Source organism: Populus nigra, chromosome 18, assembly GCF_951802175.1.
Source record: "Populus nigra chromosome 18, ddPopNigr1.1, whole genome shotgun sequence".
NCBI classification, from domain to species: domain Eukaryota; kingdom Viridiplantae; phylum Streptophyta; class Magnoliopsida; order Malpighiales; family Salicaceae; genus Populus; species Populus nigra.
Window position 1 is genome coordinate 10,139,834 of NC_084869.1, and position 61,229 is coordinate 10,201,062.

General features: G+C 34.2%; 6 protein-coding genes across 14 annotated transcripts in view; 5 read left to right on the top strand and 1 right to left on the bottom strand.

Moving 5' to 3' along the window:
- LOC133677979 (protein neprosin-like) overlaps positions 1–4,751 on the bottom strand; it is a 5,120-nt gene extending 369 nt beyond the window's left edge. Inside the window, exons 1-7 of the mRNA XM_062100119.1 lie at positions 4,078–4,751; positions 3,870–3,956; positions 3,550–3,762; positions 2,923–3,087; positions 2,718–2,771; positions 2,478–2,624; positions 1–201 (exon numbers count right to left, since the gene is read on the bottom strand). The exon at positions 1–201 is cut by the window's left edge and continues 369 nt beyond it. Coding sequence (XP_061956103.1) covers positions 1–201; positions 2,478–2,624; positions 2,718–2,771; positions 2,923–3,087; positions 3,550–3,762; positions 3,870–3,956; positions 4,078–4,311 — 1,101 coding nt within the window. The 5' untranslated portion in view covers positions 4,312–4,751. The remainder of the gene's footprint in view (positions 202–2,477; positions 2,625–2,717; positions 2,772–2,922; positions 3,088–3,549; positions 3,763–3,869; positions 3,957–4,077) is intronic.
- Positions 4,752–18,325: 13,574 nt separating this feature from the next.
- On the top strand, positions 18,326–19,858 carry LOC133678964 (uncharacterized). Its single transcript, XM_062101501.1, has 2 exons — positions 18,326–18,883; positions 19,197–19,858. The coding sequence occupies exons 1-2, from the start codon at positions 18,675–18,677 to the stop codon at positions 19,648–19,650; spliced, it is 663 nt and encodes a 220-aa protein (XP_061957485.1). The 5' UTR covers positions 18,326–18,674; the 3' UTR covers positions 19,651–19,858.
- Positions 19,859–32,199: 12,341 nt separating this feature from the next.
- LOC133678651 (protein MODIFIER OF SNC1 1-like) lies at positions 32,200–42,007 on the top strand. Of its 4 annotated transcripts, none has more exons than XR_009836015.1 (11): positions 32,200–32,392; positions 33,985–34,061; positions 34,469–34,549; positions 34,646–34,690; positions 34,850–35,225; positions 36,736–36,838; positions 37,302–37,379; positions 37,553–38,861; positions 38,946–39,207; positions 39,284–41,666; positions 41,762–42,007. XR_009836015.1 is itself a non-coding variant. In XM_062101062.1 (10 exons), the coding sequence occupies exons 2-10, from the start codon at positions 34,030–34,032 to the stop codon at positions 41,582–41,584; spliced, it is 4,587 nt and encodes a 1,528-aa protein (XP_061957046.1). In that variant the 5' UTR covers positions 32,200–32,392; positions 33,985–34,029; the 3' UTR covers positions 41,585–42,007. The 4 variants fall into 4 exon arrangements, 1 of the variants encoding a protein (XP_061957046.1); XR_009836013.1 differs by having other exon boundaries at positions 32,201–32,392; positions 41,745–42,007; XM_062101062.1 differs by having other exon boundaries at positions 39,284–42,007.
- A 3,920-nt stretch (positions 42,008–45,927) lies between these two features.
- Positions 45,928–48,908, top strand: LOC133678969 (uncharacterized). Of its 2 annotated transcripts, XM_062101505.1 has the most exons (5): positions 45,928–46,087; positions 46,647–46,729; positions 47,105–47,238; positions 47,354–47,806; positions 48,176–48,908. In XM_062101505.1, the coding sequence occupies exons 2-5, from the start codon at positions 46,703–46,705 to the stop codon at positions 48,588–48,590; spliced, it is 1,029 nt and encodes a 342-aa protein (XP_061957489.1). In that variant the 5' UTR covers positions 45,928–46,087; positions 46,647–46,702; the 3' UTR covers positions 48,591–48,908. The 2 variants fall into 2 exon arrangements, with proteins under 2 accessions (XP_061957489.1, XP_061957490.1); XM_062101506.1 differs by lacking the exon at positions 46,647–46,729.
- An 879-nt stretch (positions 48,909–49,787) lies between these two features.
- On the top strand, positions 49,788–56,057 carry LOC133678971 (uncharacterized). 5 transcript variants are annotated; one of them, XR_009836073.1, is made up of 7 exons: positions 49,788–50,083; positions 51,360–51,417; positions 51,976–52,374; positions 52,993–53,336; positions 53,596–53,881; positions 55,109–55,193; positions 55,569–56,057. XR_009836073.1 is itself a non-coding variant. In XM_062101508.1 (5 exons), exons 1-5 carry the CDS (start codon positions 50,000–50,002, stop codon positions 53,809–53,811), a joined length of 1,101 nt encoding a protein of 366 aa, XP_061957492.1. In that variant the 5' UTR covers positions 49,788–49,999; the 3' UTR covers positions 53,812–54,270. The 5 variants fall into 5 exon arrangements, 1 of the variants encoding a protein (XP_061957492.1); XR_009836072.1 differs by lacking the exon at positions 55,109–55,193; XR_009836070.1 differs by lacking the exons at positions 55,109–55,193; positions 55,569–56,057 and adding an exon at positions 54,559–55,013.
- Positions 56,058–56,641: 584 nt separating this feature from the next.
- On the top strand, positions 56,642–60,548 carry LOC133678970 (LRR receptor-like serine/threonine-protein kinase GSO1). Its single transcript, XM_062101507.1, has one exon. The coding sequence runs from the start codon at positions 57,293–57,295 to the stop codon at positions 60,218–60,220; it is 2,928 nt and encodes a 975-aa protein (XP_061957491.1). The 5' UTR covers positions 56,642–57,292; the 3' UTR covers positions 60,221–60,548.
- The last annotated feature ends 681 nt before the right edge of the window (positions 60,549–61,229 follow it).

Consider the following 61,229-nt stretch of genomic DNA (forward strand, 5'->3'; position numbering starts at 1 on the left):
TTTTCCAAATCCCTCTTCTGCAAAATGACCACTGCCCATCTGTGTTGATGTATGGAACCCTGCTGATCTGAAGTTCACAATTTCCCCTCCAAATTGTACCATGCTTGCATGACTTCTCAAGTGGCTGAACAAAAACGCTGGCCAATATCCTACCAGGAGTCCTGATCCAAATTCCAGCCACCAATTTCCATGCTTTGGGTCCTACATGCCACCAATTTCCAACTTCTCAGTACTGTTAGGGTAGATGATTAATGTGTGCCATCACATCAAGTACTTGCTTTTAGATATATATATAACATGATGGACTTTCCCTGTTAGTCAAATTGTCCTATACACGTTCTAGTTAATAATCATATAAATATAAACGTGTACATAAATTAAGTTTGATTAGTGTCTAAAACATAAAAAAAAACTCAGGCTGAAGAGACATAAGTAAATTTAGTTGAAGAAAGAAAGATGAACATTTAAAATAAATTAATATAAGATATTTTTAGAATAAATTCTATATATTTTTTTTAAAAAATAGAAAGTAGTATTTATATTCTTACTATATATGCTTTCAAACGGTACTTAGACCCCGTTTATTTGCTGGAAAGTAATTTCTTTTCAGAAAGTGAATTCCAGGAAAGTGAATTCCGGGAAAGTATTTTTCGATATTTGGTAGTGTAATGTAAAATAAGTTGGAAAACACTTTCCAGTGTTTGTTTATGTTATGGAAAATGAGTTGAAAAATAACTTATTAATGTTTTATTTTTTTCAAGTTTATTAAAATAATGAGCAACAAATCTTACAAATTAAAAAATTGAATGGGAATGAAATTGAAAAAAAATATAATTTCATAAATTATCTCAGATAAAATAAATAATAATCAAAATAATAGAGATCAAATAAAAAATAAAAAAAATTAAAAGATGAAGAAATTAAAATAATAATAATTAACATTTCATAAATTATTTCAAATAAAATAAGTAACAATCAAAAGAATAAGGACCAACTTTGATAGATAAAAAATTTCAATAAAAAAATGATAAGGAAAAAGCAAATAGCAATTATAAAAATAAGGACCAAAGTTAATATAAAAATTAAATTTTAAGAGATGAAATTAAAAAATAAATATTCAAAACAAAATATATATAACAATAAAAAATTTGAGGATCAAATTTGATATAATCCGCAAATAATGACATTTCTAAATTTTTTATAACTTCCGGAAAGTGTTTTCTGCCCAAATTTTATAGGAAAACGCTTTCCTGAAAACCAAGCCAAATTTTTCTTTAACTAGAAAAGTGTTTTCCGTTGACTAACTTTTCTAATGGCAAACAAACACATGAAAGTTTGGAAAGTATTTTCCCGGAAACCACTTTTCGAAAAACAAACACAGCCAAAAGGGAAAACATTTTCTTGGAAACCAAGTCAAATTTTCCTTTGACTGAAAAATATTTTTCGTTGACCGGAAAGTGTTTTCTATTGACCACCTTTTCTAATGGCAAACAAACACAAGAAAGTTTGGAAAGTGGTTTCCCGGAAACTATTTTCCAGGAAACAAACATGGCCTTAGATTGCGTTTGCTTTTCATCGGTTTTTATATTTGCGGTGAAACAAACACGGTTAGGTGTTTGGTAACAAATCAAACTGTAGTTTGTAATGTGAGATCCACTAAAAAATTGAGTTTTAAATGCAGTTGTTATGCAACAGTTTCTATATACTTTTTTAACTAAGTTTCGTAAAATCCTATTTGTTTTTGCGTTTCAAAAGTGCTTTTAAAAAAAAATGTATTTCTAAGTAAAAAACACTTTAAAAAGCAACCGCAATTGCACTTCCATCAAACATTTTACATATGCTTTTTGATACACATAAATTTCAACCATATTTTTTATTAAATACGTATCTAAATCCAACTACCATAGCTAATTATATTTTTTTAAAATTATAATTATAAAAGCTATCTCAAAAACAAATATACTCTTGAAAAAAAAAAGAAGAAAAAAGAAAAAGAAAAAGAAAACAGCAATGCAAACGCAAAGTAGAGGAAAGAAATGTGTGGTTTTACCCTTTAAGACCTTAAAGCCAGTTGGGTCAAGCTGTTGAAGACACTAATTAAAAAAAAAAAGACATCAAAGAAAAGCTGACCCCATCTAGGAAAAAACCTTTGAAAAGTAAGAAAGAAAGAAGAGAGATTCTTACATTTTAATAGTATGATTAGGGAAAAGAACCAAGAAGCCAAGATAGATGTTCCAAGTCAAATTTATTAACCAATAAGCATCACAGGTCAGCTCAGACTACCATAGTTACTGGATTTGACAATGATGTTTTGTTTCTCAAGTATTTTGTTTAAAGGAAGCAAATTATAAAGCTTACCACCAAGTTAACAGTAAAAACTGCCTCAAAGCTGAAGACTTTGATGCTGTAGATTTGATTCAAACAATACAGTACCGTACCTCATTCTCAACTACCATTCATTGACCAGAAAAGCTCACCTTCCAAATCATCAAGCCAATATCAAATTGTCTGCCATTGTAAGATGATCTTGGAGATATCGCAGCTCCAATGGCAATCTTGTTGTTTGTTTGGACAAATCCAGAACATAGCAAGTTATAGCATCCAGTAGCTTGGTATGCATCGGTCTGCAAATCCATTAATTCCAATTGGCCACTGGTTCACATTTCCTTAAACTATGGAAGGGATTTCAAGACAGAGAGCCAAATAACAAGACTTACTGTCCAATAAGTGAAGAATCTAGGGTAATTATCTCCATATAAATCTGGACTAACCTGAAGACACATGAAGAAGGAGTCAATTTCTTAGGCACCCTATTACTGACTGAAACATGACTCAAACACCAATTACAAAAGTGAATTGTGTTAGCATAATCAACGTTGAGATCATTTTGAACATGGTCTAGCGTATAAAGAAGATTCTTGCCTGCCAACCGGCTTCTATGGTATTAAGATCATTGCCGAAAGAGCCAGAGATGACCCAGATTTGTGATAAGCTGAATTCATATTCACTGGTTACACGAGGTGACCAGACATTTATGCTTGCCTTCGCTCCAAAATACTGGTCTCCATTAGCAAAAACAACTGCATGCTGTAACACATAACATGATTAATACCAACACTGGGATATTTCTACAAGCACAGGCACTGCATTTTTCAAGGTCCATTAATTTTTTTTTTGTCCTTTTTGGTGCAATAAATTAATGGCAGAGGGCTCTCTCTGTAATTGAAAACAACAACATTTATTGTCCTGCCACATTTTTTTTTCTCACCAACCCATTTTTCACTGTTTAATTTGGCATGGAAATGAAATTATCATTTGTAACTAAAAAAAGATGGAGGGTTCTAGGAATAACTAGAAATGACAGATTTTCCAGTGAGTTGTGGCCATTCTGGTTCAACTAATCCAGAAAAAGATAAAGAAAATGACCTAGAAAGAAGATAATGAAGCCCTTTATTAAGTGACTGGTTCATCATGGTTATCTGTTTGTTAGTTCCACTAATAACATTGCTTTTAGAATTTGCAAATTCTTGTTGCTAAATACTAACTAACCTCATGACCACTGCCTTCCGAGTCTCTTCTTACATGTCGTCTTAATTTTCTGACAAATCTTTTAACAGAACCTACTCTTAAAACATCTTTTAATGTGGTTCTTCTTATTGGAACAGTTCCTTCTGGGCATGATTCACCCGAATCTGTCCAGAGCTGATAGCTCTCAGCCACTGTCTCTCTTGTTTCATTGCCTTTCGGCCTCTCTGGTGGATCCTGAATTAATGTAGATACAGTAACAAAGATCAGAATCACAAGCTTTTCAAATACCAACAAAAAATCAAGAATGGAAACTGTTCAGTAGAAATAAACAGAAAAATTACCAGGGGTTTCTTTCCTCTAAGCTCTGGATGGTCAAATGCTGGTTGAAGATGAGATAGAACACAGTCTATTACATCACCATCAGGGCTCTAAACCACAAAACGAGGAACCAGATCACTAAGAAAACTTATAACACAAAACCAGGCAAATTCAAGGGGGGAGAGGGGGGGGGGTAGAAAAGAAGAATGGAAAGTCAAAACAAAGTAGTACCTGAATTGTCTTGACTGCAGACTTATTGATCTTGTTGAGAAAAGCATTGACTCTCTTTAGTCTCAATATTTCTTTACCCGGCCTGAAAGTTTGGTTGGCTAATAGCCGGTTACCGGAATCTGACTCAGCAGCTGGTACAGAAAAGACAGGATAAAGAGAAGAAGCAAAAACAAGAAGGAAAGCAACAAAAATAGGTATCATCGAGTGAGTGTCAACAGAAGTAGAAGCAGCCATTTTTTAGGAATATATGTGTTGGTGTTGGTGTTGTTGTTTTTATTGCAGAAACAACTTGTGTTTGTTTACATTGGTGTTGTCTTGTTGTGTGAAGAATACAGAATGGTTCACAATTCTGAAGTTTTGTCCATGGATATGAATCTAACTTCATGTCCATACAAAACAGAATCACCAGTACCATTCAAAAGAAGAGAACTACAGCTGGTTTGTTCACTAGCTAGTTCACTTTTTTCCATAATATATATATATAATCCCCCGCTCTCTCCTCCAACTCAGATTCTGTTGTCTTGGTTTTGTGTGGTCTGTCACACAAGGCATGGGCTTATTAAAATAGACCACCTTCATGGGTAGAGTTGTGCAACTACCACAGGTTGTGGTCAAAGTACATAGAATACATGTGGTTATCGTAATCTTATGAATTTTACTCTTCGGTATGATTCTGAAGGGAAAGAAAGAGAATCATGAAATCTTGGTCCTTTTTTTATATATATATTTTTTCCATTTTTGTCAAAAATGGGCATCACACTTCATGCGAAGATATATTTTTTTTTTAACTTACAATAATCTTATGATCTTAATTTGTCTTTTAATACTGCAACATTGATGACAGTTCAACCTTGATGAAATTGTAACGGTAACTCACTCCACTTCCAATTCTGGAATATGAAAGATGGAGATAATTATCCCATCTGTGTGCAGCACAACTATTGGACTGAAAAAGAAAGGAGTTATCATTCATGGCACTGTTAACATTACCACTATGAAGTGCGAAACTATGCACAGCACATTCCTGCAATTTGGTGGGCCAAATGTAATGATAGTGTTAGAGAACTCATGATGATGAATTATATGGTTCCCAGTCATGAGTAATATCCTTCGATTTAATATCAGATTATGGATAGCTAAAGAGGTCCCCTGTGATGATTTCATGGTAGACCAAAGTAATTGAAAATTAGTGAACCATGTGCCCCTTGCGTCGCGGTTAAAAAGTTTAATCATCCCTTCAGATTCCGATCCTTATCCTGGAAATACATGTTCGTTTATTAATTAGCGTTCAAGGCTGAGCCTCTGGGGATGAAGACTGTCCAAGGACATCTCCTATACCAAGTTACTTCCTACCTGCGCATAAAACCAAACTAAATTTGGTGTTCATGGGAGTTTAGTGAACAGTCGAGTGTAGTAAAACAACTGTGATTGCTTGATGGGGGAGAAAGGACTAACGTTACCTGACCTAGCCAGATGCCTGGAAACTTTACATACCTAGCTAATAGTAAAATGTCCTAGGAAAGTTACCCCATCAGGTAAAACCTGATGGTAACTTGTGAAACTCTTTAAATCGAACAAACAAGACCAGTTTCTGCCTGGTATGAAAAGGGCTGTTGAACATGGAATATCGTTGCATTTACTTTGGTGAAGAAATTCCCGGACAGAAAGGCTGAAAAATAGCTAGAGTTAGGATGAAAAAGTGATCCATCTTAATGACTTTAAGAGACTTGATCCTCCATTAAGCTCATCACCATTATTTCTATGCCTAGTCCTGAAAATAAATTAATCATCGCAATAATTTATAATTAATTAGTCCAGCCTAGGCCCCATGATGTCAATGATGTCACCATCTATGACATGTGATGTCATGGTAAATTAGGTTAGACTTGAATGTACATAACAGACTTCATTGCTGCTGGAAATAACTTCAAATTTATGACTCTTAGGAGAAGCTAGATGGTGAAACAGGATTCTCTAGGTTTACCCTACATTCTCGAAATCAGTGACCTAATAAGGAAAAGATTGACACCTGCAGGGGGGTAGTGGGGTGGAAGTGCTCTGTGGTCAAGTTACTTCTTCTCCTGTATACTGTCTCAATATATCATGCCATTGTTTTGTCTCATTATACACTAATTGATCTGATCACTTTAGCACTGCTCCATTCCTATAGGATCATCGTTAATAATACATAGTAGAAGTCAGAGGAGTGATCAGAAGATGCTGTGTTAACATTGTAGGTATGCAGCTTAAAGCAAAGTGAACAAATACTCGACTTCATTAAAACGCTGTGGTTTCTTTAGACTGAGCTTGACATGGTATACATGGGAGCAAGAATGTATGGGGCCTTAGCATGGTTATACTTTATAGAGTAATGGGGTATGATGCCTCCCACTTTGAGATACTTCCCTTCGATTAGTTACAATCCCATTCTTTATTTCTCTCTTCTTTTCACACACTTCCACTCACAGCCTAACCCACCTCTGCAAGAAATAAAAGAAAAACTGGTGAAGAGTATTGGCCCAGTGATGGTCACTCTCATAAAAAAACACTACTGGCAGTGAGATTATTAAGGAATTTGAGTGTGAGCATGCTCCTTTTTAAAGCTAGTCTAAGAGAATAGATTCCAACCCCACAATCTAGAAAGAATGCGCATAAGATTGTTGTTTTTTTTATTTTATTTTGAATGGAGCTAACATTTATCGTAGGATACACCCATGCATCTTCTTAAAACTTGTGTTAGTGACAGTCCATGAAAGGGAAAGAATTCTATGATGTCCTTTGATTATTGCCACTGCATAATTATAAGGCTGCCAAAGCCATGATTTTTTTCACAGGAGACGAATAACGAAGTAAATAAAAAATCAAGGCAAGGATAAAAATATGACAAAGTCAAAAAGAATTGGTGACTTTATGCCTCAAAATTTGCTACTCTCAATACATTGAAGGCTAAGGCAGAAGTACGAGCATGCGGTGTAATAGCTTTTTTCAAGTTATATCGTTTCGATTCTTTTTCATTCCTGTGCTAGTCACCGAATAGATTATTAATACCATATTATAATGCGATGCTTGTTGTAGCAGTCTTTGGCTAAATAAACAACCGAACCAATAATGAACACATAATTGGCTTGTGATGAGGGTTGTAGATACGCTAATAAGCTGTTTTACAACATTTTTTAGGGCACAATCATCAAAATACATGGTCCGGGAAGATCAGCACTGTTTGCCTTCAGTAATAAGCTGTTTTTCAACATTTTTTAGGGCACAATCATCAAAGTACATGGTCCGAGAAGAGCACTGTTTGCCTTCAGTAATCCGTAATGTGCAGAATGAGCTAGAACACCACATCTTAGTGCGTGCTTTTGATGGATGAAGATGAAATAGGTCACCTGTCGTGGATGTGGAGACCATGTGTTGTTTTCTCAGTGATGTAAAAGGTGCAACTCTTTTTCACTATTTTTGGGGGGGGGGGGGGGGGGGGGGGGCTGAAAAGATTGTAGTGTTCTAAATGGCACTGGCATGAATGGACAAATATATATATATATATATATATATATATATATATATATATATATATATATATATATTATCCAAGATGGTATGCTTTATAATCACAATATGGCTGTGTAGGTCAAAAGGTTCCTATGACATCATTACCTTGACATGAAATGGATAACAAAGAAACTCGACTTGAAATTTCGATAAATATTCTATCTAATGAAGTCCAGTAAAATTCAAATAGTTTAAAAATAAGATTTATATGTTAAATAATTAGTTAATTTTTAGTTTTAATAATTTGATATATATTTTTTTTTAGTAAAATTAACTAGTAATTTATACCTGATGCTTGGTAACCAAGGTGACTAATAACTTATACCTATAAAAAATCTTATTTTATAGATTTGGAATACATATTTTTTTAGAGAGAGAAAATATAATGATATTATAAAAAGATAGACTTTGAAAATATATATGCTAAAAAATATTGAGAATGAAGAGATTGTGAACCTGAAACTTGAAGGATTTATAGGGTATATACAGCCCATAAGTTTTGTTTTTTTGTGGGGAGAAGGAGCTAAAGTGTAATTTCACTCTTATGATATTTTAAGTTGTATTCTACTCAAAATAATACATATTAGATCAATATAAAATACTAGAAGACTTGTGTAAAGGTCCTGAAAAAATATTAAGAAACCCGCGTAAGGTCTTGGAAAAATCCCAAGGAAGTGTTGGGCTTAATTAGGCACTCCTCTTAAGCCCATGTGTAGTGTTTAGGTGCATGCTCAGTAAGTGCTAGGGGTACTCCCGATACCCAAAATTAATTGGATCCAGGTATAACCAATAATGGGTGCAGCGCACCTAACACCATAATTAATTGGAAGGGGGTGTTAGGAATGCGCCCAACATCCAAAACTAATTGGGTTCAGGCGTAGTGTCGAACCCAATAATTCAAGTAATAGTCTAGGCCCGTTCACTTGGCAAAGGTTTTTGAGTTCATTAAATCTGAGTTTATCAGTAGCCCTCTAAGTCTTTGTGATATTGATACGCCAAGAATTGTAAAAATACTTAGTTAATTACCATGACAAGTTCATTGAATTTTCTTAATTAAAAAGAGGGATAGAAACCCCGAGTAATAAATCGAAAAGTCCATGTGTAGGGACATGCACCATGGTTGGAAAAAAAAAATCTAAGTACATAGAGGGGAACCATGGAGGAACCTATATGTAGAAAATTTTTCTAAAAGGTGGAGAAATCCATGAAGAAAGAGCTTGTACTTAGAAAAATTTCTAAATGGTTGGAGGAAACCAATGAGAGTGTGTCTATATTTAGAAGAAAAAAAAGAGATTGAGGGGAACCAAAAAATGGTGAGCATATTCTTAGAAAATTTCTAAGTGGCCATGTGGAAACCAATGAGAAACCCATTGGAGGAACTCTCATCTTCAAACTCATTGGATGAACTTCCTTTGAAGAAACTCACATTAAAAGAACTCATTGGAGGAACTCCCTTTGAAGAAACTCAACTCCCATTAAAGGAACTCCCATCTTCAAACTCATTAGAGGAACTCTTTTTAAAGGAATTCTCATCTTCGAACTTAGTATAGAAATTGGACTCTCATTGAAAGAACTTTCATCTCTGAACTTAGTAGAGAAACTCAACTCACATTAAAGGAACTCTCATCTTGGAACTCATTAGAAGAACTCATTCCATTATAACCCATACATAAAAAATTTGTAAGTGGCTGGAAGGAACCCAAAAAGGATAAGCATGTACTTAGAAAGTTTTCTACTAGGTTGAGGAGAACCCAAGGAGGATGGTGTTATTGCACTAAAGAGATCAATGAAATCAATCCTTTATAGAGTGGTGTTATTGCACTAAGAAAACCTTATATCAATCCCTTAAAGAATGGTGTTATTACACTAGGACCTCATACCAATCCTTTGGAAAGTGTCCAAAAATCCCCATTGGAGATCTGTAGATAGAAAATGTATGTCATAAATATATTATTTTTATTTCAAAAATAAACTTATATTTCTATTGAGGATTATGTATCCTAAGGTGATCTAAGCGATATGTCTGAGAAAGATTATTAGAAGGAATATGTCTTGAAGGAGGAGCAAAAATGTTTGCTTTGACTGCCTTAATAACTTTGAATCGATGATCTTATTTTGATTCAACAGAATTATAAATTCTTAGGATACACCAAATACCTAGGAGTTGATCCCTCATGGTTTTTCCTTGATCTTTCATTTCTACTAGAAGAATAATTTCGCTTAGAATATTTTTCATGTTGGTTGTTCTTATAAAAATAAGAAGGTTTATGTCGTTGTAAACTGGATGAAGTAGCTCACGCTAGGTGATCCTATTTTTCATTTCCATAACTTGTATCATCTTGCACAAGCTTCTGTCTGGTAGAACATAAAGTTTTTTTTCCAGAAGGTATGTCTCTTACCCATCTTATCAAGGTCTTTAAGGCTACTAGATCAATCAGTTCTTTCACCTTGAGCATCTTCTCATTTAACCTTTTTAAATATATATACTCGTGTAGACTCGTCTTCTTGTTGAGTAACACTAAATAGTTTTGTGAACATAACTTGTTTCATCTTGAACAAACTTCTGTCTGGTAAAACATAAAGTTTTTTTCCAGAAGAATATGTCTTTTACCCATCTTATCAAGGTCTTTAAGGCTACTGGATCAACCAATTCTTTCATCTTGAACATCTCCTCATTGAACCTCTTTAAATTTAATTACTCGTGTAAACTCACCTTGTTGTTGGGTATCACTAAACAATTTTATAGAGCTTTCCTTGGTGGGTTAGTACTGAAACATGCTACTAGCTTTACGCACCCTTCAGTGGAGCTTGGCTTCAAATTATTGTACCATGTATGCGCAGACCCCTAGAAGATTGTGAGGAGAATTTTTCACATTGAGTCACTATTTTTAATGATTAACTCTAAACTATGCACATATTTTATACATGTTTTTTCAGGTCGGCTAGGTCATCATAATTATCCATACTTATAAGTAAAAGTAATTATATTTATACTATTTAAAAAGTCATATAACTAATTTGACTTTTTTCTTAATAGCATCTTTGCTATATGAAGGATAGCTAAAATAAAGTAAAAGAAATGAGAAAAGGGGAGAGAGAGGGGTAATGATTTGCCATGTATTTAAATGTTTGACTAACAAAGAGAAAAATAAAGAGTAAATTTATTTAAATTTGAAAATTACAAAATAATAAAATCATAGAAGTTAATCCATGGAGATTAAAATGATTGAAAAATATATTTCTTCGGCATAGATAGCAAACTAATTGTTAAAAAAAACAAGGGAACATAAATAGTTAGTTCAACAATGGAGAAATTTGATTTTAAGTTTGTTTTTTTCCTATCTTATAAATTGGAAGGGAAGGAATGGTAATGTAAAGTACAAAACTATATAATAAAAAGATTAAACGGTGTCCATTTTGATTTAAAATTAAACTATTTAAAGTACAAAACTATGTAAGAAAAGATTAAACGATGCAAAACCATCATGATTTTTTAATGCTCATTTTCTTTTAAGGTTTTGAAATTGTTTTTCCTTGATGGCATGATGTGAGCTTAGTTAATGTGTTCATGAATACTAAGAGTACAAGCCAATGTGATCTCGTGTCATATTTTTTAAAATTTATTTTTATTTAATTATATAAACATTAAAATATATATTCATAAAAAAACAATAATTAAAATTTTAAATCAAATTATTTTTTCTCACGAGTAACATGGTTTATGAAATAAAAACCAATGACAATTAAATACTTGTTAGATTCTAATAACTTGAATAAAAAAGGATAGAAAATGTTTATCTTTATCTTTAATAAAAAACTCAATTTCCTTATTCATGTATTTCTTGTTTTTCTTTTTTTTATCGAGAATTTTTTTTTATTAAAAGCATTGTTTTTAAAATAAGAATTATTATAATCATGAAAGGAATCTCAATAAAAAAATATTAAAATCATGAATAGATTATTTCAACGCAACTATATTAATAAGTCTAAGAATAATAAATCTAAAAATTATATTAAAAAAAATTTACAATAAAATAGATATTCTATTCTTATTGAAAATCAATGAGAACAAAAAAAAAATTATACATATTAGAATAATATATAATTAACCGTCAGTTGAATGTTAACATAACCATAAAAAGTTGCAATGATTGTGCATGATTGTTTAAACATTTTTAATAAGTTTATTTAAAGATAATTTTATTATAAAAGACAAGCTTGGAAGAGATTACCATAGTCTACCAGTAGGGAAAAATGGAAGAGATGATGAAGAAATGATCCTTTGGTTTCTAAAAGACCGGAAATTTTCTGTGGATGAAGCTATTTCAAAATTGACCAAAGCCACTGTATCCTAACTGTCACAATTTTTGTTCTTTCAACTGTAATATATGTTTGAAGGTTTTGAATTTGCTACCATTGAATGATTTGATTCGTGGAAATGTGCAAGTGAAAGCATAAAAAACAGCCACAGGGCTGTATTTGCTCCACGTACAGTTTTGTGTGAGCTTTTTGGATTTTGGGTGGTTTTCCTTCTACACTAGCTAGAAATGGCGTGAAGAATTTAAAGTGTCGGAACTGTCTGAAGAGCCAGTGAAAAGTATAGCAGACACTGGAAAACCCTATGTGCATGATTGTGTTGATGTGTATGGAAGGCCAGTGCTTGTAGTGGTGGCATCCAAGCACTTTCCTGCTGTAAGTTCTTAAGTTCAATGAAACCTTCGTCCATTACAAAACTAACAGTTTTCACATGGTGAACAGTGTTACTTAATCATCCCTACAGTCAATGAAAGATAACAGTAAGTTATAATTTCTTTGCATGTATGTGGAGTATCGCAAAATCTAGAATGTCATGGATATATTTCCCCTGCTTTTTGTTTTAGAAGGCATAAGTGAAAATATTGACCTCATGAACAGAGCAATTTTGGAAACTAATAGATTACAGGGAACATCTCTACGACTGAGTTGTTGATAGGATATGTTTGCAGGTCCTTGGAAAGGGCCAGCTTTTCCTACCCCTTATGTCAATGATCTTCACTCTTGCATATTACAGTAGATCTTCTAGGTTCTAGATACATATTGGCATCCCAAAACTGACAATAATTTCAAAAGGATTTCAAATGTCCTTCTGATTATAGCTGGTCTTGCAAATTTTGATGAGATTTATTTGCTTCTTCTTAGATCAAGTTAGGAGATCTTACCTCTTTTATGAAACATTATCATACCCTGTCAATTAGTACTGATTACATTCTCAGATGACCATAGAATATTAATTGTTGATGAATACTTTATATTCTCAACATCTTATTACTGCAATATTTTGAGCTCAAACAAAGATTAATTTGGATCTACCATTGTTCATCATCTTCTGCCATTGTTTCTAACCAAGCATAAATTACTCATGGCAGATGCATAATCCTGTTGAGAATGAGAAGCTGTGTGTTTTTCTAACTGAGAAGATCACTGCAAAAGCACCCTGCTGGGAAAGAACAAATATCAGGAATACTTGATCTCCGAGGATTCAGTACTGAGAACACAGATTTTAAGTTCTTGACCTCTCTGGTAATTCTCACAATCAGCTGGTGACTTCTTATGACTAGTTGGAATTTCACAAATGTGATTGTCTGTTTCTGCTCTGGCCATTAACCTGTTTCTTTTATTGTGCTGGTGAAAACTACATAACTAGGTGATGATTTACAATTTTTCGACTTTGCAAACATTTAAGGTCTGCATGGCAACTAAAAGATAGTAGGGAATGGAAGAGAAACTAGACTGAGGAAAAGAAGGGTAAAGAAAAGAAGGGAAATCAAATTTCTTTGTTTTGTTTAAGAGAAGTGAGCAAAATGAAGTTTTCTTTGTTGGATATATGAATGGAAAAGAAAGAAAAACATTTTTTTGGAGGATACAATGAGTAAAATTCTGTCAATTTTTTCATTTCCTTGGCTTTCCTCCCAGTCTGGGCTGAAAACGAAGTAATTCTCGTGCACAAGTTTGGGTTCTACGGGAACAACACAATTTCAGTCATCTTTGCACAGCCCTAAAAAGCCAATTCTTTCACGCCTCCAGCAACAGAATAATCATCATTCTCCTCAGCTAGATCAGCCACCGCACCAGACCCATCTCAGCCGCCACAAACACAGTTCACCCTCCCAACGGCCAACGGCAACCAGCAGCAAATCAGGTCGCATCCTTGCACAATATAGAGCTGTAGTATGAGTACGGCTGCAAGTAACAGCAACATGGATTCACTAATTAACCCCTACCATGTCACCAACCACATCAGCCCATTGCTACCACATCAACACCACATCAGCCGGTGAAGCCATGTCAGCTCCATGTCAACCAGTGAAGCCACATCATCACCCCATCAGTCGAGGGCTGCTACACCAGCTGCCACGTTGTCAGTTTCTGCCACCTCAGCTGCCATGATCATGTCTGCCATGTCACTGTCTTCGCCACGTCATTGACATCAAATTTCAAAGTACTCCCAAGCAATCTATTTAGTAAATTACTCAACCTTTTTAGTTATTGAAATTTACTTTTTGGTTTTGCACTCATTTAAGGTTGTTATTAATATTATTTTTCTACCTAAAAAATTTTAAAAAAATTCTCACCTTATATTTTTATTCATCAATTTTGCTCATTAATCTTTTTTAATCATTCATATTTATTATCTTGTCCTCTTTGTTTATTATGAGTTCTTGCCTTGATATTGTGTTTGATTAATCATTTACACTTAAAAATCTAGTATTGCATGCTTAAAATTTTATTGGTGTATTTTGTTTTTGATTAATCTCCACATTAAAAAAAATATAGTTTTATTTTTGTATTGTAATTTCACTTGCAAAAAACATTTGTGATCTCAATTTCATTTATAAGTTGGTGTTACATGTATTTGTGTCACGATCATCTAGTATTCAAGTTTAAGTTTATACTTATCATAAACCCAATATTTAGTGATACTCTTATGATCATTTAAAAGGTATTACAAACTTAGAAATCCTGTAGATCATCATCTATGTTTCCTCACCCTAAAGTATCTGATTCAGCTGAGTTTTTTGCATGTAGAATTCATAATTTACATATTGAGATGATAAAACAAATTCAAGCAAGAAATGAATAATATAAATTTCAAGCTGATTTACATAAGTATCATAATGCACTTAATGTTGAAGATTACTTCATGATATAAATTAGACATGAATGGTGTCCTTTGAAAACCCGTCATAAATTGCGAGTAGTTGTCACAACCTAAAAAAACATAATTATTTAAAAGTGTAAAATTTTATGCTGTGTAATTTTTTTTTAATAAAAATTCGACAGAGTTTCCCTTGTAACAGGACCATATCAAGTTATCAACATCTTCATTCCTGACACAACTCATATCATAATCATGGTCTAATCATCTTGGACCTCTTTCCCAAACAACACATCACAAAAAAACAAGTATTGTCCAATAATCAAGATGTAATCAATAATAATAATAAAAACAAAATAAAATAAAAAATTCTAAGGTTTACTTAATTTGCATAATCAAATAATTAAAAAAATAATAAAAACTTTGATTATAAATATAACATCCCCATTGTTTTATCATTTCAACATTTCTAATCATATGAGCAATCATGATAGAATGCAAATACTTAATTTAACATAAAGATATTCTTAAATATGGCATACACATTAATTACATATAAAAGTTTTGTTCTGCAAATATAAAAGTTCATTCAACCTCTTTTACATCATTCATAATTCTCAAAATACATGTTGATCAATATAAATATACAAAAGTAGCATATATTTAAGCAAGATTCATTCTACTGCTGCGAGAGTCCTGAAAATAAGATTAACATTTTATCAACATAATTATCAATAAATGCAATGTATCATGTCACTACACCCATATAAATATATTTTTTCTATATACTTTATTATGAATAATTAATATCTTACACCTCCATATTCATCTAATTAAATTACAATCTTAACCGTTTCACAGGGGTACCGCTTCCTTATTAGGGACATTAATTCATTCGCTCAAATATCAGGCACCAGTTCATCCTCCCAATTACCGGCACTACAAAAAATTCAAGATGTTAGATACCTACCTGCTGGTGATGCTCGACTAGTAACTCTCTACTGTTGTCTGGAGCCTCCAACCTCTCCTGTTTCATTTGAAAGACCTTATGATTTCAATATTTCATCACCCAATAATTTTCTTAAAACTTCATCACATAGTAAGATTTTCGATTAATATAATTTTAACATCTGAAACTATTGTGATTATTCTAACATAGTTTCATGTTCTTTAATAATTCCACAAATAATTCATACAATGCTACATCCACCTAAACTTTTAATTATAAGGAAATCTTTTATCATTATAAAACTTTTCCCAATAATTAAAGGAAATTTAATTCTTTTACACCTAATTCAACACATCATTTTATTTTATTTTTCTTTCACTATTTAAATACAATTCATTAATTTCTTCAAGTTTGAAATTTTATTTCTTATATTTTTCATGGCCAAATTTACCTTTCTAAGAGTTCTATAATCACACATAGCAACAACTAAGAATCCATATATAGAATTTTACTAATCAATACGATCATGTTTACTTATAACATAACAAGGGATCAATAGCAAACCCAAGATGGAAACCATTTTTACCCCCCTCCTTCTTCTTTTCTCCTTTTTTTTTACACATTCTTCAATTACCAAATACTCAATTATCATAACTAAATATAATTTGTTTGTTATTAATTCAACAACCTAATCACCCCAAAAATTCACCTTTGGTCGAAATTCCTATTACTATGAGGAAGAAATACATTTTTTTTCTGTCAAATTAACCTAATTAATGACAAATACAAACATTTATTCCCTCAATAAACATGTAATTAACATAAATCAATGCATTCAAACCATCATAACATCAAGAACCCTCCTTCACATAATACCAATCCTACTCAATCCAAGAACGAACATGAAAAACAACACAGTGAATCATCATGGAGAGTTTTCTTACCCTTAAAGAATGAAGAATCAAAAGTCAAAACAAGTTGAATCAAGTTCTCCTTCACACTTCCCTCTAAGTTCAATTTTTTTCCTTCTCTAAAAGCACAATTAAAATCTTTAAACTCCTTGCAGTCTCCTCAATGTATCAAACCCTCTCTTTAATTACTTAACACTCTTTCTATCTTACACTTTGTTTTTTATTTTTCAAGCAATTTCCATGAAAAATGACAAAAGCCTAACTTTCACATTTTCTTCTCTTAGCCGGCTGCACAATCCTTTCTTTCTTTCTTTCTTTCTTTTTTCATTGTTGGCAGCTTATAAAGAGGGTTGCTTGGGCAAAGTTTCAATTTAGTCCCTAAAGAAATTTTTAGATACTCATTTGTGCTATTTGTTCTTTTATCTGAAAAAAAATTCTTATCATACTCCAAAACTTTTGAAACTTTAACCTAAGTTAAAATAATATTTTATAAGACTCTATGCAAAATTTCAACTTAATTTGATGACCAGATTGAAAGTTACATGCTATAATGTACAATTAACCGGTTTGTGATTTTTCGTCAAAAATTCAAATTTTTATATTTCATACTTTTACAAGTCATATCAATTAATTTACTCATATTCTTGAGACCATTTATATATATATATATATATATATATATATAAATATATCGGGTTTTACAGTAGTGCTAGACCATTTAAAGTGTTGCAAATGATTGAATCAAATAATTATGTCATTAATTTGCCACTAAACTTTGATATTATCTCTACTTTTCACACGAAGGATCTCGTTATATATAAAACACAGCAGTCTATCCCTGATATTCCTTTTGAAATCCTTGCCCCATTATCCTTATCTTTGGCACAAAATAAACATATTAATGTTACTTTGAATGTATAAGTTGTTTTTACTAGGAATGGTGAACTTCAACAAATCCTAGTATATGGGCTAGACAACCAGATTCAGACTATACTTAGATTATTAGAGAGACATCACAATAGCTTAATCCTTATCTTTAAGAGCGTTATCGGAGTCACCTTGATCTATACTCGACATGGTCAAATTCTTCCAACCTCGGGAGAATTAGTGGGGACAACAAACCCGAAACATTATTTACACACTCGTATGATCATAGACGATGGAGAATAACTCAAACTATTGAGACATTGGGCTTTAGCTTATGTTTTAGTATAATTTATATGAATTTTTAATTGAGGTTTATTAATTAGGTTTTATTTGTTGGATTTGATTTAATTATTGTTGGGTATTTTATTTAATATGCCATAAGCCCAATCGCTTATTCTAGTTAGGGTTTTAGTATTTATATACTACTTTTCTAAATATTAAGCAGTTTTTTTATGAATGAAATAAAAATTGCAAAGTTGCATATTTTTCAATCCCCTATTCTTGTCTCTCTTTGCTTTTAATTCTTAATTTCTTCTTTAAAAATTTCTTTCTTTTCCTGTTTTAATTCTTTTATTTATTTTTTCCGCATCAATTGCAATTCCTTTCTTCTTGTCATTTTGTGGACTAACTCCCTTAATTGTCTTGAATTGTCGAAGCAGCCAGTTGATGTACTGCAGGAAAGGATCGGGCTTTCTGTAAAACGTTAAAACAGAAATTATATCCATCTTCTTTGGCTCTGTGCTATCTAATTTAGCTTGCAAGCAAATGGCACCGACCGAAAGGTTTAAAGAGGATAAAAAAGCTCCCTTGGAATGATAACCTGGAAGGCAAAACCAACATATGGATATTCCATCATTGTCCCATATATGTTACATCAGAACAGATGAAGCAGAAAACATCCTTGTTATACATTTCATTATCACCTTAGCGAGCACGCAACCTAGCTTGGCCGTCATTATCCATCGTTGATTTATTATTATATCATGTTGGAGAAATTAGAAAAACAACGCCGCTAGGGACAAAGTTTAAACTCGGTTTCCAGACATAATATAGCATTACAACATAATGAAGACTTTCATTTAATTTCTTTGTCAGAGTGTCAGACAGACATAGAGAGAAAAGAGAGATGGAGAAACCAAGGTGGTGGTTGTTACTGTTACCTAGTCTTGTATTGTTGAATTTGGTGGGTCTTTGCAAGGCAATCGAATCGCCACAATATGCTGTGGTGCATGCAGAACCAGATTTCGAGGTGAGATTGTATGTGAATTCCACATGGATGTCTGCTCCAGTTAATGAACTCTCCTTTGAGAAAGCCACCTTGTTTGGCTTTCACAGGTAACTCCTGTGCCCAAGATTCAAGATCACTTTGAATTTTATATGCATAATCAATATCTAGTTTGTTGTTTTGATTGCTTAGAGAAAAGGCGAATTAAATTAGATGGTTTTAAGACGTTGTTTTGGTTGGTATTTTTCACATCTATAATAATTCAACCAGCTAGAAAAGTTGGGTGTAGGTTTCAGTTTTCCTCCAGACTCCTTGAGCTACCATTTCTTAAAGCTGATAGCTGCTTTATATTTTGTGACTGCTAAATCTTCCTTTGAGATTCTAGTTCATCTGCTTGATATCACCCTGTTGTTCTTTTATCAGGTTGTTTCAATACATCCAGGGTGCCAATCTAAACTATTCGAGGATTGCAGTGACAGTTCCCGTAGTGACCAGCATAGTTCCAGGAGCTGGGCCCTTCCGATCATCAGCCTATGTTGTTCGGTTTTATTTGCCTGTGAAACTCCAAGCTGACCCACCCGTCCCCCTTGATGTACTGCATCTCAAACCTTACGCATGGAACAGTCATTGCGTTGCTGTGAGGAAGTTCTCTGGGTATGCGAAGGATGAGAATATTGCAGAGGAAGCAAAAAGACTCGCTGACAGTTTGAGCAGGTCGCCATGGGCCAACTTAAGTTCTACCGAGAGCAATTATTCCTATTCTATTGCTCAGTATGATTCTCCATTCCAGTTTATTGGTCGTACCAATGAAGTGTGGGCAGATATAAAAGTATCCGGAGCAGATGGCTGTAATTCCAGTGGAATAGCCTCTTACTGAACAAAATAAATCTATCTTGACCGTATGTGTTGGAAATCTGTTTCTCTTATGCCTAAAGGATCAAGCACAAACATAATAAACCACTGTAGTTTCCTTATTCTCATATATTTCTCTCTCTCTCTCTCTCTCTCTCTGTAAAAACATGTTTATGTATTTCATTTCAGCTTGTAAGTTTGATACCATAATTAAGAACGTATGGATTGTACTATATTTTAGCCTTTTACTAGCCAGTTTGCTCATTGCTGCGGAGTTCTTGAAAAGTTTTCTTGTAGCCCTTAATATTAGAAGGAAATTCAATGATTTTAGAGAAAAAGAACATATTTTTTTAGTCAAAATTCCTTTTTTTAATTCATGCGTTTCTTTTCTGTTTTGAGAAAAAAAAATGTCTTTTTTTTCATCATCATGGTTTTCCGAATAAAAAAATAAATATTTGTAAAAATTCTAATGATTTAGGAGAACAAAATACGTATTTTAATTCCTATTATGAAAAAGGTGAATCATAGCTGATCATTTGGCGTGAAAAGAGGTAACAACTTGCACACCAAACCAGCCAGAAGATGCAAGGATAAGAGGAAGAAAAACTGATCAGCAGGAACGGTTGCAAGAAAAGGAAAGAAATCACAGACTGGGGGTATTATTCTCAAAACACAAATGAACAATATCATGCCAATTAATTCCTATTATGAGATTGTTTTATACACGGCATGGTTTGTTAAAAATGAAGGATTGCACGGCGTTGTTTGAAGAAGCAGAAATGTTCCCCAAGCGCGGCAGCAAACCGAATGATGACTCCAACATACTAATTAATATACTAAGTTCCAAATGGTAGCGCCTTTTTTAAATGGGATATATAAAGGTAAGGAAACGGTGTCGTTGGTTTGTTGTGAAGAGAAACGAAATATAATCCAACATGGCAACCCAATAAAAAAAATTATTATGATATCTTCTGATCCAGTCCCTGTTTTTTCAATTCTTTCAACGAAACCAATTAACTTTTCAAAGTTTAAAGTTGGTCTTTAATTAAACCGATAAATCCTTGAAACATTAAATCGGGTCCCTCAAATCATTTCTTCTCCATGATTAAATTCTGGCACGATCTAGACCTCAACCAATCCCCATTGTACTGCAAACTCGGGTTAGAATCCTTCTCGCGGTAGGATTTTCTACTTTTACACTAGATATTCAAACGGGAATATCTTGAGCTTCTGATATCAAAATCAGGCAATTCAAAAACCCAAATTCATTTACACGTACAGGACTACAACTTTCATGAAGGATTCAAAGTCAGATAAAATCTTTTTGAAGAATAGAATCTGGCCGCAATCTGGTTGGCAAAAGAGGTTTCCTGATCTAATTCAAAAACTGACAATACTAAGCATCTCAATATGACTAAGAGTCTGGCCTAAGAACAGTGGGCCCTATGACCTAATAAAAGTGCAGATCAATTCTTTAACATGTCATAAATGACAAAATATAGCTAGGATGGTCAGATATTGCATGAAATCAAGTCAGAATCAAAGTCTAAGTTGGAATAAAGTTGGTATTACAACAGAATTGTGACAGCAACAGAATCAATTTTTTAGTGCAAATTCTGAAGGATTTATCCAACCTTAAAGACTAGATAAAGAAAGAACAAATTTAGCATTATGAAGACTTCTAATTAGCCTAAGAACCCGTTTGGTAACATAGGAGCATCCACGTTTCCTGTGGTTTCATTTTACAAGCTGTTTGGTTAACAGCTGCCCATGGTTTCAAGCACTTGGGGCCCACACAAAGTTGCGTTCCAAACGCAAGATTAGTAAAAACAACTCTGATTTGCTTTTGTCGTGACTGCTATTCAGAAAACCCTGCAAAATTAACTTTCCTTTTCCAAAAAAATTAATTAGCCTTATATGTCCTCCTCAACTATCATCTCTCCTTCTCCACATTTGCCTTCCAAGCAGCTGAGCTCTCTTCCACCACATCTTCCCTTGTCTCCTAAAATTTGTCCTCCTCCTCGCAGCTTCATTGTGTCAAACACACCTACACACACTCTTCCATGCTCTCACAAATACCGAACCCAGTTACTAGTGTTGGTAGTCAAGTGTAGATCAAGCCCATCTGCCACCGATCTGCTACCTTGTTGAATTCCTTTCGCGGTTGAAGAAGACACGCACTCACCAAGGTAATTATCTTGTCATTATACCCAAACAACTGTATATATCATGCCTTATCTGCTGCCACAAACATACAAAACGGCTTTCTCTAACTATAATTCCTCTTCACACTGTTTTCTTTGCCAGAACCAAAGAGGGCATCGGAATCAATCTCCTGGAAAGCTCAAACACAAGCATCTTACCAATCTCTGTGGAGGTTGCACAAGTAAATTCAAGGTCAGTTGCTCTGTTTCGGTTGCACAAGTACTTAATCTTTAATTTTTAGTTGCTATGTGTTTTCTAAGAATTAACATGTCTGTAATTGTTACATTTTATTATGTCTGTTTCGGTTGAACATTTTTTTGTTTAATTGAACATTTTCTGAGAATTTCTAGGTTTTACATTTGTGCTATTTTTAGATTTTTAATCTTTGTTTCGGTTCAACAATTACCATCAGTGTCAATTGTTATGCTTTACATGTGTTTAATTGTTAGTTTTATTATCTCAGTTGAATGGGTATAAACATAAAACCTATATGAATATCAAGTTGCTGAAAATGGGACTGAAGCCAGTTATCTGCTCTATACAACGTTTGATTATGTAATTAAACACATGAGAAAATTATATCTAAGAAATCTCAGCATCTAATGTAATATTACATAATTGACAGATTATGCTTAGGAAATGAAAACATTGGCTTGTAGAAACATAAATGTAAATAAACCTAGCAATTAAAGTGTTAAGCTGATTATGTTAAGTCTATGTTCTTAAATTGCATGTTTTATTTAAGTTGGCGATTTAATTAAGATAGATTGTGCATTCTATGTCCTTTACAATGCCTCTAGGAAATTAACTTGTTAATTGTATATTAGACAAAACATTTTAACCAAGAACATGGACGATTCTCAATCACAAGATAAGACTTATTGGACTAGAGAGATGTTGCACGCTTTTTGTGATATATGTATTAAAGCAATTGAGCAAGGTATGCAACACATTTCAACAAAGCTGGGTGGAAATATGTTATGAATGGCTTTAAGGATTAAATTGGCCATGCATTAACGAAAGCACAATTAAAGAATAAGTGGGACGGAATTAAAAAAGATTGGAGAATATGGAAAAGGTTGATTTCTGAAACAGGAGTAGGTTGGAGCACTGAACTTGGAACAATTTCGGCACCTGATGAATGGTGGAAAGCTAAAAACCAGGTCTGTTTTTTTTTTCAGTATGTTTAAAGTTGTAATAAATTGTTTGATTGAGTGTTGGTACATTATTTTTTGATGTATATTTATCTTGATTGTCCCTTGTTGTAAGAGATATGCGGAGCAAGAAAGTTTAGGCATGCTGGAATCGATCCCACATTGTGTTGTAAATATGATATCATGTTTACAAACATTGTTGCTACCGGTCAGTATGCTTGGGCTCCATCACAGGGTCTGAATTATGATGAAGATGGTGGCGATGAAAGGCAAAGTAACACAGTTAATAAGGATCCACATATTGAGGAAGGTAGATTCTAAGGAGGATAGTCTACCAAATTTTGTTGCCGATGTCAGTGATATGGTTGTTGGTGTCACTTTTTCCAATAGCACAAGCAATCCCACTGGTAGTAGTGGGAAGAGAAAAGGTGTGCAACAAAGTTCCTAAAAAAATGAGAAAAAAAAAAGGTGTTGGAAGGGGATTGCAATTGTTTTTGCGTTTAGATAAGTTGGTTGATAGTGTGTCTACCAAGAGTGAATACACGTCAAGTGGTTTGGATAAAAAAGAAGTTTCACTCCATTGAGGAAGTGGTGTTCGGCAGTGAGCTGTATTGTTTTGCAACTGAGTTTTTTATGGTTAGAAGTAGGAGGGAAATACGGGCAGCAATTAGTGATATGGACCGAAAATTTCAGTAGCTGAAATTAATGTTCGATCGAAGAGCAAGCTACAGACCTTGATGTAAGTGTACATTTGATATAGGGAACACTTACAGTTATGTATATTATTGTGTGTTATATGTAGCAGCAAGTAAATTTTGTTGTCTGTTATATGTTTTGGTAAGTATTGCATGCATTTCATATTTATAGTGTTGTTTCAATGTTTAACACACTTATCATGTTTGGTTTTTATATCAATGAGCCGTTAACATATTATATGGTTATGTGTTTTTCGCAATTAAAAGATTACAATACCAATCCTTATGGTGAGGTGTACTACATGAGGTGTTGTTACGGTTGTGTTGTTGCCAAATGGTTGATGCAAACGGTTCTGCCGTTGCTGATTTTTTCCAGGTTTCTAATTTGTAACATATGATATGTTGAGCACTTCCTTTGTATTTGTAGTTGTAGGCTAATTGGTTATGTTTGAGATGTCTGTAACAACTATTGTTGTACCTGTTACAAGCTGTAATTTTAGGTTTCATGTTGACTTCTATAGACTTTTTTGAATGGCTGAAAAACTTTGTGTTGAGTTTGCTTTTTCAGCCTTGAATTGGATATTGTAATTTAACGGCTTTGATGGTTGTTTCTGAGTTGAGTGGCTGCTAATTTATTGAATGTTAGCTATTGTTGTGCATGATTGTTGTTGACTTGAATGGCTGAAACTGCTGTGCATGCTTGTTGCTCACTTGAATGGCTGATACTGCTATGAATTATTGTTGCTGATTTAAATCGTTGATAATGGTTTGAATGGGAGTTGCTAGGTTGAATGGTTGTTCATGGTACAAGTTCGGGTTGTTGATGGGTATGGCAATCAAGAGTAGTGGTTTGTGTTGTGTGTGTGTTTCTATTTAAGCTGCATTGTCATTCCAAAACATTTTCATTGGCTGCCCACAAATATTGCAAGCATTCTCACTTGTATTGCAAGCTGTTTTGAGAAGGTTTTGTTGATGTTTTACACTGTCATGTCAAGTTCATTGAGTTTAGAAGGTTATTGTTGATTTGAGGGCTGCTGTTTAGTTAATAAAGCTTGATCTTTATGTTTTGTAAACAAATTAAAAGGGTAAATCTGATAGGGCTGCTGTTTATAGCCAATAAAGTAAGTTCATTTATGTGTTTTTCAATTTATAAGTTGAATAATAAGTTTGCTAAAGTTTTTATATTTTTCTGAGATGGATAACAAACACGCTACTAGACAAAAGTGTATACACAGCAGTCCCTTTTCCTTAGTTTTTATTCTCATGAAACCTTAATTGGCCGCCAACAAATATTTCGAACATTCCCACGTGTATGAATAATGTTTTGAGAATTGAAATTATGGTTGTGCTATAAAATATTGAATGAGTTACTTATAAGTAAAATATGTTCGATTATTAGGGATTGCTCCAATTTAAATGTTTTGGCTTAAGTTAATGTCGCCATTAATATGTTTGATTATTAGGGATTGCTGCAATGTAGATGTTTTGGGTTAAGTTAATGTCGTCATTAACTTCAAAAATATTCTAAACAAATTCTGCAATGAACAATGTTTTGTTACCCTTATGTTGCAAGTTGAAAATTGCTATTATTGTTGTGTTTAAAATATTGAATGAGTTACGTATAAGTAAAATATGTTCGATAATTAATGTTTGCTCAAACGTAAATGTTTCGTGTTAAGGCAGCCATTAACGTCAAAAATATTCAAAACATATTATTCCATGAACATGTATTTTTACCGGTACTTTGCAGGTTGAAAATTGATATTAAGTTGTGTTTGTAGATATGGATGTGAATTGGTTTAATGCGCTTTTTGATGACCATTATAAAAATGTTATGAATAATGTTGGTCGGTATGTGTCTGATGGGTTAGCTGGTACAAGTTCTGGAAGTGGTTTTGGAGGTAGTTTATGTGCTGGTTATGGGAACAATAACAATAAGGTGCAAGACGACGACCAAAATCAACAGGATGACGATGACAGTGGCGATTTATTTTGGCATAGAGAGTGTGATCGCACTAAATTAGTCATATGCACTGCTGGAGCATTGGCTTTGTATCACAATACGTATATTTATAAAGAACCATGTATGGTTTCATACAATACTGGAATGTGATGGTTGATTGAAATTTTAAATGGGCATTGGGTACGTTGTGTGAACATGTTTCGAATGAATGCAGACACATTGAAGAGTTTGTCTTTTGAGTTGGAAACGATGTACGGGTTGAAACCTTTTAGACGGATGGGTGTTATTAAGAATGTAGGCATGTTTCTCTACACTTTAGCTCTAGGCACTTCGAACAGGGAAATTCAGGAGAGATTTCAACATTTAAGTGAAACCGTGTCCAGAAATTCCAACGAAGTTCTTCATTCTGTGTGCGTGCTAGCTGTTGATTTAATCAGACCAATAGATCCAAAATTCACAGCAACACCACTGGAAATTGCAATGAATCCGAGATACATGACCCATTTCAAGGTAAAAAATACTTTTTAGAAGTTGTTAAATATTTCAAAAGGTTACAATCAAATATTTAAGTACAATTAAATTGATTCAGCAACAAATTTTTTGTTTTTGTAGAATTGTATTGGAGCGATTGATGGAACACATGTACATGCATGTGTATCATAAGAAAATCAAATCCCATTTATTGATAGAAAAGGTGTACCGACACAAATTATAATGGCAGCATGTAGCTTTGACATGCAATTTATATTTGTTTGGGCTGGGTGGGAAGGTAGTGCACACGATACAAGAATATTTTATGAGGCGATTGGAAATACAAACATACAATTTCTGAGGCCACCGGAAGGTATTCACCCGTAAAAAATAGGGTTGTTGTTCAACTGGTCTAATTTTTTTTTCTATGAAATAGGAAGTAAGCGTTAAACAATAATTAATTTTATACAGGGAAGTATTATCTCGTTGATTTGGGATATTCGAATGAGTACGGTTACTTGGGTCCATATAAAGGGGAGAGATATCATCTTCCAAAATTTCATCGACGAGGACAACCGCGAAGTCAGGAGGAACTATTCAACCGAGTCCATTTATCCTTACGACATGTAATCAAACGTACATTTGGAGTTTGAAAGAAAAGATGGCGAATCTTGCAAAACATGCCTGAGTTTCCTTATGAATCACAGGTTAAAATTGTTATCGCATCAATGGCGCTGCATAACTACATTCGACGGAAATCGGGCCAAGATGTTGCATTTAACGAGTTTGATAGTCATCCTGATTTTGTTCCTTCTGATACTTTTCCTGATGTCGTTACACAATCACAACCATGAGGGCACCAGAGGGCGTCGCGTATGGATTATATTCGTGATGGCATTGCAAATAGTTTGATGGGGCAATAATGTTTATTTTGTAATAACAAATAACGATTTTATTTTTTTGCCGGTATGTATTTTGACAAAATGTTTTATTTCCTCTTAACACAAAGAATTATTTCATTTAAGTCCTTTTTAGTCATTTTAGGTACAATATCAACCGCAACCACAGTTTTAACCAAACATGTTTTTACCACAACAAAGTCAAACCACACTTTTAACCAAACACACAAAATATATACACAAACCACAGAAAAAGTACTTTTTTTTAAAATCACTTTTTTCCAACCGCAACCACAACAACTACAACAAAAACAAACACTCTCTAAGAATACTGATGATTTTGGCAGCAAAGAGGGAGGATAAGGAGAGCAGAAAACAGCTGAAACAGGGTTCAAAAAATATTGCGATGTCGCGGTCGCACAAATTAATTACCCTAGCTTAAAACATACAAGATAGTATAGAGCAAGTAAAGGGTCGATCCCACGAGGAAGTTTCAAGTCAGATTTTTATGTTGTACGCTATGTAATTGGGGGGATTTGGTTTGTGATTATCTAAACTATGGCAGCAATTAAACTAGCAAACAAAATCAATTAAAACCGAAACTTATCAAGGAAACAAACCTTGGTCACAAGCACACATCCACCAACGAAAATTAGAACCGATCCTTGAAACGAAAATTGCAGTTTATGTTCTGAAATTTTATCTTTTCTTAACATTGATTAATTAACGGATCCGCCGTATAACTAATCCTAACCAATAAACAATCAAAGTGTCCGCACTAATGATTCAATTTAATGGTAGCTTTAAGAACTAGATAATTTCATCAAGATTAACATACAAGCTGTCCGCAGCTTGTGTCACTTTGTTCTAATGTTCTCCCTAAGTTCAATAACGTAGTTCCGCCATAATTATCAAGCTTAGCTGCTTCACAAGTTCATATATCATAACTCCGGTTTTGATATTAAACTTAGCAATAGATTGTTCACAACAATAACTTAGAGTCCGCTCTAGCAATCATCAACAACAATCATAGGAAATATGTATAGGAAAACAATCATACTCATTCATAACATAAACTGAAAATAGAAGGAAGAATAAATCTCACGGTTCTTGAAATCCGAAGGTTTGTTGTGTCCTTGCAACCAAGAAAAGAGCTTAGCCTTGCATAACTATTGAACAACTACTTCTAAAGAATGAAAAGAGCATGATTTTTGGGTTTGTAGAGGAGAGAATTTGTGTTTATTCTCTACTGGTTGCTGCCTCCTTCTGCTCTCCCTCTTTTCTGCTGGTTGCTGCCCCTTCTCTCTTTCTTTTTATATGCTAAGAAACCCTAGTCTCTATTTTACAAAATAATCCTTCCTTAAGTTGACAGTTTACATTTAAGTACTTCAATAACTATTTTTCCTAAAAAGGAGAAATAGCCTTTCATGAAATCTTCAAAATCTGACTTAGAGGAGCTAAATTGCTGATATAAAAACTTGGATGTCGGTTTAGATGCTTCGGAATGCAATTTGGACTCGTTTCTTCACGAAACCTGTTTGCTGGCAGAATTCAGTTGTCATCTTTGGAAAATCATATCTCCCTCATATGACATCGGTTTTGGCTGAAATTTGGAGCGTGGATAGGTCTTTGAATTAGGAATCCAAGAAAATTGAGTTTCCATCAATTAGACTTCTATAACTCCAGATATTAAATTTTGAATGGCCAAAGGTCAACACTGGCAGAATGCGAGATTTGACTTTGCAGGATGTGATTTCCATGATCTTTCTCCTTTTATTTTTCTTTCATTACATTTCCAGAAAGGTATGGATGTTAGCTTTTTAGTGTCACTGGAATCACTTCATTTCGATCTCTAGAACTCACGCTGTGCACAATACATCGACTGAACATCAAATCTGCCAATTACCTCAAATTTACTCCTTTTTGCATCTTTCATCCAAAAATGCCTTCAAAACATAAAACAAAGAATATCAAGGCATTTTATATATAAAACATGGACAAAACATTAGGTAGATATGGGTGAAACTATCAAATAATATGGTTACATCAAATACCCCCACACTTAGCTCTTGCTCGTCCTCGAGAAAGGATAAATAAAATCAAATTGAAAAAAACTATGATCAATCTCTTAATCTCCCATCAATGTCCAAGAATATATGCATTATAAACAAGAATACAATCATGAAGGATAAATAGTATAATTGTCATGAATTCATTTACATGCAAACTTCAAAACTCAATCAATCATCGGGATTTAAATGAAATCTATGTCATGCCAAAGTGATAGGTCCTCTCATTGATATACACTCCAACACTCATGTGTTTAGGGTTTATGTGTTTAAATCTCTCAAATTCAATCAAAGAGTATGTTCTACCATAAGCTTGCTTTTCAATCTCATCTCCATTAGCAACTTATTACAAGTACTACATGAATCAAAAGGTCTTATTTTCTGGTTGTAATGGGGCTAAGGTTAAGGTGAGGTAAAAGAAAGTAAAAGGAAAGGTTCAAACCAAAGAAAGTAGAGCATTTTGAAAAATGATATTTCAAACAAGATATTCCATCAAAGCACATAAATTTTTCATCTTTAATCACCAATGCTTAACTTCTTTTGATTTCAAGCTCTTTCAACATAAAATTTTAAGAACATAAAGGAACACTTTTTTTCTTTTTTTTTTCCTTTTTTTTTCCTTTTTCTTTTTTTTTTCTTTGTTTTTTTTTTACCTTTGGCAACTTTGTCCATCTTTTCATCAAGCATCACTTCTTCTTTCTTTTCACATAATTTCCAACCATAATTCCATGAGATATCATAAGTATATGCTCTACTAATCCTTGGCCAGGGGAAAAGGAAAACATATAAAAAGTTAAGGCTTATACATGGATAAAGCAAAGAAAAGATAAACAAGCTCAAAAGGGGCTCACTAAGGATAATATGCTTTAGGTTGACTTTTTGGTTCAAGTGATTAAAATTCCTAATGCCTTTATCATCTTCATGTATATTTGTAATGGAATATAATCTCAATAAGATATGAAGCAAGTTCTAGAGATACATATCATTAAAAGAATGCACACTCAAAGAATATAATGTTGAAGGTTCAAAAGCTTGCATTGGTATAACACTATAAAGTCAACATGGCATATTCTCAAAGTCAATTTCTAAACCAATTAAACCTTAAAATTTGCATGCATACTTCTTCATTTGATTTATATCTTCATCTATCTCAATTAATTCTCATACATAATACTCATATTCTAAAAAACCAATGGGAGTTAAAAAGATCAAACACAAACTAATTTAACTTGATTGGATCCAATAAGATTGAGTAATTTAATGATATGATTTAAACTATAGGCAATGATAATAGACGAACCACAAAAGAAACATTTGACAACAATTAACTAAACAAATAAGCCACCAATATAATACTTAGAAGGAGAAGAAAGAAAAGATCGTTAAAGACTCATTGTCACTCCACCATGAACATCACCCTTCACCAAAAGATTTTGCTCAAACAGTTTAAACCTCACTATAAAAGGTTACATGATGATATTGAAAGAAGCCACATGAGCTGCTAAAGCAATGTCCCAGAAAAGCAAATCGAACAAACACACAATGAAGTGGGCATTCGCCTATGTTCAATCAATCAATTATATTTAATTTAAGAATAAAATAAATTTTTAAAAAATAAATTTAACAAAGAACAACAATTAAAAAGACCTGAGATAACCCAATTAAATAAAAAAAAAAACAAATAATAAAATAAAGGACATAGAAAACAAATAAAAAATAGAGCTTAATCTCTAATTAAATAATTGTTGAATGGTGAAATTAAAAAATAATATTAGCTTAAAAATGATTTTAAAAAAAACCCCAAAGCATTCTCGAGCAACACATTTTAAAGTTGAGTTAATTTCTCAAACTTGCAACTTATGAAAACCTAGACATGACTTAACAAAAAAGCTCAAATCCAAACTAATTTAATGTTGAAGGATGAAATGAGTAAAAAAAAAATACCAATATAAATTTTTTGACAAAGCCAAAAAAACAAAAATCCAAAGAATGAAGATAAAATCTAATAGGAAAAAAATGATGGAGGGTGAAATCACAAAAAAAAAATCAATTCTAAAAATTATCTTAAATTACATAAATAAAAATTAAATGAATGGGAATCAAATTTGACAAAGGAAAAAATTGAACGAGGATGTAATCAAAATAAATTTTTAATTTTATAAATTATTTCAAATAAAACAAATAATAACAAAAAGAACATGGAATAAATTGAAAAGAAAGAGAAGTTAAGGGGTTGATTTGAAAAATTAGAGGGCATGGTACAAACATCGAGGAAGAGAGAGAAAAGATAGAGAAAATGGTTATTTGCGCCAAACTGGAGGCCAATGTGGTGCACATGCTGCGGGATCATAAAGGAAATGCCGAGACGAATTCAACGCAACCCCAAAATGACTTTTTTGGTTACTGGAATCAGTTGCACGTGTCATCCAAAAACAACAAAATGGTTGACGCGCCAATGCATGCTCAACACATGTCGACATATGTTTTTTTGATATTTTTTATTTATTAAAATACCAAATTAACCATAACCTAACCCAATGATAACAAAAAAAAACCAATAGCTTAATGAAAAAAATTATCCTTTGACCCATGGTATAAGAATTTGAAATTCAAGGGCAATGAGGGTTTTTACTATGCTTATATAAAAAACAAAGATGGAAAGTCCTTTTATTATCGGTGAAAGTTTTTATTATTATTATAAAAGTAAATATGTTATTTTAGTGTATCCCTATTCTACTTTAATTGTTTTATTTATTATTATTATTATTATTTTGGTGTACAAGATAACTGGTAGATTATTTTTTTTCCAAGTTTAAATTTAACAAAAAAAAAGAGTACATGTCAAATATCAAGGCCACTACACTAAAAGACTTCATTTGTTTTTATATTTTAAAAAATTTAAATTTTTTCATTTTTTATTTTAAATTAATTTTTTTTATAATTTTATATTATTTTAATATGTTAATATTAAAAATAATATTTTAAAAATAAAAAAAATATCATTTTAATATATTTTTAAATAAAAAATATTTTAAAAAACAATTACAATTCCAAATACCATACACGATTATTTTTCTCTTTCTTCTTACTCGCGGATCTAAAAAATTACTATAATTAAAGAAAAAAAATAAAAACGATTCTTACTCTCCTCAATCGTTGCTTTCACCCTGCACGGATCTCTGTCTCTTCCCAATCCCTTACGAAACCCGTTACGTAAATCTCTCTCTTTCTCTCTCTCTCCCCCGCCTTTTCTCTCCGCTAGGGTTTCGAGAAAAAAAACTAGTAATAAAACGAAAGAAATCAAATCTCAGGCAAGTAGCTCTCTAGTTAATTGATCGTTCTTAATTTATTTCTCTGTTTGCTTGCCGATAAACTGCCGGAAAAAATAGAGTGGTTTTTATTTTATTTTATCTGTCGAATTTGTACCTAGCCAGCGTGTTTTACATTGTGATTTCAGTTTCCTTTTTATGTATAATTTCTATTGATTCGATTCTATGTTTATTCGAGAGAGTTTCCTAGGTTTTATCTTCTAATTTTTCTTTGCTCTAACATTGTTTTTATAGTAATATATATATTTTTGGTTTATTTTATTACAGTTATTGAAAGAGCTTTATTAGTTTTCCTATGTATGGATACTGTAGAGTGGGATTATAGGTTGGTGATAAGAGAGGAACCCACCTTTCGCATGTTGGTTTTGGAGTGAATAATAAGATAGGGCATGATTTTACGAGGCTTCGTGTGTCGAGAAATCTAGATTCCTTCGTGTTGTTCATGAACTGAGCAACTTGGGAATGATGTTGAGAGGATAAGAAGTGCTATAAAGGAAACGTGGGATGAGTTATTTTGTCTATACAACACTCAACTCTTCTAAGTCTGCTCTTCACTAAACAATATGAGTTCGGTTGCATGAGTTCTTTTCGTCCAATAGCTTGAAAAATTTTATAATTAGTGGTGAACTGCAAGTTTTTGATGCACAATTGATTCAGTTTGAGTGATCTAAGTTTTGGGTTTTGTTTCAAATGGAATGAGATTCTATACATTGGTGCAGTTTTGTTTGCACATTTTATGATTTTATTTGATTACAATTGTGAGTGATTTGAGTGTAGAAGTGTTTGGTGGCTTCAGTGGAAATCTAGGCACTAGTTATTGTTAAAAGAGCAGTGAGTACTGGAAGATCCTAATGGTCTATTAATAGTAGTTAAAGAGAAAATTTAGCATGGAAATTACATTCTGGATATCAAGAGGGAGCAAAGAGAACATCTTTCTTACCTCGAGTTTGGATTCCATGAGCGAGTACCGGAAACATTAAATGGAGAAGGGGATTTTGCATGCTGTGTATAGTATATTTCTATTCTGGTATAAAATGCCAATACCATTTTCTATGGTGAATGCGGATAGGGGTTGATTTGTGGGTTGGAATGTTGAGAAATGTAAATTTTGTGTTTATATGAAGTGAGTTAGAAATGATGCTGTTAGTTGTTAGGAAAGAATTGGGATTGAGCTAGTTTTTAGAATTCTAGAATGTGTTAGGAAGAAAATGTGACATTACTTCTAACACTAACTGAACTGAGTCTTCCCTCCAACTATTAGACAGTTGCATGAGGTTGTTTTCTCACATAATGAATGAAGCATATGATTGATGGTCGACTACATGTTTTTGTTTTTTTTTTTCAATTAATTAATTCAGTTATGGTTGTGTGCTTGTTGGGTGTGGACTAAGATTTCAGAAATTGATGCAGTCTTTTTTTTGCATGCTTCCCTTTTTTCTTTTCCTCTTATTAGAGATGAAAAATTATGTAGATCATTATTTATTGCACATGAAATATGTACTATCCTTTTGCCATGTTCTTTATTGTGAGACATCATATTGATGTAGTTTTATCTTGTTTCTTTATCTTCCTAGATTGTGTCAAAGTCTTTTGGATGACCTTGCTAAGACTTCTGAACTATGACATCAAGTATGTTAACCGCAGAGCGCAGGTATGGGGTTTATATGCAGTTTCATGCCTTTTGAAATAACCTATCATCTTTTAGCATGTGTTTGGTTTTGCATGGCCATTGGGAGGGCAGACATTTTCTTCACATGGTATTGATATTACCCTGCAAACTTGTGCAATATTGGCTTAGAGTGGCATCACCATTTTATTAGGATTGCTAGGCGTGTCATACTTCATAGATTCCATGCAGTTCTTGTATTGCCTTTGACATGTTCACATTTAAGAGTGTTGTGGTTTGGATGCGGCAGTGTGGGTGTCTGTATTTTTGTTTTATGTTTGTGCATTATGGAAAGTTTTCAACTTTTATGTTCGAATGGTTTTGAACTTGAAATTATTGGATATAACCAACAATTTTCTTAAGAATTTTTATCTAAAAATGATCGATTGCAGATGGGCTTCTGCAAGAAAAGGTGGCATGAAAGTTTTGGGGAAAGTTCCAGTTCCAAAACCAATAAACCTACCCAGCCAAAGGTATTTAGGTTTTTTCTCAATAACGTGTGGTTTCATATGATGAGGCCCTTGGTTCACTCCCAATCAAACTTCATGTTTTCTCTCTGATGTTTCAAGGTTAGAAAATCATGGTCTGGACCCAAATGTTGAAATTGTGCCCAAGTGAGTAATTCATCTACCTTTCTCGTTTTTTGATGCCCTTCTCTGGTTTTCTTGCTATCATTCTTCTTATTCTTCATGAAATGCCTTGATGCCATTACTTTATTTCTTCATTATGAACTTGGCTCGACTTGATCCACAATTTCTTCCTAACCTTGACAGGGGTACTCATAGCTGGGGCACCAGATCATCTTCTTCCACACCTAATGCCTGGGGTTCTTCAACGCTTTCTCCAAACACTGATGGTGGTAGTGGTTCTCCAAGCCATCTCAGTGGCCGCCCTTCATCTGGTGGAAGTGGCACTCGACCATCAACTGCAAGCAGTGATAGAACCCATGAACCCATCACTAATGCATGGGGTTCAAATTCTAGGCCATCTTCGGCATCAGGAGCATTGACATCAAATCAAACATCACCTGTGCCGCTGCGTCCTCGCAGTGCAGAAACAAGACCTGGTAGCTCACAGTTATCTCGGTTTGCTGAACCGTTGTCTGATAATTCAGTGGCATGGGGTACAACTGGAACAGCAGAAAAGTTGGTATAGTTTTCTTAACGATCACTGCTTAAATCATCTCATACTAATTATTATGAACATATGGCATGTATTAATGTTGGCTGGTGAAGTATGTGCATTTCATTTTTGGCACCCCATCCTTTTTATTGCAGATCTTTGTATTGGTGGGCTCTTTTCCCCTAACCTCCCATTTCAAACAATTGCAGAAACCAAGATAGTGATAGGCAAATAGGTTTCTGAATCGCTTGAGGCACTTGCTGCTTTGCTGCTTAAGTGGTGCTTGTTTGAGTAGGCAACAGGTTCTTTAATTAGTTGATTATATAGCTAGTAATATTTAAAATGGTAGCCCTTAGAGATAATGAAAATTGTAGAGTGCTTCTGTTGGTAAACCCTACAACAGTTCACTGGCAGTGATTATAATAGGACCTTATAAGTCATATGGAGGATTGTGTTCATTAAAATGTTTGTAATTAAATGCATGTTAAGTTAATTGTTGGTTTTAATTGCAATCAGTAGCCCTAGCCCCTGAAACCTCTTATCAGCTGCTTTTTCAATCCATTTGATGGCCTTCTCCTTGCATTGTGAATGCATGGAGTTCCTTCCTCGTTATCTCTTAAATTACAATTCAAATTGATGAACTCAAAATTCTCAGACGGGCATCCACATGCTTGGATCGTAATGGTTGTTGCTAGGAATCCCCATGTTTCGAGATTAGAAAACCATATTGATCTGTTAAAGATATCCACACAAGGTTATGGCTTCCCTATCCCTTGGGGAGCTACAAATTTTCAAATTGCCATTATTATCTGATATAAATACACCTGTCTGTGTTCCATAGTTACCCTTTTTTTCCACACACGTCTGTAAAGGGCTGCTTGTCACTATAAAAACCTTTTCTTACTCATTGACCTCTTTTTCAATAATAAAAGCCTTCAACTAATCTGTTTATTAACACTCATTTGATGGAGGATATAAAGTGTTTTTGCTATATAAACTACAAAGTGGCGGGCGTTACCACGTTGTAAATGTAGAGTTCAAGGGCAAAAACTTTGAAGAGTTGGGGAATGAACCATTATTTGTGGCAAAATTGAATATGCCACCTGTAACATTTGACATGTGTCATACATATGTATATGATTTGATTTTATTCTACAAAGAAAGTCTTAGTCATTTACAGCATGGATTGTGGTTCTTATTATGATATCTTGAAGAAAGAGCAGGTAGTTGTAATACAAGGAGAAAGGCTGTCCTAGGAGGCTAGATTTGGTAGTTGTAATATCTTGAAGAAAGAGTAGGTAGTTGTAATACAAGGAGAAAGGCTGTCCTAGGAGGCTAGATTTGGTTTACTGATAAAAAATCGGGTTGGGCTATTTGGTCCATGTTTTGGCATAAGGTTGTTAGTAACTCACATCCTATGTGCTTGATCATTCCCAACAACCCATGCCAAGACCAAATTGATTTTATTTGGTTTCTTGGGTTTGCTTGTGCGTTTTTCTTTTATTAATTGTATAGTACTTGATTTAAATACGTGCAGGGTGTGACATCCTCTAAGAATGATGGGTTTTCTTTGACTTCTGGCGATTTTCCAACACTGGGTTCAGAAAAAGAAATCTCTGGAAAAAACTTGGAGTCCCAAGGTTCATACTTATATTGCCTTGTCCTCTAATACTGTCAACTTCGGATATGAATTTGGGCTCATTATATGATTGTTTGGGTGTTTTTAGAATTAAGTGCTTCTTAAAGAGCCAAGAAAACTTGCTGTCATTTTTGTAGTCTTTCAATCACACATAGTTCAATTGTCTTTGTAGGTATAACCAAGTCATATGCATTGATATCTACTTGTTTTGATTTTGAAAAGGTTGTGTAAATTTTTTTTCTATTGAGGGTGCGGGGAAGACTTTCATGAATTGGCTAATTTTCTTTTTCCCTGGTATCAGTTTATGTATGCTGAGTCATATTAACTTTTGAAAAAATCCTCACATCCAATCTCATTCTCAAATAATGTTACACATAAGATTTATTCATATGGATGTATTAATCTATTCTAATTGCATGTTTCCCATTCATGATCAGTCATATATATTAACTATTTAATTGCAGACCATGGTTCTTACAGTCGTCCTGGTTCGTCATCAAGTGTAGTAGCTCCAGGGAAGGAGAGTACTGGAAATTCTGCAGGTTTGTGTTTTTGGCACCGGACTTCTATTTTTTATATGAATGCTTCTGCCTCTTTTAGATGTAACCTGGCGCGCTTGCGTGCATGCCTTACATGTGACAACAGCCACTGGCTGACTAAATATATACAATAGTCATGTTGTTATTATTATTATTTTTTCTGTTCTAATTTCCAGGTGATGCTTCTATAAAGACAAATGCAAAAATTGAATCTGCAAATTCTTGGAGGACAGAGAATCCCATGTATGGTGAAGATGGGTTGAGGCCTAACATGGAGAAGTGGCACCTTGATCCCCATTTGTATCCTAATTCTAATATTCATCATCAGAATTATGATTCTTGGCGCAGTCCCCCTGTAAATAATCATCCTGGTGGTGTCTGGTACAGAGGGCCTCCAGGAGGTCCGCCTTTTGCACCCCCGATTGCTCCTGGTGGCTTTCCAATAGAGCCATTTCCTTATTATCGACCACAGATTCCCCCTGCTGCTCTTGCCAACCCACAGCAAGGTCCTCCACCAGGATCTGGACCAAGAGGACCACATCCGAAGAATGGAGATGTGTTCAGACCCCATATGCATGATGCCTTTATTCGCCCAGGCATGCCATTTGGGCATGGCTTTTATCCTGGACCAGTCCCTTATGAGAACTATTATGGTCCTCCTGTGGGCTACTGCAATTCCAATGATCGAGATATTCAGTTTATGGGAATGACAGTGGGTCCTGCTCCCTATAACAGATATTCCGGTCAAAATACTCCTGATCCTGGAAATTCCCATGGAAGACCTGGTGGATATGGCCCTAGTGGTCACACAATGGTTTCTGAACAGCTTGAGTCTGGTCATCAACAAGATGCCCGAGGACCATACAAAGTCCTTAAGCAGCATGATGGTTCAGAGGGAAAAGATGAAGAACACAAGTGGGATGCCATGATGACAACCAACACATCATATCCTGGGAAGGCAGACCATCAAAGAAAGTCACCGTGGGAGAATGGCTGGAGAGCAGATGACAAGAAAAATGGAGAGAGAGATACAAGAAGATATGGAGAAGAATTTTCTTTTGAGGCCACTGACAACCAAGGAGGTGCTAAAGTGAAACCTCTTGAACATGTGGGAAATTGGAAGGCTGCTGCTGATAGTTCAGTTAAGGAATTGGAACATTCAGAACATGCAGCATCTGCTTTTCCAGAAGTTCCAGCAGCCCCAAAAGATCCCAGTCTGATTAGGAAAATAGGTTTAAATGCAAAGGCCCAGGCCTCTGATGGAAGGCAAGAAGTTAAATTTGTTTTCAGTAGAGAGGAGCAGAAGAATAGGTTACAAGTTGGTAATGCCAAGTCTAATCATTCTGCAAATGAAGCTGATACTAGTTATGTATCTCAAAGAATTCATGTCAGTTGCATTATTGACGCTGGTTTCCATGAAGACCGCATTTCTGCTGCAGATAAGAGCCTTGAGGTACAAAATGCTAACGAAACACCAAGCTCCAGGTGTGTTCTTTTTTCCCTGCAGGCTTTCATTGACAGTGGATCTGTTATTCCAATTTTGGACAGCACTAATATTCAAATTCACAGGAGATCAACTCAAGGTATGCATGGAAGATCTGATCATCATGGAAAAGGGAGGTTTATCACCCAAGAGCCTGATAGGTGGCAGAGAAGATCCCAAGTTGTAGACTCGCCGTGTGTTTTGTCTTCTCATTTTGAAAGTTCTAATGTTTATAGGCAAGACCATAGTTTTGCGGAGGCAACTGAAAAGTCTGGGTTATGTCATCAAGGGAAGGATGATGGAGTATCTGTGCCGCCTCACCCTGATCCTGGTGATAGCCAGATACAAGTAATATATTCATCTTTTATTTTTATAATTCCATTGTTATCTATCAGCATCTTTACTTGCTGTAGTTTTTAATCAGCATGCTAAGATGGAAGAGCTAGCTATTCAACGGATTAAACAGCGAGAGAAGGAAGAGGAGGAATGGGAAAGAGAGCAAAAGGCTAAGGCACTTGCAAAAGAGTTGAATAAGTGGACAAAAGCAGCAGAAAGTTTAAGTGAGGTGCTGCCAGAGAAGCCAAAGGTGACCCATAAGGAGTCCATTGTGATACATGACCAATTGGAACCACTGCTACAGGATGTTAGTCATGCTGATGCTGATCACCCTGATAATGCCCCACAGATTCATGACAGTAGAGCTTCTAAGCAGAAGCGTGTGAGCTACAGACAGAAGCAGAATGGTCCCTTGGGAAAGACCTCCAATGATAAGTTATCATCTTCTACAACTGAAGCACCAAAAAATGTCACTGATATAGCAGCTAATGCTCCTGTTTCTCATGAGGGTGTGAACAAATTTACCTCAAACTCAGAATCAACTTTACCCATCAACCCAACTGTGGCCGAGTCTTCAGTAAATCATAGAAGGAAGAACAGGAATGGAAAGAACAAACACAAAATGGATGATGCATCAACATTGGCAGTTGTAACACCAACTCTATCAAAAGAATCAGCTGCTGCTTTAGACACTTCAGCTGAAAGTGGCAAGTCGGCTTCTGAATCTCTTTTGGATCCAAGCTCATTTCAGCCTCAGACTGATTCTAGAGATGGAAATCAGTCCATGGATCAATGCACATCATCACCAAACGAAGAAGCTCATGGAAGAGTAAATAACCAGTGGAAAGTGCAACATCTTCGCAGGATGCCAAGGAATCCACAAGCTAATAAATCGACTGAAAAATTCCCAAGTGGTGATGCTGTTATCTGGGCTCCTGTTCGGTCACAAAGTAAAATTGAGGCTGCTGATGAAGCCACTCAGAAGAACGTGGCTGATGCCATTAGTGCACCCATGAAGAGTGATCAGCAAGTGCAGAATAATGCAAGAACTAAACGGGCAGAAATTGAAAGATACATTCCAAAACCTGTAGCCAAAGAAATGGCTCAGCAAGGAAGTAGTCCCCAGTCAGTGGCTCCATTAATCAATCAGATTACACCAGATGAGACTGCTGGAAAACCCGAATCTGGTTCTCCAAGTGTTGAAAGTTCTCAAACCTCTTCCACAGGCATGGGAAAGGTAGGATCCACTTTGGAAGCTAAGAATGGGGATGGCAGGCAAAATAAGTCTGGAAAAATGCATGGATCATGGCGCCAGCGGGGATCAGCAGAATCAACCACATCTTTTACAAGTAGGAATGTTCAAAAATCAATTGAGCATCAAGTCCAGAAACCTGATGTAAGTTCACCAAAAGAGCAATTGAGTCATTCTGATGAATGGAATGAGCCTGATGGCAGGAACATTCCTGAAAATATTGATGTGCCAGTCACTACCCTTGCTATAAAAGATCAGGGTGCAACAGCCAGAGGTAGGCGGCAATCATACAGGGGACAAAAAGGCACAGGATATAGCCATGAGCCTGATGAGAAGAGAATTAATACTGGGGACACCGAAAAGGTTTATGTCCAAACTTCAGGCTCAGAGATGCATCAAGCTGACTTCCCTGCAACTTCAAAAGAAAATCGGTCTGTTGGGGAAAGATCAGCATCTCATTGGCAACCTAAATCTCAGCCATTTTCAGCAACTAATCAGCGAGGAAGCAGGACCAATGGTGGTCAGAACACAGGCTCTGAAGTTGGTAGGGGTAATAAAAAGGATTCCAGTTCCCAAACTTTCATGCCACTGTTGTCTCAACCTGGCAGGGATATTGCTACAGTTAAGGCCCGGCCTCATCCTGAACGCTCTCTATCTGAAAAGAGCATTTTGGAAGAAGTTCCACGCACTGCACATCAAGAGGGTAAGAATGGAAGGAAGATACCTTCACATAAAGGACAACGTCCTAGTAGCCCAGTTGAACCATCTCCTTTGAATATGGATTTTCAACAAGAGCAACGTATATCTTCAGGGTTCCAAAAAAATGGAAACCAAAACAGCTGTTTTGGTGGAGAGCATGATTCTCGTGGCGATTGGAGTGGTTCTGGGAAAGATAACAAACAACACAACGTACCTGCAAACCGTGAAAGGCAGATACAGAATACACATTATGAGTGCCAGCCAGTAGGGCCACAAAATACTTACAAAGCTAACAATTTTGAATCTTCAAAAGATGTTTCCCATAATTCTGTTGCAAGGTCCAGGGAGAGAGGTCAGGGTCGCTCAAGGCATGGCGGGGGAAACTCTCATGGATGGCAAACTGGTAGTAGTGTTCGAGTAGATGCCAATTATGATTAGGGATGCAACTCTCAGATCTGTTCTGGTGTGTCAAAAAACCATGCCTCCATAAAAGTTTGGGCTTGATCCCTCACAGTTTCAGGTATTTTAGTTTAGGTAGTCATATTCTGCTGTAAATGATATTGGATCATCATCAGCTGATGGCATATTAATTGAGCAGGGCTTGTTGCAACACAGATGCGTCCAGGAAAAAGAAGAATACGGACAGACAGACAGGAGGCCCTTGGATGTGGTTGATTTATTTTCTTTTTTTTTAAGATGTATTTGATCTGAGCAGTGTAATTTGGTGACTGGTCGCAGTGTGTTAGCTGTGGAACCCTAGATATGTTTTGAGCAGTGTAACTAGTGATCTATATTCCTTTTATATGAACACCGGAAAGAATGAAGTAGAGGAGCTATCCTGGTTCTCCCACATTTATCCCAGCCTCTATTCTTTGGTCCTCGAGGGAGTTTAGCGTGGGAAGAGAGGTTTGCGCTCCATCAAGGCCAGGCACCGTTAGATAAATAATATTAGGGTGTTTTTGGTCCATCGCATGGGATTTGGATTGGACAGGTGATTAGGGTGTTTGGTATTGCGGTAGTTGTTGTAGTTGTGATTTAAAAAAAATTATTTTATAAAAAGTATTTTTAGTTGTGGTTGGTTTGAAAAAATAGGTGTTTGGTTAAAAATGTGGTTGAAATTGAGGTTGAAGAAAAAATAGTTTAATTTGTTTGGTTAAAAATGTTTTTGAAATTGAGGTTATAAAATAATTTAAAAAAATATAAATTAATATTGATGGTTTTTAATTTAAATATTGTGGATTTAATTATTGCGGTAACATCATTAAATAAATCATACTTTATATAAAAAAAATTTATTATTCTATTAAACTATCTATAATTCCATTACGTATAAAATTTATTTGACAAGAACTATAATTTTTATAATTTTTTAGCGTGTAATAAAATTAGATAAAATATTATCATGTATAAAATTCACTCTAAACTAGTTTTTTTAAAAAAAATTAACACACTAAAAAAAAATCCACACAGTGCAAGTGAACAGTGCAAGAGAATTGCATTGTTCACTATTTTTAATATGAACAGTGCAATTAACGTGAATAGTGTAAAAAAAACAAGGAATTCTTGCTTTGCAAATACAGCGTTTCCAACGCAGAAAAAAGGTGGGACCCAGTGAATAGTATGCCACATTTGAAAAAAGGTGGGACCCAGTGAATAGTATGCCACATTTGAAAGGGTGTTTGAGACAGTATCGTTCTGTTTTTCCATTTCGGTTTCATGTATATATATATAAATTCCAATATTAATTTATCAGTCATGATTTCAATTCAAATTCAAAATAAACTAATTTAAAATTATATGATACTACTAAAAATATATAGAAGTTAAATTAGTATGACTTGATAGTTTAAAGATAACTTAGATAACTGGTAAAAATATAATTTGATTAAAAGACATATATGATGATATTTTTAAAAAAAAATATCAAAACAATAACATATTAGATTCATATGAGTTAATCTTTTAAATTTATAACTCGGGTTATAAAACTATAATAACTTCAAATATATGAAGCTTAATTTTTAATAAATGTATTATTAAATGATAAAATTAAAAAAAAAATTATTTAAAAAAACATAATAAAATAATCTTTCTAAACAAAATATGAATAATGTTTTTAATGAGTTCAAGAGTTATTTTTTGTATTTTTATTCAATTATTGGCGGTCTCGCAAGACCTTTTTGAATTCTGATTGCCTTAAGATTTTAACTTGGGATATAAAAATATATCAGAAGACTCCTCGTAAAATTTTAGCTAGATCCAAGCTTCAGATTAAAAGATATGATTGGTACTGTAAAATTAGATAACATTAAAAAAAGCAAAAAAAAAAACATTATTTAACCAGACACAGAATATCTAGAACAGAACCAAAATGTTTCAGCTAGAAATTGGGCGGAATATTTAGAATGGATAAAGATTTTGAGCAAGATGAAATATATTGGGGTTTGTTTTGTTCGACTGGAATGAGAAACACTAGCTTTTTTTGATGAAATAGAATAAAATTGATAATTTTATTTAAAAATATTTTTATTTAGAAATATATTAAAATATATATTTTTTATTTTTTTTAATTTATTTTTAATATTATCACATCAAAATAATATATAAACACTAAAAAAAATAATTTTAAATAATTGTTTTTTAACAAAATAGTGTTTCAACAAAACGATCTATAATCAGAATTGCATTTTCACTATTCTATTCCGCAGCGTGCATTTTCCGAGGAATTATAATATTTTTCTTGGAAAATTGTAAAAATAATAATTTGTTTGTTGATTATAAAAAGTATTCATTCCTTTTTTTTTGTAGTTTTAAGAGCTCGTTTTGTATTATTTTATTTATTTATTTTTGTTAGTTTCATAAATATAACAATTAACTTTTACTATGTTTATGGAATTATCTATTATGTTTCATAAGTTTCATGAATAAATAAAATCAACTATTTTATTTCCAAGTTATATATAAAAAATAATTTATTTATTTTACTTATTATGAGAACCGATATTCTTTTTAACTTATTTTTAAAAATAAATCATTTAAAATATTTTTTATTGTTTTCATACACACATGGAAAGGTGTTTTAGAATTTAGAGATAATAAGTATGGATAATTTGGCGATATTTAGATCTATTTTGTGCCATGAAAATAATTTTTTCATAAGTTATGTTGTCAAAGATTCCTTTAATACACAGTCTAACCAACATCAACCAACCATTATTAAATCGAACACAGAATATATATATATATATATATATTTGAAAATTAGTATTTTTTTTTAAATTGATAAAATAACATAATCTAAATTTTTTTTTGGTAAAATAATATGTATATATGGCAATTGAAAAACTCAAAATTTAAGTTTTTTTTAATTCATGTGACATTAAAATAAAATTGAGTTGGCTCAAATTACAATGAAAAGAAAAGAGAAAAAAAAAAAAAACATCAAAGACATAATAAAACTCTAATTACAAAACTATCAATATCATCAAAAATATTTCAATTAAAAAAATTCAAAGATATCAATAAAGGTTATTAACAATGAACATAGTAGGTCACAATTACTACAAAAAGCAAGTGAGTCTCTCGTTACCATTGAATGATAAGTGCAACACTCTTGGGTTACTGTTTATAACCTTTATTAGTGTTGAATTTTTCTTATCAATATCTTTACAATGATACTGAGAGTATCATGTTAACTATATATTATATGTTTTTTTTTTAATTTTTAATTTTTTTTTCTTTATTGTAATATGTGCTGACTTTTTTTTTAAGTCACATTTTTCACCTTTTCCAATTACAACACACATATATATATATATATATATATATATATATATATATATATATAAACTATACTATTTTACCAGTTTTTTTTCATATTATATTATTTAACCAATTTTTTTTTAAAAAAACAATGTTAATAAACGAAAGTATTCGCAATGTAACAGAATGTATAAAGGTAAAGAGGCCTAGGCCTAACAAAAACATAACCCAAACACACCCAACTTCGGATGGATTCGACCCACTAGTTATTTTATCATTATTATTTTATTTTATTATTTTATTCCCAATTTCCCATAATTATTTTATTAAAAAAAATCAAGGTAAGAAAAAAAAACATAATTGTTTTTGTATTTTAAAAGTATTTTTTTAAAAATTTGTATTTTGTATTTTTTTAAAATAATATTTTTTTAGTATTTTCATATTATTTTAATATGCTGATTTTAAAAATAATTTTTTAAAACTAAAAAAAAATTATTTTAATATATTCTCAAATAAAAAATACTTTAAAAAACACTCAACTCCCAAACTCTCATAGTTTTATCCAAAATTTTTATTTTAATAATAATAAATAAAAACTATAAATAAATAACTAACTTTATAAAATTAAAAAATATTATTTTAATATATTTTCAAACAAAAAATATTTTAAAAATATTATTTTAATTAACATGTTTGATAGTATGGTTGTGGTTACTTTTCAAAATACTTTTCACTCGAAATGTATTAAAATAATATTTTTTTATTTTTTAAAAATTATTTTTGATTTCAACACATCAAAACAATTTTAAAAAATAAAAACATATTAATTTTTAAAAAATAAATCTTTTTAAAAATACTTTTAAAACACAAAAATAAATATCATTCCTCCATACTCTCTTAGTTTATCCACCACCGCTGTTTTAATAATAATAAATAAAAATTATATATATATATATATATATATATATATATATATATATATATATATATATATATATATATATATATAAAGTGACGAACTGAAGAGACCTTTCTTTCTTGTTTTCTTTCTCTCTGTCCATCCGTTCCGTTTAAACAGGAATTCAATCCAGATACCAAAAGAGTTTCTCTTTTTTTAATCAAATAATCACAAAAAGCTTGTCTTTCTGTAGACCTTCTCTCATGAATTCAAGTCGACAGGTTTGTGTCCAACTATCAAAATTCTATCTTTTCTTCATTTATTACCTTCAATTATTCAATCTAAGCCTCAATTCTTTCTACCTTTTCATTGGGTTTGGTTAGTTATGTTTTCTGCTTTGTGGATTCTTTGTAATTTGAGGTCTGTTTGGTTTCCCGTAAAATTTTGAAGCTTTCTGCATTTGCCTGGTTTTTATGTGAATATTGTAGCTATGTTTAGCTTGTGTATCTGTTTGGTTGGTCAGAAAATTGAAGGAAAATATAAAAACGAGAGGAATTTGAAGTTATTGGGATACTGGGTTTTTGGATAAAACAATAAAGTCTGGTCATTTCAGCTAATTTGAAGGCATAATTCAGCTTATTCTTTCTGTAACCCGTTGGAGATCAGTGCAACAGGAAAAAAAAAAACTTGGGAAACTTTTGTTTTGTTTTGTTTTTTTTTTTTTTTCCTTTGGTTTTTTGAAATTGAATGGAGCATGAGAGTATTTGTTGCCTCATCCTAATGATTCCATTAAGAAAAATGATTTTTTTAGCTTGTGTTGATATCTGTCTGGTTCTTTAGCTTTGTCTTGAATAAGGCGCCGTTGAGTAAATGAATGGGTGCTTGAAGTGGAGAAAATGGCATTGGTGACCCATCAGATGCAGGTACTTGAAATGTAATTCTGCGTAGATCTTATGCCCTAAAAGTGTTACTGTTTTCTCCCCCCAAGTTATTCTCAAGTCATCTAAGCCTTAATACATAGCAATCAAATTATCCTCATTCATGTCTTTTTCATCAATTCCACTTTGTTATTTGTTTTTCCTTCCATGTTTCTGAGATGCAAAATTTATTGAATTTGATAGTCTTGTATCACAGCAATTGTACTTTCCTTGTTCAACGGTGCATGTGAAAAAAAACCAATCATATAATGCAAGTTCAAGTCTGTAACATCATATTTTCACATTGTTTTGCAATGTCCCTTATTTTGCACTCCAATACACTGTAATTATAAAACATATTGCTTTGTCTGCTGCAACTAGGGTTCTTATGCAACATTTCCTTCAAGGCCTTTATCATGGAGCAAAGGGGTGAAGTTGAAGCCACATGTAATGACACTTCAGATGTTTGGGAGAACAAATATGTGTTTCTCAGTAAAACGCAGTCTTCTTTTAAGGTAAGATATGCCTATATTAGACCCGAGGAATGACAATCTCGTTTCGAGTTGAATTCATGATCAGCCGTTTCTCTTTGTTGAACCAAATTGAGATTGAGCCGCATTGTTGTCACAGTGCAGGGGCTTTTGCTCTTGGACCCAAAGTGAAGCTTTTGAGAATTTCAGCATTTAAAGGTAGTGCACAAAATGATGAATCAGGAGGCAGAAAGAATGGATCCAAAGTTTCCAAAAATTATGTTAAACTTTCTTATGTGCCAAAAGAAAGTGGGGAGACCATAATCAACTCTTCAAAGGTGCACGCTATTCCAGTTTCCTATACTTCTGAAGCAAATGACAGAATCGCAGGATCTCCTGCTATTAATAAATTATTCAAGAAATGGCTGAGCATGTTGCGCACGCAGTCACCAAGTCAAGTTGCAGATGAGATTCTGGAAGGACCTCCTCCAAGAGAAGAATTGCAACAAGCTCAAAATTCCACCCAAAATAAGGAAAGAGTTGAGATTGTAAAGTTGGTTTGGTGTCGCTTCCTGATTCTGGATGCAACAATAAAGATACCCATACTAACATTGTAAGTATTGTTGTTTCTGCCACTATGTTATCGGGAATCAATTTAAATCACTTCTTGTTCTGATGAAAAATATGACTCAAAATAGCTCAAAGGTTAAGGATTTACCATTTAGCTGACTCAACTACAGTGAGGCAGTGAGTTTTTGTTGAGTAATTGGACTGGCAAAACTAGTATTTGATTTTTACATATTGACTGAACAGTTTTCGCTACACTGCTACATGATAATCTATTAATGATACAAGAATTCTTCGAACTCTTGATTTCTAAATGAACACATTATGTAAACATCTCAAGGGTTTTTAGTTTGTAATATTTGTTATCTTCTTAAGATTTTTTGGCTGCTTCTAACTTGTGTTGGTGCAATTTCAGCATCCCTTTGGTCCTGGCCATCAATGTGATATATGGAGCTGGAGTGTCAAAAGAATTGACTCCATTGTGGATTTTGGGGCCCCTGATTGTTGCCATCTACATCAAGTTATTCCAGGGCTTGTGGGCTCTCTATGTCTTCAGCTTTAGGCAGACAGTTAAATTAATCAAGAATATACCTGCCTACTACCTTGTCGCCTCTGGCTATATCAGACAGGGGAAGCTCAAAGACGACATGCAAGTTCATGTGTTGCAACCTGTGGTACACATAAAGAACTTAGACCGCAAAGAGTTTTCAAGAAAAAAGACAAAGGAATTGCAAGAGTGGTTGACGGAGAAGTACCTAGATTATGTGGAATCTATATGGCCCTACTATTGTAGGGCAATCAGGTTTTTAAAGAAGGCTAATCTGATTTAAATTTGATAATGTTAAAGTTTTAGTCTGGGGAGAAGTGTTGAGGTTAGAGTTTCTTAGGAAAATGTTTCAAGAGGTTGAGATTTTTTAAGAAGTGCTGACCAATTCCATTTTAGACTGGGGTTCTCATATCATCAGGCAAGTCATGGAGCACAACAGAGGCAGATTTTTCCTATTTCTGTAATTTTATAGGGCATTCTTGCACGAGATTCCCATCACCTTGTTCCTTTTTGTATTATGTTCTTTGAGGTTCCATTGTAGCATGTAAGTGTTCAACTCTATTATTGGCTTATATTAATGATAATTTATATGGTTTCAATATACCCTTAAAACCAAAACAAGTAAAAAAAAGGTGGTACTCTGGGATCCTTTTCCATGGTTCTCAGGCCTTCTGCATCCTCGCTAGTAGCAGGTCCTCCTCTCTCGCCCCTCATTTCCTATTAAATTGCAAGTCTCCTCCTCTCTCATCTTTCTCCATGGTCGTCTGGTTTGTTAATGCTGAATTAGCTCCTAAAAAAATAGAATCCTTTGCAAGGAAAAATGTCATCGCCAGTTCGCCACTGTCGGAACCAATATTACCACAGTACCCGGGGACAAATCCCATGAGAAGATTATAGAGGGTGTTTTATCCTGATCATGGATACCAAATGAATTAAAGAGTAAAGTGGATCTTTACTCTTATGCCATTAAGGCCGACTTTTTGCAGAGAATATGTAGCTTCATCCATATGGAACATTTATTTGCTGATTACTTTTTATTACTTCCTCATTCCTTGCTGTCCATAGCTAACTAGTTTGTTGTTTAAACCAAGAGTGAAAATCCTCTCATTTTCCAAAATTAACCCGTGCAATGCAAGTACGCAACAAGAACAAAATTAGGGAACATAAACTTTAGGGTTGTGTTTTAATGTTTGTTTATAGAAAAGAGTTTCTCAGTTTTCACCTTTATTCTCTACTTTTTAACGAGTAGAATATTTTATTATTATTATTTTTGTATTTGTATTCTAAAACCACTTAGAACAGCTTTATCATGATACAATGCCATGAAGTTGGTCTCTAAAAGCAATTATTTTATTTTTTTATGATGGAAATGTACATAATACCAGGGGAAAATAAAAAATGGGAAATTGAATCGAAAGAAAATGTCCTCAGAAATAGAATTTGACCATAAGTCCACCCGCTTTATATATACAATTATACACCAAAAAAAAAAACAAAAACTCTAACACCTTAATATCTCTGACTTCTTCAAATTTATCTCCCCTCCTTAATAAAATCCCATTTCCTTAATAATATCTCATATGGGTATCCTTTAAATCCCTCAAATTCAGATGGGTTTGCTTTAAAATCATACAACATGCATTACTTTACTCTCTGCTGAACTGGGTTTTGCTGTTACATTTACTTATTCAGATGGCTGTCAAAGTTGCTTCTTCTTCATTTTCTTGCATTGCCACTCCACTTTCTTCTCCTTTTAAACTAAGGAGAAGCTCCCAGGTATATTTTTTGCTTTGTTTTAGTCTCTCTTAATATTATTGCTGGTTCTTGTTATTGCTTTGTGTGCAGTAAGAGTTTTTTTTAATTGATTCTCAGTGACATGATGATAGAAAGGAGTAATTTGGTCTAAATTGGTTTCTTGAGTATGGCCTTTTGGATAGTTATGCTTCAAATGAGATGCTTGTGATTTTTGCAATTGGTGACCGCATTTTGTTTTAATGTTTCTTAGAATTGCAAGTTCTTTTTTTGGGTGATTTATATTGGGATCAGATTTTAGGAATTAGATTTATGGCATGGTAAATTTCACCAATACTGATGAAGAAATCTCCCTTTTTTTTTTTTACTATGATAATGGAATTTGAGAGAAGGGGTGAATAATTAAATCCTCTTCTGCAGTTAAACATGGAATTAGAAAGTGATGTTTAACTTCTGGTGAGGGATTAATATTTCATTGTACGCTGGTAAAATGAGAATCAAATGTGGAAATCCTCTTCACTTATTCTGTTAGCATTGTTGTTTCTCTGGAAAGATGAAGGTGCATTATGCACAATAGTCTATGGCCCATAAGAGCAATGCTTTTCTTTTGATTTATGTATGTGATGATACAAGTTATGTTGGCTGACTGACTCATCAATAGATAGCTTCATATTTCATGGTTTTTCTCCTTCATTCCTTTAAGATGTTCCCCAAATATATACATTCAAAATGAGTCAGCTGTCACATGCTCCAACCAGGGCAGTTCCCTTTGATCCCCTCCTGGCTTTCCCTTTCTTTTTCAGGCGGCATTCTCAACTTCTCCTCTTCTATGCATGCAATTTTGAAATTGACAACAACTAATATATTCTTACCTGTAATACTCGGTCATGTTTATCAGGATTTTATTTGTAAAGTTTCTACCAGATTTGGAAGAGACCAACTAATTAAACCAACTCAGCCACCTTAACTAATGCCCGCATGCTTCTTCTTTTTATCTCATAAACTCTTTTTTTTTTTTTTAATTCGATACCATGTGAATTTGTTAGCAATTTAACTGTTTTTCTTGTTTAGATTGTTGCTACTTGATTAGAGTCAAACTCTTGAGTAATTTCAAATTTTATGATATTTTTTTCTGGCAGAGTTTCTATTTAAAGCAGTGAATTCTTCTTAATGAGCCTGATGCATCGTTTGACTTCTTGCTACTTTATGCTAAACTTAGCCAAGGATTCCTAAAGATCTATTTCTAGATGACAAGCTCCATGGTAGTTTTCTAACACTTCACTCTTGTTTCATTGTTCAGCTGAGCTTGTCAGAAAGACCATATAATGGACTACATTATAAACTTAGAAATGCTGATGGTAAGTTCCCAGACTACTTGAATGATTGCCAAATTTCTAAAGTTTTATTCTAAGATGCTATTTGACTCCCATAAATCTGATTTAGTCCATGATGCTACTAACTGTAGTGATATTAGAGCCTCCATACAGTAGACAGTGCGTGACAAAGTTGGTTTTTCTTGTCATGCCCTTCTTTCTGTAATATTGGTCTTCACATGCTTTTTTATTATAGTCCCAAAGTATGTCCATACTCCAGTCATCAAGACAAGCGAGCAATTTATCCTTTATCTTAAGGAAAAAATGTTCAACAAACCAATAAGATTAAATTCATATTTAAGAATAAATAAGCACACGTGAAGTGCATCTAATTCACTTCCTTCAACATTATGCTTTATGAAAAATGGATCAATATACCAATTTTATGTAACAAGGTGAGTAAAATATGAGATATTTATTTATCCTCTATTGATAAGATTCTCAAATTTGATAATATAATTGGTGCACTTAATTCTGAAATTCTCAGTCCTTGCTACTGCACAAAATTTGCCTTCTAATAGTCTTCTTCTGTATTTTGCATAGTTCACTCGTGCCACTTCATAGGTGATCTACCAAAATTAAAGGGAAAATTTCCCAGAAGGCAACATATTATCTTTGCAGCCTCTCAAGATCAGTCACAGTACAGTGAGATTAAACCAGATGCATCAGAAGAAGAAGATGACCATCCTACTGCTGAAGCTCTCCCTACTACTAGCAGTTCAATTAATCATTTCCCAGGAACTGATGGGAAACCTGGTTTAATTTCATTTTATAATCGCCCATATAAAATGGTGGATGAAGTCATTATATCTAATGTGCAAAGGAATCCAAGCAGTCTATTATGGTTCATTGGTCCTGCTGTCCTTGTAGCCTCTTTCATTTTCCCGTCGCTTTATTTACGCAAAATACTCTCTGCAGTATTCGAGGACTCTTTGCTTACAGGTGTTCAGGCTTACTTATTTTGTTGTGATATTGCTTTTCAATTAATGATTTCAATTAATGTCAATTGTTATTTTTTACAAGCATTAAATGAGCAAGTAAAGGGAGGGAAAAATACAGAAAACTGCATAGAAGAATGGAAAAAATTCCACTAAGATTGTCTGGAAGGAGGGATTGGTTTATTTATTTTGGGTATTGTATTTAATTAGCTAGATTACATTGATACGAATCTTGGTAGTATCACCCTGTTTATGCTGTCCTGTAATCCTTGATTTTTAGCAAGGAGCCACGGACCGTATTAGAGATTTCAGTTGACATTTATTTTAGACAGCTGTGAAGGAGAATTGATAGTTGATGCTAACAACTTGGGAGAATGAGATATAAAGGATATCAGTGAAGGATGGTGTTAGAGGATTCTATCAAAGAGCATTGAAGTTGTGTGCAACTAGGATATGGTATCTCTAAGTCTAATGTAACTTGAATAGTAGTTACTTTTTGAGAAATAGGAAATGATGTTTGCTTCTAGGATATGATCTCTTTAAGTTTTTGCTTCGTGTTCCCGGTTTGATTGCTGGATGTATTTGCTTCTTCTCTGAACATTCCTTTGTTATCTATCTGCAGATTTCCTCATATTGTTCTTCACGGAAGCTCTTTTCTACTGTGGTGTTGCTGTTTTTCTTCTGCTAATAGACCATTTAAGGAGGCCAGTGGAACCATTATCTTCTGTAAACAATAACATAACCCTGGCTCCCCATTTGGGACAGCGAATCTCTTCTGTAGCTGCCTTGGTACTTAGTCTTATAATTCCCATGGTTACAATGGGCTTGGTCTGGCCGTGGACTGGTCCTGCAGCTTCTGCAACTCTTGCTCCATACCTGGTTGGTATCGTAGTACAATTTGCATTTGAGCAGTATGCAAGATACCGGAAGTCACCTTCTTGGCCTGTCATTCCAATCATCTTTCAAGTAAGGGCAGATGTGACCTATCTTCTGTACGATTAGGTTTTGGAGAGGGAAAAAGAAAAAAAGAAAAAAGAGGAAGAAACAATGTTTAGTTTTATTCTCTGATACACTTGGTTTTATAGTTGATATACAGTCTAGAAGTCTCCTGAAATATACAGTTCAACTCATTAAATTTGGCCTATTTGATAGGAGATTCTATTTGAGTTATTTATTGTTACTAGTCAGTTAAGTGTAAATGTAAGATATTCTTTGTGATTAACAGGTTTATAGATTGCATCAACTGAATAGAGCCGCACAACTGGTGACAGCCCTGTCATTCACAGTGAGAGGAGCTGAAATGACCTCACACAATTTGGAAATAAGCAGCTCTTTAGGCACACTTTTGAATGTCCTTCAATTCCTTGGGGTCATCTGCATTTGGTCGCTGTCAAGCTTCCTCATGAAATTTTTCCCACCAACTGCCAGGACTGCAGAGTGATGCTTGAACATCGAAGAGTTGGTATGGCTGTATCTCGCTTTGCTGAATAGAATGCCAATGCTTGATTCAGGTAATCCAATACATGTAGGTTTCTTTCTTTGAGCTATGGTTCTGGTATGGTGATCTGTTGGAGCTCAATGGATATTAAAGAATTTAATTGTTGAAAGCATGGTGAAAAATTGTGGCACTGGTGGGATTATTTGAATGAAGACATATACTGGAGAGCAGTGTTGCTAAAAGTGGCAGTGATGTTATTTCTGCAATTTAGTGTTGTTTCGAGTTTCTAATCTTATGATCAGGATGCTAAACAGCACTTGGTTTTTGTCATTGGCCACTTTTTCCTGTATACTGATCCTTCTTCCTTCTAGATTTTTCATATTGTAGAATGTGTTTCAAAAGCATCATGGCTAATTTATAGATATGGATGCATCCGCACTCCTCATCTTTTTACTGAAACAAGTTATTGAGATTTTGAAGCGTACAAATCATTTTCTTGTACTCGTTGGCTTATTAAAAAGTACGATGAAGGCTTAAAGGTGTCTTTACATATTGTTGACATGTTTCAACATCTAAATATTATTACGTGGGAAGCTTGCATGCCAGTGTTTTCTGTGCTCTTGAAACTCTAATTACTACTACATTTGAGTTATCATATTGTTTCTTTGACACTATCAATTTTGCAATTGTGTTATTACCTCAGTCTAACAAGTTGGAACCATTTAACAATCACTTGCATCTTTGCTTTAGAATGGTGAAGCAAGAGGGACATAAGGGGGCAGATATTTCTTGTTGAGTACCTTTACATACTTTTAGAGATCCCCAGTTTGCAGGGACTTAAAGAAGAGTTGGCTACCAAAACAAGCTCTTGGAAGAATGGAGCAGATAATACCACATTAAAAGCCATCTTATCTGTCTTTCAGTGTGAAGGTCTGCATTTACTGGTAGTTATCATAATGAAGTCTTTTGGTCCCTGCATAACGAATTTAGACAATGCTAACTGGTATGGAACAGTTGGATGATTAGTATTTAGAAGCAATACTCTTACCTCAAAGTACATGACTAGAGGTTTTGCCTGTTTCTATGCTACCAGAGTTGTAACCTTTTATTTCATCTTCCATTAGGTATATGCTTTTCCTTTTCCTTTTTCCTGTTATCAAAGGCAAAGACATCCGCCATTATCACTGAAAACTAGCTATTTCTTCTGCTTCCATGTGTCATTTAATTTTGTTTTTTTCTTTTCCATTCTTTTTATCTATGAGTTTTCATTTGGACTGAAATATCTATTTTCATATTTCAGCTTTAAGAATTGTTCCGTGAGCTTCTTTTGCCTATAATATGAAATTCCTACCGTTCCTTGACTTCCATCATGGTCTTCAAATAATGTACCTTCTCTTTTGGCTCTATCCTCCTTTTCCACTGCGCTTTTGTCTGTCAATGGTGTGATAATTTAAACACATTCCTTTTAAATTGTAGATTGATAACATTCCTTTTGATTAATTTACATAAACTCTGATTAGATATAAGCTAAAAAAGAATTCCCTCTCAAAAAAGAAAAAAAGAAAAAGATCTGTTTGTTTAATGACCTTCTTGGTTATCTGAGATTAAATGGTGACATGTACTACCCTTTTTGGTTTATCATAAAAAAAAGAGGCAGGTATAAAGAGTGTCAAAATCTAAATTTAATTGCACTAGATACTAACATATCTTCAGGATGCAGAACTGGAAGAGTGATACTGTTCTTGACTTGGTGTTTCTAGGAATCGCATGTGGAGAGGGAGGGAACTGGGAAGTGAGGAAGCAAAGAGTAATTATAGTCACTAGGGCAGTATTCTTCCTTAGCAAAAGCAAAAGCAAAAGCAAAAGCAAATATCGAAGCACTTGGGTAGCAAACGGTACATGCTGATATGTACATTGTTTCCTTGTCTGGGGTTGGTGATGGGACAGAGCCTATTGGAATATCATTCATTGTGGTTGTCTCTGCTTAGATCCTGAGAAGCTAAGCAAAGGTAGATGTAAAAAGCTGCCATCGATGCAAACACAATTTCCAATCAACTATGAAGTGAACTTGCTTGTCCTTACATGTTTAGCTTCTTTTTGGAAGAATCCTTTCAAGATGCAAATTTCTCTTTCATTAGGATTAATCAAGTCCTAATTGGGCCAAAGAAGCAGTTCTTGAGAAAACTTCGTGTGGTCCTGGCTTTATTCTGGAATTAAATATCATTAGTAAGTTGGTTTCTACTGTAAAATTCGTTGTGGTTGTTTTGCTCCTCTGTTTTCTTCCTGTTTTCAATATGGTATTAGGTAGTTTAGGTTGAGGGAGGAGATGAGATTTAGCCCGTGGACTACCAATGGATGAATTCTGGACAAAATAGTAGTTAGCAAAGAAAATTCTCAAGATGTTTTAAAATGCATTGCACCTATCTATTCACCAAGGTACACGCATGCGCGCGCACACAAAGGAAAATGATGGGGGTAAAGAAAATACTACACAGATGCATTTAGGAAAACCTCGTAAACTCACCGAAGACAAATGATTCTAGCCATTCATCAGAGGAAACCAAGATTGAGTCACTGATCTTTATCCTTGATTGCTTTCCAATTTCCTTTTCTTCTGTCCTGACGATATATCTGGTCCATTGTGCTGCTAAATCAACTGGACCATATTGGTTTGTTCAATCATTAAGGACCTCTATGCTCATTGGACATCCTCTAGCTTCAATCAATAATGCGTTTCTGCCAATTTAAGCCGACAATTGTTGAAAGTTTAATTGGCATGGATTAGAGAGTCAAATTCTACTTTGATCTTTGGGAACATTTCTGATGGATTCTTTTCTGCAAAACCATCTTAATGTGATATCAGAGTCCATTGATATTTCCTATAGCAAAAAATCCATGCTAGATAGACCCCATCTGTGGGGTATTTTTTTTCCTAGGAGCAAGTGGGTATCTCCCCTGATCCTTTTGTTTCCTTTAGACAATGCCCATCACTTTACCTTATCCAGATACAATTCCCCATCTCACAAGCTATTAAACATGCTACTATTTAGAGTACCATAATAATTGCTTTGAGAGGAAAAGGAGAAAAAAAATACCCCACCTTTTAGCAAGCCTTGAAAAGGTACGAAGAGCAGGTTGTGTGTGAAAGTAATTTGTGGTTAAGGCTAGATTACTATTGATTCATTACTGTCAACTTTCAAAACAATAATCATAGGCAGCCCTACTTCCACTGAACTATATAAACTTCAAAAGTTCCATCATCGTAGCAGTTAACAAATTTGAGTCTCTCTCGTTCACATTCCTCTTTAATTCCTTATCCTATCTTGTCTTTTCTCTTCCTGATTCTACTGAACTTGAGATTCACTTGTTTGATTTTGCCTTTTCTTTCATCATGGAACCAAGCTCCTCAATTGACTAAAATGAGTTCTTTAAAACAAGTGACTGAGACTGTCATTTGAGATTCATCCTTTTCACACAACTTGAAATGGGCAGCGCTCAAATGTGTAATTTGGTGCTGTTTCTGGCAATACTTCATGCTGTTCTTGCTGTTAGTCCTGGTGAAGATAATTCAGCAGAATCCTACTGGCTTCTGAGAATCAAATCAGAACTAGTTGATCCCGTTGGGGTTCTTGATAACTGGTCTCCAAGAGCTCATATGTGCAGCTGGAATGGACTTACATGTTCCCTTGATCAAACTCATGTTCTGGGCATGAACTTGTCAGGCTCCGGACTATCCGGTTTCATTTCACACGAGCTCTGGCATCTTACATCACTTCAAATACTCGACTTATCTTCGAATTCTCTTACTGGCTCAATTCCTTCTGAGCTTGGAAAGCTTCAAAATTTGCAGATGCTGCTCCTCTATGCAAATTCCCTCTCTGGTAAAATTCCTGAAGAGATAGGCCTTTTGAAGAACTTGCAAGTTCTTAGGGTAGGAGATAACTTGTTATCAGGTGAGATTACACCAAGTATAGGCAACTTGACTCAGTTGAGAGTGTTGGGTCTTGCCTACTGCCAATTTAATGGAAGCATTCCTTCTGGGATTGGTAATTTGAAGCATCTGGTATCTCTTGACTTGCAGAAGAACAGTCTCGATGGCCACATACCAGAAGAGATTCATGGCTGTGAAGAGCTTCAAAATCTCGCAGCATTAAACAACAAGCTTGAGGGAGATATCCCTGCTTCAATAGGGATGCTTAGATCGCTGCAAATATTGAACTTAGCCAATAACAGCCTTTCAGGTTCAATTCCGGTTGAGCTAGGCCAGCTCTCCAACTTGAAGTACATGAGTTTACTTGGAAATAGATTGAGTGGCTGGATTCCTTCACAGCTTAACCAGTTGGTTCAGCTTGAGACACTTGACTTGTCAGTAAATAATTTCTCAGGAGCCATAAGCCTCTTCAATGCCCAATTGAAGAATCTTAGAACTTTAGTTCTGTCTAATAATGATTTGACAGGTAGCATCCCAAGCAACTTCTGCCTCAGCAATTCATCGAAACTGCAACAACTTTTTCTGGCTCGAAATAGTCTCTCTGGCAAGTTCCAATTGGATCTTCTGAACTGCGGCTCGCTCCAACAATTAGACCTCTCTGATAACAATTTTGAAGGAGGGTTGCCGTCTGGCCTCGAGAAACTAGAGCACCTCACAGATCTTCTGCTCAATAATAACAGCTTCAGTGGAAATTTACCTTCAGAAATCGGAAACATGAGTAACTTGGAAACTTTAATTCTTTTTGACAACATGATCACAGGGAGACTCCCACCAGAAATTGGCAAGTTGCAGAGGTTGAGTACCATCTATCTCTATGACAACCAGATGTCAGGAGGAATACCAAGAGAGTTAACAAACTGCACAAGCTTGACAAAAATTGATTTCTTTGGAAATCACTTTACGGGATCGATTCCTGCAACAATAGGGAAGCTTAAGAATCTGAACATGCTTCAACTGAGACAGAATGACTTGTCAGGTCCAATCCCACCGAGCTTAGGCTACTGCAAAAGGCTTCAGATCATGGCGTTGGCAGATAACAAGATCTCAGGAACCTTGCCAGAAACATTCAGATTCCTTACAGAACTGAACAAGATAACTCTTTACAACAACTCCTTTGAAGGTCCTCTTCCCGCATCCCTCTCTCTTCTCAAAAACCTCAAAATCATCAATTTTTCACACAACAGGTTTAGCGGCAGCATTTCTCCCCTCTTGGGTTCAAATTCCCTTACTGCATTAGACCTAACCAACAATAGCTTCTCTGGTCCCATTCCTTCTGAACTAACCCAGTCAAGAAATCTAAGCCGTCTCCGTCTTGCTCACAATCATCTTTCTGGAGAAATTCCTAGTGAGTTTGGCTCACTCACCAAGCTCAACTTCTTTGACTTGTCATTCAACAACCTCACAGGAGAAGTGCCACCTCAGCTTTCAAACTGTAAAAAGATCCAACACTTCCTACTTAACAATAACCAGCTTGCAGGCACCATGCCTCCTTGGTTAGGGAGCTTAGAAGAACTTGGAGAACTAGATTTTTCATTCAATAACTTCCATGGAAATATACCTGCTGGGCTTGGCAACTGTTCAGGATTACTCAAGCTTTCTCTTCATAGCAACAAACTCTCAGGCAACATACCGCAGGAGATAGGAAACCTTACTTCTCTCAATGTCCTTAATCTTCAGAGAAACAATCTTTCAGGCTTGATCCCTTCAACAATTCAAGAGTGCGAGAAAATCTTTGAACTGAGGCTCTCAGAGAATTTCCTGACTGGTTCTATACCACCTGAGCTAGGAAAGCTGACCGAGTTGCAAGTGATCTTGGACCTGAGTGAAAATTCTCTCTCTGGTGAGATTCCATCTTCTCTTGGAAATCTGATGAAGTTAGAGGGATTGAACCTATCTCTAAATCACCTCCAAGGAGAAGTACCTTTTTCACTTACAAAGCTGACCAGCCTTCACATGCTAAACTTGTCAAATAATGATCTCCAGGGCCAACTTCCTTCCACCTTTTCAGGATTCCCACTTAGCTCCTTCCTGGGCAATGACAAGCTATGCGGCCCACCATTAATATCATGCTTGGAATCAGCGGGTCAAGAAAAAAAGGGGCTTTCAAACACTGCTGTTGCTGGTATTATAGTGGCCATTGTCTTTACTTCTACTCTAATATGCTTGGTGATGCTTTATATGATAGTAAGAATCTGGTGTAATTGGAGACAAGTTACGATTTCGAGCATGGACGCTGGGGGCACTGAACAAAGAAGAGAAGAAGAAAAATCGGAGTATGGAGACAAGGAGAAGAGAAGGAATGGCGAGTACTGGAAAGTGAATTCCATGGCATTGGTTCCTTCACAAGATAAGCAAAGTCCTAGAACATGCATATTCCATTTCAAAATGGATACAGAAATCACAGGGAATACATTGGTTTGAGGAGATGGAGTGATTTTTTTTTCTTTCTCAAAACATGTGCAGAGTCTTGAGTTTGTGTAGTTCTTTCTTTCTTCTACTTTCTTTGCAAAGTGGCATTGTTATAAATTATAATGCTCCACCCTGTAGTTTCAATAGTTTCAAAATTTATAGAATTAGGTGCTTGTTGTTTTAGAGGCAAATATCATGTGCAGTTGTTCAAGAATCAACAAGTGCTTGCATTGAATTCTTGATGTGGGATTGCATTCTGGTTTATGATATTTCATGTAATTCTGTCATACCATGTTGAGTACTGTGTTTCTTGGGAATTTGAATTGATAGTTCATTTTAATTTGTTTTTTATATGGTCACTATGAAATAGAAAAAATATCTATATCAAATTGGTTCTTGATTTTACAAAAAAAAGTTGATTTTATTTTTTTAAAATAAAATAAAATAAAGAGATGAAAATTAAAAAAAAAAACAAAAAAAAACCCTTCTATTTATTTAACAAAAAGGTGCTTTCAAGTTTAGTCTTTTATCTTTTATGTTTTATTTAGTTATTGAATTTTTTTATTTTAATTTCATCCTTTTATGTGTTGATTAAGATTTCTTATAGATAATTTATTTCAATGTGCTTTTAAGTGCTCATTGTTGTATCAAATAATTGTTCCAACATGGGGTTGATGATTTATTTTTTAAGATATTGTTTGGATTCTTTATTTTTCTAAAGATAGAGAGTAGAGGGATTAAAACTAAAGAATAGAAAAATATTAAAGCATAAAGAGAAGAATAGCAGAAGCCAGTCATAGAAATACATGTTACCTTCCAAGGAAGATAATGTTGTGAAGATTCTAACAACATAAAAAATGATATTGATGGGAGCTTGGAGGATGGCTCACATGTCACTCAAAGGTAGCAAACCTTCCACACCCCTTAGCGTGCTTTGCATAAACATTATGTAACATCCCGGAATTTTCTTGGGTAATTTGTTTTTGAAACGCAACCACATCAACCATATATGGAACCCATT

Excerpts from the sequence above, each read along its gene's own strand:
- LOC133678964 (XM_062101501.1), top strand. The coding sequence starts at position 18,675 with ATGGAGAAACCAAGGTGGTGGTTGTTACTGTTACCTAGTCTTGTATTG. Across the intron at positions 18,884-19,196 it reads ACCTTGTTTGGCTTTCACAG|GTTGTTTCAATACATCCAGG; the intron begins GTAACTCCTGTG and ends TTCTTTTATCAG.
- LOC133678651 (XM_062101062.1), top strand. The coding sequence starts at position 34,030 with ATGACATCAAGTATGTTAACCGCAGAGCGCAG. Across the intron at positions 35,226-36,735 it reads CTGGAACAGCAGAAAAGTTG|GGTGTGACATCCTCTAAGAA; the intron begins GTATAGTTTTCT and ends AAATACGTGCAG. Across the intron at positions 37,380-37,552 it reads GAGTACTGGAAATTCTGCAG|GTGATGCTTCTATAAAGACA; the intron begins GTTTGTGTTTTT and ends TCTAATTTCCAG.
- LOC133678971 (XM_062101508.1), top strand. The coding sequence starts at position 50,000 with ATGGCTGTCAAAGTTGCTTCTTCTTCATTTTCTTGCATTGCCACTCCA. Across the intron at positions 50,084-51,359 it reads AACTAAGGAGAAGCTCCCAG|CTGAGCTTGTCAGAAAGACC; the intron begins GTATATTTTTTG and ends TTCATTGTTCAG. Across the intron at positions 51,418-51,975 it reads TAAACTTAGAAATGCTGATG|TTCACTCGTGCCACTTCATA; the intron begins GTAAGTTCCCAG and ends TATTTTGCATAG.
- LOC133678970 (XM_062101507.1), top strand. The coding sequence starts at position 57,293 with ATGGGCAGCGCTCAAATGTGTAATTTGGTGCTGTTTCTGGCAATACTT.
- LOC133678969 (XM_062101505.1), top strand. The coding sequence starts at position 46,703 with ATGGCATTGGTGACCCATCAGATGCAG. Across the intron at positions 46,730-47,104 it reads TGGTGACCCATCAGATGCAG|GGTTCTTATGCAACATTTCC; the intron begins GTACTTGAAATG and ends TGCTGCAACTAG. Across the intron at positions 47,807-48,175 it reads AAGATACCCATACTAACATT|CATCCCTTTGGTCCTGGCCA; the intron begins GTAAGTATTGTT and ends GTGCAATTTCAG.